The sequence below is a fragment of the Salvelinus alpinus genome, chromosome 4 (genome assembly GCF_045679555.1).
Source record: "Salvelinus alpinus chromosome 4, SLU_Salpinus.1, whole genome shotgun sequence".
Lineage (NCBI taxonomy): Eukaryota > Metazoa > Chordata > Actinopteri > Salmoniformes > Salmonidae > Salvelinus > Salvelinus alpinus.
The window spans coordinates 49,914,266-49,986,354 of record NC_092089.1 but is presented as its reverse complement, the minus strand read 5'-3'; the positions used below and the strand labels follow the sequence as shown (position 1 = coordinate 49,986,354).

Genomic DNA, 72,089 nt, shown 5'->3' with positions numbered 1-72,089 from the left:
GCGTCTTAACCAGAACTACGTGCTACTGAACAATCAAACACGGAATGTTTTATATCGGTATAACGGTCAGTTAGCAATGCCACTAATAGAAAAGAAATCCCAAATCCAACAAAAAAAATAAAGATTAGCAAAATCTAAATATTCAAGCAGCAAGAAATATAATAAGGATTGATCTAACCTGTTCAGTTGTACGTCTGTGTAATAATCCAAAGAAAAATAGACCATAGAGAAAAAACCCAAATATGTAAGTAGGCCTTAGTAACAGCCGTCCACACTTATTGGAAGTCAATAGTCCACAAAGTAAACGTATTTTAATAATCAAAGCAATATACCTTACACGTCTTTGAGAAAGCTCTCACATGTATGGTGTGAGAGAACTAGACTTTTAGACTATAAACAGTTTTCTAGTTAACAAACATTTCTGACCACAACATGGCTTCCCTCTAAAAATGGCTTCCCTCTTCCTCAAAACCAGGAAGTGACTATGAGTGTGGCTAGGGAGTGACCGGGACAGAGTCTACAGCCTATCTCCAGGTACCACAGAACCTTGTGGGTTACATCAGTCAGTTTTCAAATAATAAATGCATATACAGTTGAAGTCGGAAGTTTACATACACTTAGGTTGGAGTCATTAAAACCCGTTTTTCAACCACTCAACACATTCCTTGTTAACAAACTGTAGTTGTGTCATGTTGGTTAGGACATCTACTTTGTGCATGACACAAGTCATTTTTCCAACAATTGTTTACAGACAGATTATTTCACATTATCACAATTCCAGTGGGTCAGAAGTTTACATACACTAAGTTGACTGTGCCTTTAAACAGCTAGGAAAATTCCAGAAAATTATGTCATGGCTTTAGAAGCTTCTGATAGGATAATTGACATAATTTGAGTCGATTGGAGGTGTACCTGTGGATGTATTTCAAGGCCTACCTTCAAACTCACTGCCTCTTTGCTTGACATCATGGGAAAATCAAAAGAAATCAGCCAAGACCTCAGAAAAAAATTGTAGACCTCCACAAGTCTGGTTCATCCTTGGGAGCAATTTCCAAACGCCTGAAGGTACCACATTCATCTGTACAAACAATAGTACGCAAGTATAAACATCATGGGACCACGCAGCCATCATACCGCTCAGGAAGGAGACACGTTCTGTCTCCTAGAGATGAATGTGCTTTGGTGCGAAAAATGCAAATCAATCCCAGAACAACAGCAAAGGACCTTGTGAAGATGCTGGAGGAAACAGGTACAAAAGTATCTATATTCACAGTAAAACGAGTCCCATATCGACATAACCTGAAAGGCCGTTCAGCAAGGAAGAAGCCACTGCTCCAAAACTGCCATAAAAAACCCAGACTACGGTTTGCAACTGCACATGGGGACAAAGATCAATCAATCAATCAAATATATTTATAAAGCCCTTCTTACATCAGCTGATGTCACAAAGTGCTGTACGGAAACCCAGCTTAAAACCCCAAACAGCAAGCAATACAGGTGTAGAAGCACGGTGGCTAGGAAAAACTCCCTAGAAAGGCCAGAACCTAGGAAGAAACCTAGAGAGGAACCAGGCTATGAGGGGTGGCCAGTCCTCTTCTGGCTGTGCCGGGTGGAGATTATAACAGAACATGGACAAGATGTTCAAATGTTCATAGATGACCAGCAGGGTCAAATAATAATAATCACAGTGGTTGTCGAGGGTGCAACAGGTCAGCGCCTCAGGAGTAAATGTCAGTTGGCTTTTCATAGCCGATCATTCAGAGTGTCTCTACCACTCCTGCTGTCTCTAGAGAGTTGCAAACAGCAGGTCTGGGACAGGTAGCACGTCCGGTGAACAGGTCAGGGTTCCATAGCCGAAGGCAGAACAGTTGAAACTGGAGCAGCAGCATGACCAGGTGGACTGGGAACAGCAAGGAGTCATCAGGCCAGGTAGTCCTGAGGCATGGTCCTAGGGCTCAGGTCCTCCGAGAAAGAAAGAAAGAAAGAGAGAAAAAGATAGAGAGAGCATACTTAAATTCACACATGACACCGTATAAGACAGGAGAAATACTCCAGATATAACAGACTGATCCTAGCCCCCCGACACAAACTACTGCAGCATAAATACTGGAGGCTGAGACAGGAGGGGTTGGGAGACACTGTGGCCCTGTCCGACGATAGCACCGGACAGGGCCAAACAGGCAGGATATAACCCCACCCACTTTGCCAAAGCACAGCCCCATCACCACTAGAGGGATATCTTCAACCACCAACTTACCATCCTGAGACAAGGCCGAGTATAGCCCATGAAGATCTCCCCCACGGCACAACACAAGAGAGGACGCCAACCCGAACAGGAAGATCATGTCAGTAACTGAACCCACTAAAGTGACGCACCCCCCCCCCCCTATGGACGGCATGAAGGAGCACCAGTAAGCCAGTGACTCAGCCCCTGTAATAGGGTTAGAGGCAGAGAATCCCAGTGGAGAGAGGGGAACTGGCCAGGCAGAGACAGCAAAGGTGATTCATTGCTCCAGTGCCTTTCCGTTCACCTTCACACTCCTGGGTCTGACTAAGACATCCTATCTGACCTAAGACAGGGAATTTTTACTACGATTAAATGTCAGGAATTGTGAAAAACTGAGTTTAAATGTATTTGGCAAAGGTGTATGTAAACATCCGACTTCAACTGTACCATGAAACAGGATTGGCCATGAAGAAAGACCCGGTAATGAAGTTCTGTGCAATAAACTGTGAAATCCTTAAGATCCCTGGTGGGCCTGTTCTTCAGAAAACAGAATTGCTCAAAAGGGAGAGCACTGTATGGATGCATGCCATTACATACTCATATATACACAAAAGTATGTGGACACCTCTTCAAATTAGTGGATTCGGCTACTTCAGCCACATTGGTTGCTGACGTGTATAAAATCGAGCACACAGCCATGGAATCTCCATAGACAAACATTGGCAGTGGAATGGCCTTACTAAAGAACTCAGTGACTTTTAACGTGGCACCGTCATAGAATGCCACCTTTCCAAGAAGTCAGTTTGTCAAATTTCTGCCCTGCTAGAGCTGCCCCAGTTAACTGTAAGTACTGTTATTGTGAAGTGGAAACGTCTAGGAGCAACAACGGCTCAGCCGCGAAGTGGTAGACCACACAAGATCATAGAACAGGGCCGCTGAGTTGCAACACTCACTCCAGAGTTCCAAACTGTATGGTGAAGCAACGTCAGCACAATAACTGTTCGTCAGGAGCATAATGAAATGGGTTTCCATGGCCGAGCAGCCGCACACAAGCCTAAGATCACCATGCGCAATGCCAAGCGTCGGCTGGAGTGGTGTAAAGCTCGCCACTATTGGACTCTGGTGCAGTGGAAACGCGTTCTCTGGAGTGATGAATCAAGCTTCACCATCTGGCAGTCCAACTGACGAATCTGGGTTTGACGGATGCCACGAGAACAATACCTGCTCCAATGCATAGCGCCAATGGTCTGGGGCTGTTTTTCATGGTTCGAGCTAGGCCTCTTAGTTCCCGTGAAGGGAAATATTCATGCTACAGCATACAATGCCATTCTAGACAATTCTGTGCTTCCAACTTTGTGGCAAAAGTTTGGGGAAGGCCCTTTCCTGTTTAAGCATGACAATGCCCCAGAGTACAAAGCGAGGTCTATACAGAAATGGTGTCGAGATCAGTGTGGAAGAACGTGACTGGCCTGCACAGAGCCCTGTCCTCAACCCCATCGAACACCTTTGGGATGAATTGGAACGCTGACTGCGAGCCAGGCTAATCGCCCAACATCAGTGCCCGACCTCACTAATACTCTTGTGGCTGAATGGAAGCAAGTAGTTGCAGAAGAGTGGAAGCTGTTATAGCAGCAAAGGGGGGACCAACTCCATATTAATACCAATGATTTTGGATGAGATGTTCGACGAGCAGGTATCCACATACTTTTGGTGATGTAGTGTACATGTAACGGATGTGAAATGGCTAGCTAGTTAGCGGGTACGCGCTAATAGCGTTTCAATCAGTTACGTCACTTGCTCTGAAACCTAGAAGTAGTGTTGCTCCTTGCTCTGCAAGGGCCGCGGCCTTTGTGGAGCGATGGGTAACGACGCTTCGTGGGTGACTGTTGTTGATGTGTGCAGAGGGTCCCTGGTTCGCGCCCGTGTCGGGGCGAGGGGACGGTTTAAAGTTATACGGTTACATACATTCTATCTCTCATCTCTGTGTCCTACTTTTCTAATGCAGAGCAGAAATCAGTATACTAGTGTAATGGAGTCAGGGAACTCCATCAGCCACCTCCTGTGCTCAAGCAAATATTAGAGCAGCATCAGAGATGGTGTGAAACCTCCTCTGCTCCTCTGGGGCCACTAAGATCATACTCATTTACCAAAGGAGGGAGAAGGGTAGGACAGAGAGGACTGTACACATATGAAAGAGATCATACTGATGTGTATGGTGTACAGTAACTCACAGTACTCAAGACAGTATTCACAATAATAACAACAACACACACAGGCTGCCTGTTTGAAAAAGGTCAAAGGACAGACTTCTGATTTATTGCTTAAGAATCCACAGTTTGGACCTTGCTAACTTTACAATCACATACATTTTCTAAAACGCACATAAAACTTTTGATAGCATGGCAATGCTACTGAAATAATAACCGATCACCCCCCCCCCCCAAATAAACAGCAAAAACCTCAAAATGTTTTGGCGAGGAAGAGAAAGCAAAGACCCGAAAGAGCAACAGAGGTCACCACGGACGTGCCACCTCAAAAAAAGACTCTGACTGCTAACAAACGCAGAAGGGTGGAGGGTGGGGCTGGGAGGAGGCCCTCTTCTGTCCCTGTCCACCCTTAAATATCTGCCATGGGGCTGGGGGTTATCAGACTGGGGCACCTCAGGGAGTTTTGGGGGAAGCATGCACCATGTCTCCTGCTACTGTTGTTCCCTCATTTGATTTGAATGAATAATGCATAGTTAGGGGAGACTGGAGGGGGGGGGGCAGCCTTAAAGGAGCCCTGCTACAGTGGAAGTCATTGCCGCACACACACGAGAGAGAGAGAGAAAGAACTGGCAAACATTCCAGGCGTGCCACTCATTTTAGCATTAGATGTTTTGTTGTTTCTGTTTTTATATGTTCATTTATCTGTTCATGTACAATAAAAATTGTTCAACATTAACTGGATCATTTTACTTGTTTGTTTCTTTTTGTTGTGGAGGTTGGAAGAGTGTGTTCATCTTAGTTAACATAAGCTATATTAGATTACTAGGGTAAAGACTGTGGATACAGGACCTGGTAGGAGTGATAAATCAGATACAATAGTTGGTCTTCTGCGTTAAGGAGTTTCAGACATTACAGAGAGACACACACACACACACACACACACACACACACAGAGAGAGAGAGAGAAAGATACATCTCACACACCCAAACACGTCACACTGTTTTATTTAACCTTTATATAACTAGGCAAGTCAGTTAAGAAGAAATTCTTATTTACAATGATGGCCTAGGAACAGTGGGTTAACTGCCTTGCCCAGGAGCAAAACGACAGATATTTACCTTGTCAGCTCAGGGATTCGATCTAGCAACCTTTCGGTTACTGGCCCAACGCCAATAGGCTACCTGCCGCCCCTCTCAATCTCAAGCATACGCATGCAACTGCGTCCAGCCACAATTTCCCTGTTCATATGCAGAGGTGGGCGGTAGATCAGGCAGAAAATTCAAGAGTGACTTCGCAATTGGACGTCTATCCATGTCCTGAGGACATCGGGGAATGCTTTCAAAACCTGCCACTAGGGGCAACAGTGAGCTCTATAACCATCAAGATGGGTGTAATCACCAACCACCCCTGGCCCACCATAATCCCATGACTCTGGACCAGACAGTTGCGTGTTCAATCCCAGTGGTGGACACATGTTTTAACCCTACCCCAAGCCTTAATCTTTACCTTAACCATTTGGAATGAGTGCCTGAACTTTATGTTTTAACCCTATCCAAAACCTCAACCTTCTAGATTTTACGTTTGGAGCAACATCAAAATTTTATGTATGGAGAAACGCTAGGATCCTGAGCAGAATGAGTCAACCCAGAGTGTCAAAAATACTTCTAATTATTCAGTGAGACAGTGAGAGCTTGTTGGGTATATAGGTAGGTAGGTGTGGGCAAGGAAGAGGCATAGGAGAATGAGCCTGTAAAGCTTTCTGTCCGTCTGTCCGTGACCATATGAAGCCAGTTTACTATAATTGTGCAAATAACTCACTAGTTAGCAAGGAATATCAACAAATGTGCACACGTGGCTACACTGGTTATAACTGGTTATTACTAGGTATGAGCGTATACAAAATCCAAATTACAATTGATTTAGTTGCAGTCAAATCACCTTTTATAAAAGTCTGTCAGTGGTATGAATACTTGGTAGAACTGTAATACAGAAACCAGCTATTCTCTGAATGTACAATTCATATGGTCCGTCCGCTATGTGGGTTGGTTCTTCTATCCTTGAGGGGACCTAAAATCCCCAAAAGTCCCCACAATGATAGTAAATAAAGGAAAATTCTCCCTCGTGGTGACATTTCCCATGTCCCCATGAGGATAAATACTATTTTAAGTTTAGGTTTAGGGTTACATTTAGGTATAGAATTAGGGTTAGGATAAGAAGTTAGGTTTAGGGTTAGGAATTCGTTTATGGTTTAGGTTAGGGTTACAGATTAAGGTTAAGGTTAGGGTTATGGTAATGGTAAATATGATTTTTTTAGGGAAATTAATTTTGGGTCCCCACGAGGATAGAAGAACAAAACATGTTAGTGTGTGTGTGTGTTCATTTTTGTTTCACTATGTGTGCGTCTCTGTGTGTGTAGCAACACCTCGGCTTGGACCGAGGAGAGTAGCGGCCTAGCAAGGTGTTATCCCTCATTCTGATTCCGTATTACAGCATGACGGATGGGCCCCTGCGGGCTGGCGAGTGTCACACCAGCCCTTATTACCACCGCTCTTAAGTGGGAGTTGATTTAGCTTAAATAGGTTGTTTCATAAGGAGAAGACACCGCCGCTGTCAACGGTGCTCTGTTCCCCGCGCACTGCCAGCCGCCACCTTAATTGAATAATCCCGCCTCTAGATACATATTATGGTGCTTAGCAACATACCCTGCCCCAATAATTGCTTATACAACCAGGCTAATTCTGCACCCCTTTTCTCCCTCGTCTCCCCCAATAGGTGATATTTCAAGTTGCTAAACCAACAGTGCTACAGAGAAGAGAAGAAAGGATTCTATGGTTAGTCAGGTCTGCTCAGTAGGCTGTGTCAGGTGTAGGCTCTTTAATTTGGTATATAAAATGTATCTCATATTGTATATGACCAGGTGGATTGCTGAAGATTTACTTCGAAATTGGACGTCTGTCTATGTCCTGAGGATGTCAGGAAATGCCTTCAAAACCGGCCACTAGGGGCAACAGTGAGCGCTATTACCATCAAGTGGGCCTACTTAGTAGCCTTGGGTTTTGCTAGAGAGTAATCCCATGACTAATCCTATGACTCCGGATCAGAAGGTTGAATGTTTCAGCCCAGTGGTGGACACTCAGTTTTAAAGGTTTTTGTTTTAATTGTTTTAACCCTATCCCAAAATTGTACCCTTAATGTAACCATTCGGAATGAATGCCTGATGAATGGCTAAATGTTTTAACCCTTAACTTCGAAATTTGACATTTGGATAAACAGAACGATGCCGATTAGGGGGAGCAACCAGGCTGTCAAAACACTTTGAAATTTGACGTTTGGAGTAACTTCGAAATTCAATGTTTGGAGAAAATAACAAAAAAACATCAAATTGTACAGTGAGATTGTGAGAGCTTGTTGATATAACACATTAAAGGTGCAAAGAAACACCAGCCTCCACGCTATAACAGCCTCCACTCTTCTGGGAAGGCTTTCCACTAGATGTTGGAACATTGCTGCAGGGACTTGTGTCAATTCAGCCAGAAGAGCATTAGCGAGGTCGGGCACTGATGTTGGGCGATTAGGCCTGGCTTGCAGTCGGCATTCCAATTCATCCCAAAGGTGTTCGATCGGGATGAGGCCAGGGCTCTGTGCAAGCCAGTCAAATTCTTCCACACCGATTTCGACAAACCATTTCTGTATGGACCTCACTTTGTTGCATGGGGCATTGTCATGCTGAAACAGGAAAGGGCCTTCCCCAAACTGTTGCCACAACGTTGGAAGCACAGAATTATCTATAATGTCATTATATGCTGTGGCGTTAAGATATCCCTTCACTGGAACTAAGGGGCCTAGCCCGAACCATGAAAAACAGCTCCAGACCATTGTTCCTCCTCCACCAAACTTTACAGTTGCCACTATGTATTCGGGCAGGCAGAGTTCTCCTGGCATCCGCCAAACCCAGATTCGTCCATCGGACTGCCAGATGGTGAAGCGGGATTCATCACTCCAGAGAACGCGTTTCCACTGCACCAGAGTCCAATGACTGCGAGCTTTACAGCACTCCAGCCGACGCTTGGCATTGCTCATGGTGATCTTAGGCTTGTGTGCGGCTGCTCGGCCATGGAAACCCATTTCATGAAGTTCCCAACGAACAGTTCTTGTGCTGACGTTGCTTCCAGAGGCAGTTTGGAGTGTTGCAATGGAGGACACTTTGCGCTTCAGCACTCGGCAGTCCTGTTCTGTAAGCTTGTGTGGTCTACCACTTCACTGGTTGCTCCTAGATGTTTCCGCTTCACAATAACAGCACTTAAAGTTGACCGGGACAGCGCTAGCAGGGCAGACATTTGACGAACTGCCTTGTTGGAAAGGTGGCATCCTATAACGGTGCCACATTGAAAGTCACTGAGCTCTTCAGTAAGGCCATTCTACTGCCAATGTTTGTCTATGGAGATTGCATGGCTGTGTGCTTGATTTTATACAACTGTCAGCAACAGGTGTGGCTGAAATAGCCGTATCCACTCATTTGAAGGTGTGCACACCTACTTTTGTATGTATAGTGTATCTCAGATGAATAGGCCTGTATGTATATTCCAATATTTCCTGTATGGTCTTTCGATTGAATTTGGATGAGATAGGAGGTTAGGATAAGGTCAACGGAACCGAGCTAGCTCTGATCCATTTCCCTGTGTGTTGTTGGCTTGAATAGATTATTTTGTGACGCAATAGTGCGATGGAATCCAACCCGTGTGCATTATGCTGTCCTACTGAGGTTTGGAGTGGCTGTCAACCCACTCAGAGTGTACTACACTGTGTGGAAGGCTGCCAACCACAACACTCTGCTCAGCCAATGGTCAGTAAAATCACTCATCCCTCTCCGGTGTGTAAAAGCAGCCATTTGTCATTAGCCCCCCCCACTCACACACGTGCAGATTGTGCGTACACACACACAGATACACACGTACACATGCATATACACACTCACACATACACATTAATCCACACACACACATATTTATACCCCCCCCCCCCCCACACACACACACACAGAAACACCCCCGCCCACCCCTCTCGGTGCATTTCAGTGCCACCCTACGCGCCATGCGGCGCCCCACTCTGTGTGCCTGCAGTGCCCTCTGGTTGTGGGTGATTGATGAGAGCGATGGCAAGGCAGATCATTTGGGTGGCCCATCTACAGAGGACGTAAATCACAGCAGCCTCGTTAATGATTCTTCTCACTCTGGCAGGATCGGCTAGAACCCATCGAGTCGTGTATGGGGGGGACAAAAAAAAACATCAATAAGTCCCAAAACTATTTCATCTCACCACTCTTTCAAGGCATTGACACTCGGTTAGTCAAGGATTTCTCAGAAGGAAAGTGAAGTCAGTGAAAAGTCATGGTCATCATTGCATCACATGTCCAAGGATGACATGTCTGGTCATGTATAAGCATTTGGTATTTGCAAACAACAAACTCCAGACATTTGGCATTTGTATAACCTGGTTCCAGATCTGTTTGTGATATCTTGCTAACTCCTATGGTCATTGTCAAGCACAACAAACGGCAAGACAGCACAAACAGATGTGGGACCAATCTAATTTTGGATGCTCCACATTGTGTTTAAGGGATTTCAAACCAACAAGGCATTCATTAAACATCAATTACAGGCACCCTAACAATATTGGTCATATTAAGATCGAGGAGGATGGAACATTCTTAAATCTAACATTAAACGACAGAACCCAGGGGCACCAACACACCCCTCACTCAAACGACAGGTATGCTGTCCAGTATCCATGGCCATACTGGCTAGCACTAGGCTGCTGTATCTCTATACCAGTGTTGTTTATGCCATGGTTCTCTGGTTTGGTGGATAACACATTAGCACAGTACCAGTAACTGTTGCGAGAGGCTAGGTGATGAATGGCCATGGCATGAGTGAGGACCTCTAGCCCCCCTCAGGCGTCTGTGGGTGACCCATTACAACTTTTCATTAAAACGTCTGCCCGACGACCGGCCTTTATTTGACCATAATTTATGATGCCATTATGGGCTAATTAGTGCCACAATCCCTGTGCCCCGTTCAGCTCAGCACAGCACACGGTTAGCGCTCTTGGCTCTTAGGCACACGGCTACCTTTCTACTTCTAAAGCTAGTAGCAAAGACTATATTATCAGTCATGCTACATTGTAAATCATAGACAGGGTTAGACAGTTGAACTCAGCTCATTATGTATTCATAAGTGATATTCTTCAATTATCAATGGGTATATATCATTCATTTCAATTATCAAAAGCTGCTGCAAGTATCACAGAGCTGGCCTTTAAAAGTTGCTGCCTTATATCCTCAAAAGGAACAACTGAGAGACCACTAGAAAGTGACTTCCTCTATCAGAATTTTAACACGCTAGAAGGAAAACCAGCCTCAGAATGTCATATTTTGTTTCACCTTCATTTATTTACAGTACATACATCTTATTTGATCAAATCTATTTGTCAAACAATAGCAGGTCCGAGAAAGCAGCAGAGACATATGAGAGACTGGTTCTATAGACTGCAGCACTCGACATCTCCTCTATCTACATTAAGTGAGCTAGAGCAGTGGGGCAGGACTAAAGATGACCGTCCTCTCCTCTCCAGCTTATCTATAAGAAGAGGAGATCTCATCAAAGCCGGAGCACCCAGGCGTGAAAGTCAATCCACTGCACGCTTGTGTTTATTTATTCATTAGTGACACGAAGCTTAGCAAAGAAGAGAGAAAAATATAAAGTTCCATTCAAATAAGCATGCGGTCCCTGGAGCAGGGAGTGGGAGTGCTGGAGGGAGGGAGGGATGGGATGACTTCTTTTAATTTGGGACCCCTCGGGGGAAATCGTGCTTGTGCACACGCAATTACGACAGTCATCAGTGAAGCATGCACGTGAAGAAGAGGGGCAGTGTGCGGAAGAAAATGTCAGGATAGAGACAGAGAGAGGAAATTATTTGAAGTATTGTCATTTCAAGTCTTATCCTAGCCCCACTCCCTCGACACACACACACACCCTCTCTCTCTCTCTCTCTGGCTCATTTTGGGAATGATAAAAGTAAGCAATGCATAGGTAATCTATTACTGTTAACTGACAGTTTGGTGGAGGGGGGAGGGGCAGGATCATCATCACTGGCCAATTATCATCTTATTATGGGAGCTACGTAGCCCCATATTAGGGTCAATGCCCTTCATTTCAGTGAAAAAAATGATTGTTAACCTCCGTAATAGTGATACACAGAAACCATTTAACTCACCCCAGGGGATTGCCTTGGGCTAATCAATGGCCACTTTGACGGACAAAATGGCCGCCTTTCAAACAATCGCAATCTGACGCTTTAAACAGTCACATTGCGTCGTCGCTCCAGTAAGGTTGGAGAGATAAATAAACAGAACAAAGCATGCCAAATGAACTTGTGCATATCATTAGCCACATGACTGAGATATGAGACAAACAAAGAGATTCACATTTTCATATTTTGACTGTAAAGCACTATTAGCATGTCTCAAAATACTATAGAAGCTAACCGTGAACGCTGCTTTGGTGGTTTTGGCTGCATATTTTGAGAAGTTGATTGTTTTAGAGAGCATTGTGGCATAAATTGAAAAACAAAAATACTTTGAAAATATTTTGTTCAGCCACAGTATCAGTAGTGGCACATCGGGAACCACAACCTCCCAAATCTTATTCCGCAATAACCTTTTTCTTTGAGTCAGGTCAAACCAAATGGATTTAACTAGACGATATAACCATAGATCTTATATGGATGACTCTCCTAAGTCAACCTGGGGTTTTTGATTTTAAGAAAATCATAATTCTTGAGTTTCAATTTCATTCCCCAAATCGGTTTTTCACAAATTCCCCTCCGGCCATATCGCACCTGCCTAAGTCATCTTTATTGCTGTGGCTCTCCGGCGGCCCCTCTGCATGGTAAAGTGGGACCTCTAGGCCCTGTATCGCCTCCGGCTCATATTGAGAGAGACACCAAAGTGAAGATCCTCTCAACAGCCCATCTCAGTGAGCCGATCCACTAAGTGAGTTACCTGTCTTAGAAGCTAGCTTAGATAGAATGAAGGACTCCCATGTCAGTTATATTAACCCTCCTCTACACCCCAAACTCCTCCACCCCTCCAAAACCTCTCACCCACTCCCCTTACATTCTACAAAAAAAATCCCCTCTTTCTTTTTCTCTCGCCCCCAAGTAATTCTCCCTATCATACCCCCCAGCTAAATCATCTCCGCTTTGCATAATGCACTATTTAAACTGATAGCGGCGACATGAGCGGTGGAGAGCACTCAGAGGAAGATGGGATGATGGAGACAGAGAGAGAAAGAGAGGAAGTGATGGGGTTTTATTCTCTTCCCGGTCCTTCCTAAGAGCAGCCCGGGGACGTGGACCTGAAGCTCTGACCTCTGTGACAGTTATTATCCGCAAGGTCACAGACCGGACCCCTGTCCCACGAGCCGGACACAAACCCTCCTAATGTAGTCCCCCACTGGGCCTGCCCCCCCCCCCCCCCCGTCTCCCCCTCGTCTACTCTCAGCACCAGCCCCTCCCTCCTCTCACTGTTGTTCCTACATGGAGATATAGAGGTGTAGCAGAGAGACAGGGAGCTATACGGTACGTGACATCATTCTGATGTGGCTGTCAGAGAAAGAGAGAGAATCTCTCCCGGTCTTTCTCGTCATAGATTTATACTGCTGTGGTTTGCCTGAGTAGTGGTGGTTCCATCCTAGGATAATGTCTGCACTAAGGGCTCAATAAATGTGTTGCTGTCGTTACAAATGATGAAAACTGTGTTACATTGAATTGTGATTACTGTATCTCTATACACAGTGTACAAAACGTTAAGAACACCTTCCTAACATTGAACCCTGCCCCCCAGCCCCCCCTTTGCCCTCAGAACAGCCTCAATTCGTCAGAGCATGGACTATGCAATGAGTCAAAAACGTTCCACTGGGATGCTGGGCCATGTAGACTCCAATGCTCCCACAGTTGTGTCAAGTTGGCTGGATGTGGTGGACCATTCTTGATACACACTGGAAACTGTTGAGTATGAAAAACCCAAACCGGTGTACCTGGCACCTACTACCATACCTCATTCAAAGGCACTTAAAGTGTTTGTCTTGCCCATTCACCCTCTGAATGGCACACACACAATCCATGTCTCAATTGTCTCAAGGCTTAAAAATCCTTCTTGAACCGGTCTCATTCCCTTCATCTACACCAGTGGTCACCAAACTGGTCGATCTTAAAGGTATTCCTATTCGATCACCAAACATTTCTGCGGAAAAGCCAACGATAAAGGCTTTACGCTCCTTTTTTTTGTGTGTGTTTAATTTTTTATTCAGCACTGTCAACAGTTTATTACCCCCCTTTTTCGATCTTGTCTCATCGCTGCAACTTCCCAACGGGCTCGGGAGAGGCGGAGGTGGAGTCATGCATCCTCTGAAACATGACCCGCCTAACCACGATCCTTAACACCCGCCAACCGCACCAATGTGTCGGAGGAAACACCGCTCAACTGGCGACCGGGGTCAGCCTACAGGCACCCGGCCCGCCACGAGTCACGGCTAGGGTGCGATGAGCCAAGTAAATCCCCCCCCGCCAAAACCCTCCCCTAACCCGGACGACTCTGGGCCAATTGTGCGTCGTCCTATGGGACTCCCGTCCACGGCCGTTTGTGGCACAGCCTGAGAATGAACCCGGGTCTGTAGTAAACGCCTCTAGCACTGCGATGCAGTGCCTTAGCCCGCTGTACCACTCGGGGGATCCCAATCAACACGGCTTTAAAAACAGAAACTTTACTTCTCCCTACATCCACTCACGCTGTAGCTGAAATGAATGAGGAGCCAAGTGTATCAATAGGCCTGCGTTTTATTATTAGCAGCTCGTCTATTTGAATATGAGGATGTGGTGTGACTGGAGTTTGGCCATCAGGCGGAAGACGGTGTCCCCTCTCTCTGGTCAGTCTCACTGGAGAAAAGCAGGGACCGTGAGAGGGGGACCCTCTGCTGCGCTCTCCCTCCCTCCGCTCAGACTAATGCTGTGTTCAAAAACAACTGGGAACTTGGAAATCTCTGACTTCAGTGCGTTCAAGACAACTGGGAACTCGGGGGGGAAAAACTACAGTTACTCTGGAAATCAAAGTCGGAATTCCAAGTCGGAAACTCTGGCATCTTTGTAGAGCTCCGACCCGAAGATCACGGATATCATGATTTGACCTCGTTTTTTCCCTCATTCTCAGGTGTCTTAAACACCATGACAACCAGATGCAGGCACCATCAGTCCAGTAAAATAAAAAGCTAATTATTTCAATTTATGCTCAGCTGTGCCTCAAGTGCTACACGAACTGATCTGTTTTGTGATATGTTTTTATACGCACAATATTGGTGGGCCAAGAATATCACCAATATGCTGTGAAAATGTATCAGGCCTACTGCACAAACCTCATTCCTACACAACATTTTTTAAGTCGTGTTTTTTTTTTTTTTTTTATCTAAGCGGTAGATCTCGTCTTGCATTTTGACTGTGAAAGTGATCTTTAAAGGAGCATAGCCTGACTAGATGAAAGCTATGTTCATAATGTTTTGTACACTGTGTATTTTACTATATTTGTCCACTATATATTTCACGACATGTATGCAATACAATATACAAGATTTTTTTTTTTTTTTACACCACTTAAATTCAACTAATTCTAATTCAACTAATTATCTAAGCGTGTGATGCCCTACTCTGAGAGGAGAAACAAAAGAGGAAAACAGTTCAAGTAAAGGCAACTTTATATTCCAATCGAGAAGTGTGGGCAGAGACACACAACACAACCTCATGAATTCAAATGGTGGCTGCCCCAGAACGCCAATGTCGTCTCTCGTCCCTCTCCTTCCTGCTGCTACCAATTTTTATTTTCCATATAGGTCCTTAAATGGCAAATGTAACTCATTGCGTGCCCTTCTTTTGCTCCCAGCTCCCCCCTGGAGACCGAGACGGTCAAAAGTCAAGGAAATTCAGATTCCGCTCCAAACAAACCAAACATCTCAACCATTCTATAGGCAACTGGGCAAACTCCGGGCCCCCTCCCGGACAGATTCCATACTATTCTAAATGGTAATTAGTAGTTTTTAGGACTTGACTGCCACAATGCAAAATAAAAAGAGAGAGAAAAGGGGAAGGGAAGGAATGAGAGAGAAACAAGGACAGAAACAAAGAGAGTAAGAGGAAGGAAAGGAAGAGACTGAAAGACGATAAGAGAAAAAAAGAGAGAAAGAGAGAGAAAAAAACTGAAGATATGTAAATAGGGAGTCAGAGTTCAGGAGGAAACGGTCTAAATAATGTGGGGCCCTGACCGGAGGGCTGGGTGTTTGGGGGCCGAGGGGCCAGCGGCCATCTCTCAGTGGTTATTATTATGTTTGGGAGAGGTCATCAGTGTGTGAGGAAAGAGGGCTCTCTGTCGGAGGCAGCCCGGGGAATGAGGAGAGTTGAGGGCCAGCGGAGGGCACGGTCAGGGTCACTGGCTGTCGTTAGCGATGCAACGATGCTAGCGACGCTCACCTCATCTTTAAGTTTGTTCCACCCCACTTCCACCACTGCCTGTCTGTCTAGATTCACCACTATAACTCAGGCCTTACTGGGCAAAGTACCATTTGTTTGGAAGTAGTGTACACACATCCAGTAAATTGCAGGTGCAGCGCACAAAAAAAGTAAATAAAAAAGCATAGGTAAACTGTTAGTTGCTCTTGCAGTTTTAATTGTGCAACATATCAATTACACCTCCTGAATTTTCAGTTCCAAATACTTTCCCCTGGTAACTTTTGTTCAGTGTAAAGTAACTCATAATGGATCATGAATCTGCTTTTAAAGATTGAATTTGATTATAGATCTTCAATGATCCCAGTTGTGCTCTATCCGCCATGTGTACCCATAAGTGGGAATGATCCAGGCTGGAGAAAGGCTTGAAGAGAAAAGAGAGAGAGAGAGAGAGAGCTTCAGTGGGAGATGAATGACAGCAGAAGGGCTCTTACACAGCAACAAATTCATGACACAGCGCATGGCCGGCCTGTCCAAAAACACGGGACGCGACGATTAGAACTCATCTCCGCTTACAAAAGGCTCAAAAGACCACAAAAGGTGTTATTTTCATTGAAGAGATGGAGCTGAGCCCCGAAGGCACTAAAAGAGCCCGGGTCCCTTTCATTGTCAAGCATTTATTTTCTTTTTTCTCCAACAACACCCTGCTCTTTATCAGCACAATTACGCCACAAACAGTCTCATCACGGACCCAACTGTCCTCTCCAATCGGCTCTATTTCCACAGGCAACCTAATTAGTTCTAAAGAGAGAGAGAGAGAAACGAGGAGGGGGAGGAGAGGGAAAAAGCCCCAGGTATCATGTCCATCTGTGTGTGTTTGCGAGTTTCTCGTCCGACTCTTTTTTTTCTTTTTTTTTGCCAAAGAAATGAAGAAAGCCTTCAAAGGAGCGATTGTGTGGCGTTGGGGCTGAAGTGGTCTGTTGGTAAGCGGCAGCGGGGCGAAGGCGGACAACACAACAAACATGGCGGGATCTAATCAGGGCCCCGGCTAATGTAAACAATGTCATTTTTTGCCCTTAATGAGCCAATTTTCCTCGGATACGAGAGGCTAACAATTGTGGCAGCGGCTTTGATGTGTTTCATTTGAAGGTTTGTTTGTGATCGCTGGCACTTTTGTTGGAAGCCACACGCGGGGCCTCTTTCATCTCGCTGCTTGAAAAGGGAGAGCCACGAGGCACGTCTGACTTGGGTACAAAAAAGGGAAAAAAGAGAAAGAAAAAATAGATGACAAACACCCCTTTTTTCAATAAACAATCTCTTATCAGCTGACCTGCCCCCCTCCCTCCTACTCATCCTAGCCTCCTCAGAACACACATACAACGGTGGTGTCCAGAAATAAGACAAAGCGGCCGAAGCCAGGGTCGGGTGTCTATTGCGATCAAATGCCGCGCTCATTAAAAAGGCGCCCCAGTGTGTGCGTAAGCTTCATTAACATGGCGCTGACAAAAGATGACGCCGACCAAAGAGGCAGCCGGCGGGCCAGGTGTGTGTGGCGCGGCGCCTTTCAAGACCGCACCGAGCTCGGACTCTGACCGTCAGCTGACACTGACTAAGAACAGGCTTGTTCCGGTGGCGGTGAGAGAGAGACAGAGAGAGGGGGGGGGTGCAGAGAGAAAGAGAGAGAGAGGTGGAGAGAAAAAAAGGAAGACAGAGAGAAAGAGAGGGAGTCAGAGACAGGGAGACATAGAGAAAGAGAGAGAGGGGGAGACAGAGACAGGGGGGGAGACAGAGAGAGAGAGAGAGGGGGTGAGAAAGAGAGGGAGACAGAGAAAGAGAAGGAAACAGAGAGAAAGAGAGTGAGAGAGAGAAAGAGGGAGACAGAGAGAAAGAAAGAGAAGGGGAGAGAGATAAGGAGAGGGGGAAGAAGAGAGAAAGAGAGGGATGGATACAGCGAAAGAGAGAAGGAAATAAATAGAGAGGTATATGGAGAGAGTGTGTCAGGGTAAGAACCTCATCACGGTCATCCTCTCATCTGTACATCAATCACTTAGTATTCATAAATTAATCAGTGAAAAGAGGGATGTTTTTATCTGATCTCGTACAGAGCATTTCTCTAACACAGTTCCTGACCCAGACTAAAATATATCATTATGTCTGATGTCACTATCAATGTGTCATTCCATTACCAATTACCAGAATGAACATACTGTACACTGAACACCCGGCTCTCATACGTGACTTGTTCCTTTTAGCTACTAGTGGAGCAAAGGGCCTATTGTACTATTTAATTCATACTCCACAATGATTCAACTTCTTACTCAAGCTCTTCTGTGAATCACCTATACGAACGCAGTCAACTTTCTAAGTTGGAGAGTTGAGATGGTCTGAAAGAACAAAAAAACAAGAAGAACGTGACAGAGGGAGGCAGAGCGAGAGAGAGAGAGAAATAGATGAATACATAATGTTGGAGGGTTGGCGGTAGGAAAAGCTGGGTTGGATGTCCAAAGGCGATGGGAGCCTGTGTGTCCAGGCCTGTTCCAATCAATCAGTGTAGTGGAGGTGAAGTAAACTCCAGGCTAGTCAGCCCAGGACACACCTCTCTGCCTATGAGTCAGGGGCCCTCTGGGGCCACACACACCACACCTGCCGGGCCCTGCAGTAACCAGCTGTCAAGTCTACAACTACACGTGTGCCCCCATGTCTGTTTACTGGTGTGTGTGTGTGTGTGTGTGTGTGTGTGTGTGTGTGTGTGTGTGTGTGTGTGTGTGTGTGTGTGTGTGTGTGTGTGTGTGTGTGTGTGTGTGTGTGTGTGTGTTAGTTAGTTAGTCCAGGAAAAAGGAAAGAAACAAAGTTGTATGGCTCAGCTGGTGAGGTGGGAGGGCTGAGAGACCCTTAAGGGTATATAAGGGGGGAAGGAGATGACCAATAATGCTACATTAACCTCTTCTATCCCCCCCACTACCTTCCAGTACAAATCAACTAGAAACAGCCTGCCAGGTGTGTGACTGGTCAGACTAACACACACACACACACACACACACACATATTGAGGTACACCACAAAAACAACAAGATTCTCCTCCTTGGCTCCTTTCAAAACATGCACTCCCTTATCAAACAGTCAGTGCTCTGTCTTACAACATCTGAGTCCCCCAAAGAATCTTTCCATATCCGTTTCAACATAACAATTTGTGAAATAATAGTGGACTACCCTGAAAAATGAGACAACTTACTGCACTCACTTCCAGGGCATGACTTAGGAAACCCCCAGCCGACCACAGAAGAAATGCTGAAAAACAAAGCTGTTTTGGGGGGGGGGAAATCAATAATGTCTTGTGATATGAACCATTTCCCCACTGGATTTTCCTTTGCTCTGCACATTCTTCCCTGTGCCCCTGAGGTATATAGCAGTACTTTGTTACAGTGTTGTAGCTGTAAGCCTTGGAGACCGCCTTGCTGTGCTGGAGCATATTAGCCAGAACCATGTCAAAGAGGGCTAAAGCTGGCCTGGCATGGGATAAATGTGTCTGTCCGCTCGCTGGGCAGAGAGAGAGTGAGAGACAAAGAGATGGAGAAGAGATTTGGGGGGGGGGGGGGGGGGCAATGTCCTGATCAAAAAATACATGGGGATATTGGGCAAACTTCACCTTTGTTCAGGCCTACAACTTGATAGTGTTGGGTAAAAGTGAAATTCTATTGTTGTACCAAAAAGTTAGGCTATGTATCATCACATCACTTTTGTTTACGGCAATATGGTGTCAGATTTGACAGTGAAAGACAGACAGCTGGGAGAGCTGCACGACAGTTCAGGTTGAAGATGGGAATGAGACTGAATGAGAAGGGGTGACAGAGGAGAGAAGGCTGACAAATTCACAGCTGATGGCTATTTAGAAGCAAAGCAAACAAATGTCCCCTTACAGCAGAAGCCAGGGCTTGAACACTTCTCATTTTCTTCTGTTTATTTCCCCCTCTCCGTGGTAAATTTGTTTGTTTTGCATAATACTATTGTGGTGGAGGGATCGTGGTGTGGGGATCTTGGTGTGGTGTAGGGGTCGTGGTGTGGTGGAGGGATTGTGGTGTGGTGTGGGGACCATCTCTGACTCCCTCTCCCAAAGCACCCCATCCCCTCCCTCCTAACTCTGTCTCCCTGCCCCCTCTATGCTCCCCCTCCTCCTCCGCCCCCCTCACTCACCGCCCCTCCACGCTCCCTGTCCCCGTCTCTCCAGGACGGCAGTTGTCAATCATGTGCTTCTCCCAGAATCCCTCTGGAACTCATTGTGCCCGCCGGTCGCCGGCGGAGGCGAGCGCCTGCGAGGCAGCGGAGAGCCGCAGATGGAGGGAGCGCTGTCAATCATTGTCACTAATTATTAATTTCTGTCACTCAGCCCCTGTGGCTACGACGCGCTCCGGCTCCCTCTCCCTCCCTCCTCCTGCTCAGTCCCTCTCTCCCCATTGCTTGTTCTCGGCACCTCTCCCTCCCACTCGCACTCAGTCCCTCTCTCCCGCCCTCTGTCTGTCTCGCTCGGTCCCGCTCTCCCTCCCCTCTCACTAGCCAAGTCCCTCTCCCCCCTCTCTACTTGCCTCTCCCAGTGGCAAGTTGATTTGGTATGCCACCCCGGCAACTGCAAAGTTCAACCTTTCATTATGTGGCGCACACACACAACACTTTCTCCACCCGGGTCAGTCCCCTTGACTCGCTGCTCCGCCTTTTAATTGTATGCTGCATGCCCTCCCCCCACCACCCTCCTGCACCCCCCACCCCCACATCATTGTTCCTTACGGAGTGCAAAAAGAGGAGGGAAGACCTGGTGGTTATGTTGAAAAGTCCTGGCCGTTATGTTGAAAAGTCCTGGCCGTTATGTTGAAAAGTCCTGGCCGTTACGTTGGTTCAGGTTTTGATTTGACTTTGATGAACTCGCCGCCCGTGTCAATTTGCACGCGTGTGGCTTTGGCGCTCTGATGTCATTTGATGGATGGTAATGAAGGATCGTGACCTTGTGTGTTTAACTGACGCAACACTGGTCCACTTCCTCTAAAGGTTTGAATCTGTTTCTTCTCACCTCATTACTGGAGGTGGTGGCCGGGCCAGGCGAAAGGCCTATCCACAGTTAGCAAAGACACACATACACACATTCAGAGGTACGCACGCACACACACACACTTGTGCATGTATGCAAGCATACACATCCATTTATCCACACACACATACACTTCTCCTCCTGCCCTCTCGCCATCTCCACTTCCTCCCTGGATTACTATTCGGGACGGGGACATGGCCCTGTTCTAATGAGGGGCAGAGGCAGAGGCTAGCTGGACATCAGTGATCCCTGAGCTCTCCCTACATCCCTCCCTCCACACACCCAGTGCCACAAATCCTGCATTAGCCCTCCGCTACCCCTAACCTTCTGTCTCTCACCCCCTCCCTTCCTCCCACCCTCCCTCGATCGTTCACTTCCTCCCTCCTCGGCGTCTGTCTGTCTCTTTTCCTCTCGTGTCTGTCCTTCCCGGTCCATTCTCTTTCCTCTCTCTCACCTCTCTGACATCTGTTACTTTTCTTTCGCATCTCCTTTTTATTCCTCCTTCGCTGTCTGTCCTTTGTGTCCCCTCCTCCTCGTTCTCCCTCTTCATCACTTCTTCGTTGTCATTCCTCTTCTTTTCTCATCTGATCCTCTCTCTCGGTAACAATAGTGTTTGTGTGCGTCTCCCTACTCAGCACCTCTGTGGAGACAGGGTTTATTGGGGTAATGCATTTATCACTGCTGCAAGGCAGGGCCTCACCTCATTTGAACTGGTGAGTAATGAAAATGGGATCATTTCTGACAACACCTACTGTGGTGTGTGTGTGTGTGTGTACAGGCTTGCACCCCCACACACACAAAGTCCACTCAAATACACAGAAAAAGACACACGTGCGTGTGCGCGTGCGCACACACACACACACACACACACACACACACACACACACACACACACACATACATACATACATAAAAATGGACACTCAAACAAACACATAGAAATGGCATGTGTTAGCACACACGTAGCCCCATGAGTCAGCCATGCTCCCAACTTAAGGTGGTGGACTGAGTTTAGTGAACATGCCCCACGTTTGCCATGTTCTCTATGCCATTTACATAAATCTGCAAAGTAATACATTAATTCAATTTAAATTGAATATTAAAGAAGAAAAAAGGTTGCTCTGCAAATTTTGTTACATTTATCAATCTTAAATTGTAAGGAAATATTTTGTGCTAAATAAAAAGTCAGTCTGTCCGAAGAAGGTGAGGACTGTTTAAAATGTGCACATTGTGCCCCTTGTCTATTTAACATGTCTTCTTTATTAACTGACATGAATTGTATGTGCTTTCATTCTCTTGTTTAAAATGAAAATGTGCCTGAGAATTTCATTGTCTAGCTAATTGTGGGACAAAACATATGTAAATTGCTCACCAATTACACAGCACTTCGGCATATGCAATAAATGTCCCCCATTATCTGTCCTCGGTGCGGTTTAACTTGTCGTTCTTACATCTGTCAACATTCAACCGTTTTGTTCAAATTTTTGACTTGAATATAGAGAATATTATGTGTTCCAATACTGAGCCCACAAGACATGTTATTAATTGCTTGACCACTAACATCAGGAAGCCTCTATACTATATCAAATATCAAAACATAAAAAAACATTAAATATCTAATTTAGGGATGAAAAAAATAACTATTTATGCCTTCTTAAAATAAAGCATTAGGACACACCTGAGAACTAGAAAAGGGGAAGAATGTGTTGAATTTTGTGCCAATGGTCCTAGTTGTTTTACAACAACAAAAATCTTAAACAGGTAAGGACTAAGGGGCGATTGCCAGGGGTGCTTGTCCAGTCTCATTCTATTTACTGTTTGAGTTGAGGATTTCTTCTACGCAGCTAAAATGATCCCATCACCACAGGTGTTAGGGCCGGGGTCTGACTGTCTGTGACAGAGTAAACATCACGAGGGCTTCAGGAACGTCAAACTCTGAAAGACAGACAAGGTCGGGGCAGGCCTGACACTAAAGTTTCATCAAAACACAGAGCTTTGAAAACAACCTAAAACCCACCTACTTCTAACAACAACAAGCCCAAATACAGCGACACAATACTACCTGTATGCATGTGTTCTACCGCCATGCCCAAATTATTACTAACGTGCAGTGATGACAAATACACCATTTGCTGTTACTAAACCGCAAACTGGAGTATTGCTGACTACAATGCCAAATGTGCAGAAAAACTGGGAAATGTGTTGTATTGTGGATGCCGGTGATATTTGGTATTCATATGCCCCTCAAGGTGTGCCCACGAGCCATGTGTGAGAGAAAGGAGAGTAGGGAACTGGAGGAGAATTGCCTCTGCAGTGTTGAGGGTGCCATTAATGCTCGCTGATCGCTCTCCCACATTTAAATAACAATACTGCAGTGAGGGAAACCACTGGTGTGGATCCAAGCTGCAAAACACCCATCTCCCACTGTTTCTGTGTCTGTGTGCACGTGTCCAAGTGTGCACACGTGAATCCATCCGTGTGTGTGTGTGTGTCCGTGCGTGCGTGCGTGTCGGGGTTTGTGCATGCGTGTGTGCATCGAGTACAAGTGAGTGTACAGTTCAAAGGGCCTATACTCCAATGCGCTGCACAAATTGCAGGGCCATACCATTAGCATGTGGATCTTGTGTTAATGTGTTCCTGTGTGTTGCTTGCCTGGCCCCAGATACTGTATAAGGAGCAGGAGCTAGAGGCTGAGACTGGACCATTGGATGCAATGTATGCAGGCCGGGCTATTGTCTGTGTCCACCTGTCCGTGCCTTCAACTCCTGCCTTAAACCTCCTCTCTCAGCCTTGCTTCCGATTGGTCTCGCTCCCACCTCTCTACTCGTGTACTCTACTGTGTTACGTATCAGCACCTCTCCATCCACTGTCACATCCCGCTCCATTCCTCTACAGTCATCTTCCTCTAATCCTCTGTCCCATGGCTGGTTACATGTAGTTGCTCTCGTTTTCTTGTGCACGCATACACACGCTCGGCGGCAGGATGCAATCCGTCACACTCACTTCTCACTTGCACTCTCTCAGTGTGTTGCCCCTGGAAGGCTCTAAGGGGCAAACGCAAACACACACACACACACACACACACACACACACACACACACACACACACACACACACACACACACACACACACACACACACACACACACACACACACACACACACACACACACACACACACACACACACACACACTCTCTCTCTCTCTCTCTCTCTCTCTCTCGCTTAAATAAAGAAGAATAAAGAAGACAGATCACTTCCAAGGAGAATACTAAGTACACTACCAGACTATAAGAAGCTCGTCAGTACAACACGAGAGTTAGCTTTAGAGCAAAATAGAGAAAGCAGAGTCCCAGGGACAGAGACTAAGTATAGAACGTAGTGGGGGTGGTGTCTTGCAGTGCCATTTGAATAGACGGCTCCAGTAGTTACCATGGAGAGACTGCACTTCACACAGCATCAGGACATCGCTCTGCTGGATGTCCATGCTGCTGCTTCACAGTGCCATAGAAGGGTGTGTGTGTCTGTGCACAAGTGTGTGTGTGCGCTAGTGCGTGTGTGTATCAGGGCTCCATGGTTCTCATTGCTGTCTCCCTGTAATGCGCTCCTCTTCCTGAGAAGACCCAGCAGCATAAGACTCCTATGTCTCATATGCTCTCATACTGGCCTCTCTTAGAAAAAGGCCTCACCATGACTGCACCGAATCCTTTAATAGATATTGTCTTCTTAAAATCGGGATTTGAACATGTTTTTTCTGTATTTTTGTGTGTGTGTGAGAGAGAGACCATACAGTTGCCCCTCATTTTACACCTTGGCTTTAGTCACCAGTATTCCCAACAGAAGGTTCCACAATAGAAAGCAGGTGCGTAAGTCTGACGTGATCCTGTTTGTCCTCCTTTAATGAAACACAAAAACACACAGCCACGTACATCTCCAATGATGCCGATCATTGTCATCTAGGCAAGGCATGACGTCATACCGAAGGTCTGCTTCCAGTCACACTGATTAAAAAGAGAGACAGAGAGAGAGTTTAGAACGCAGGGCTGGAGGGGGTACAGTAGTGCCCTGATTAGTCTGGCAGCAACGGTGTCAGACACTCAGCAGGGGGGGGGGGGGTAAGAGGCTGTGTGTGTGTGTGTGTGTGTGTGTGTGTGCGCAAGCCTCAGTGGTGGTTGAGGCTGAAATAGTGAAGTAACAGTAATGAGTAAAGAGAGTCCTCAAGCGAAGATCTGTTTCCTCACAACTAACTGGATTTATCATTCACCTGTGGAGATTCAAAGACGATGGGAGGAAATGTATCACTGCAGAGAGACCTTCACTCCTCCATCACTGACTGTGTCTGTCGCTCTCTCCCCCTCTTTCCCTTTCTCGCCCTCCCTCCCTCTCTCTGGCTAAGGTCCGGAAACTCCAACCCAGTGTTCAGTCTCAGTCTAGAAAATGGCTGGAGGGCTGACATTCCCCTGTCAACATCCATCTCCACAGTCTATATCACTGTCCCATGTCACCACACCACACTGAGCAGAGCTAGCACAAATTTGTTACACCCCAAAAAACGCTGCCTAACGACTCTCTCCCTCTGCCAAGCCTGTTAAATATGCTGCCACATTCCCCCCGTACGGACCCATTTTGGTTCTCCAAATGACCAGAACATCCTTGGTGAAGTGGAAACTGCATATGTTATAAACCCAACACCAGATGAAACGCGGACAGCATGCAATATGGTTTTCATGATCCCTCTGAATACTGAGCGAGAACTGGGTGAGTGATCCAAATGTCTAGCAGTAACTACACTGGTCATGCATACTCAAGCACACACTCACAGTCAGTCGCACACACACTTGGAGTATGGAGGTGCTCAGACCAGTGTGAACAGGCAAGTCTAGTCCCACTGATAATCCAGTGCTTCTCTAGCGTGTTTCATTAACTTTGCACACGCAGACACACATCCACCCACGTACTCACTTCACACACACACACACGTGTGAACAGACACACACCATCCCATATCCCCTCCACACACCCACACATCCGATACACACACAAACGCACACCACTTTACCCCCTCCACACACACACAGGGCTGCCTGTCTGTCTGTCTCCAGGCCTGTGTCTGCATCCAGTTGTATCTGCATGAGGCTGAGATAATGGCATCTGTCACTGCTCCTTTTGTCACTGTGGCTGCTCTGCTACTGCCCATTAGCTGGCTGTTGTCTGACTGGCCCTGCACTACATGGTCTAGTGGCCGACCAGCCACGGAAATACAGGAGACGGCTGCCTCTACCTCCCTCTTTCTTTCTCTCCGTCTCTCCTCTTCCTCTTCCTCTTTTCCCCCCTCCAGTGCAGGGTCAGAGGGTGGGAGGGGAGAGGAAATAAGGCAAGGGGGTTTGACAGTCAGGGCCCAGATATAGGTGCTCCTGCCCCCTCACTGAGACACATGTTTCAAGGCTATTGGACATGACAACACAGTCGCAGTGGCATCATTTCAGGGTATCTATATAGGAGACAGGGGAATCGTGTACCAAGCCGACTTCTACTTTCAAATGAGTACAAATGTTATTCCATATACTTACTAATTTGTTACATAATGTTATTGAATCGTAATTACTCTGATATAAGGCTGATCTAATACAAAAAGTGACTCTTGATTTGAAAACCATACAATCCTAATGAATTAATCCTAATTTGCGTGAAAGTACGACAGTACACACGGTGATGATGTATTGCCTGACAAATAGAAAGAAATCAATTAACCACCTTCACATTTGTCACAAATTCCAACATGCCTACCCGAGTCGACTTCATTTCCTCCTCATCACGTCTAATACTAACACACAGATCAAAAAGATAGTTGACGGGAGTTAGAGCTTTATTAAGGGTTTCACTGACTGTATCGTCGCTATAATGACAGCGCACGCAAATAAAATAAAGGTTCAACTAGACGTGCATGCGCTCGCAACGTAATGGAGCCGAGAGTGTGACATCACAGACAGGCAAAAGTATGTTCTGCTGGTTTAATTTCATTATTGGGTGAGTTTTCTTATTAGATGGCGAGGAGAAGACAAGCGTCGGTTTTGATAAAGCAAGGCAATTTCAGGAGCTGCTATAGTGCCAAATTACAGCTGTACATCAAGCTGCTCTCCCCCGCTCTCATTGTGCAAGTCTGCGATGTTAACATTTGATTTGCGTGTTGCCCACCACTGTGAGAAAGAGTGTGGGTGAGGACAGAATATCAGTGACTCAGGAAGATTCAAAACGTAGACACTAGTGCCATCCAGAGACCGAAAGGAAGTGCTACAGGGATTCTGGAGTATGAAACGTGTCAATGTGTATGGCAGTCATGTCAGTCTGCCTGAAAAGGTTTTAAATGTGATTGACTTGAATATAATCCACATTATGTTGGACAGTAAAGGTTTGTCATTAATAAAGATCTGTTGCTGTGCCTTTCATTACTATATTTGGTTTTGCTTACAGACTGGAGGGCGTGGCTGGTGTCAACATAGGCCAGCATCACACATAGGCCTATGTAATTCGGAAAGTATTCAGACCCCTTGACTTTTCCACATTGTTACGTTACAGCCTTATTCTAAAATATATATTTTTTAAATCCTCAATCTACACACAACACACCATGATGACAAAGCGAAAACAGGTTTTTAGAATGTTCAGCAAATTTATAAAATAAATAAATAACAGAAATACCTTATTTACATAAGTATTCAGACCCTTCGCTATGAGACTTCAAATTGAGCTCAGGTGCATCCTGTTTCCATTGATCATCCTTGAGATGTTTCTACTATTTGATTGGAGTCAACCTGTGGTAAATTCAATTGATTGGACATGATTTGGAAAAGCACACACACCTGTCTATATAAGGTCCCACAGTTGACAGTGCATGTCAGATCAAAAACCAAGCCATGAGGTTGAAGGAATTGTCTGTAGAGCTCTGAGAAAGGATTGTGTTGAGGCACAGATCTGGGGAAGGGTACCAAAACATTTCTGCAGCATTGAAGGTCCCCAAGAACACAGTGGCCTCCATAATTGTTAAATGAAAGAAGTTGTCCACCTGGCCAAACAGTTCTCTATGGGGGTGCCACAGGGTTCAATTCTCGGGCCGACTCTCTTCTCTGTATACATCAATGATGTCGCTCTTGCTGCTGGTGAATCTCTGATCCACCTCTACGCAGATGACACCATTCTGTATACTTCTGGCCCTTCTTTGGACACTGTGTTAACAAACCTCCAGACGAGCTTCAATGCCATACAACTCTCCTTCTGTGGCCTCCAACTGCTCTTAAATGCAAGTAAAACTAAATGAATGCTCCTCAACCGATCGCTGCCGCACCTGACCGCCCATCTAGCATCACTACTCTGGACGGTTCTGACTTAGAATATGTGGACAACTACAAATACCTTGGTGTCTGGCTAGACTGTAAACTCTCCTTCCAGACTCACATTAAGCATCTCCAATCCAAAATTAAATCTAGAATCGGCTTCCTATTTCGCAACAAAGCATCCTTCACTCATGCTGCCAAACATACCCTCGTAAAACTGACCATCCTATCGATCCTCGACTTCGGCGATGTCATTTACAAAATAGCCTCCAACACTCTACTCAACAAATTGGATGCAGTCTATCACAGTGCCATCCGTTTCGTCACCAAAGCCCCATATACTACCCACCACTGCGACCTGTACGCTCTCGTTGGCTGGCCCTCGCTTCATACTCATCGCCAAACCCACTGGCTCCAGGTCATCTAAAAGTCTCTGCTAGGTAAAGCCCCACCTTATCTCAGCTCACTGGTCACCATAGCAGCACCCACCCGTAGCACGCGCTCCAGCAGGTATATCTCAATGGTCACCCCCAAAGCCAATTCTTCCTTTGGCAGCCTTTCCTTCCAGTTCTCTGCTGCCAATGACTGGAAAGAACTGCAAAGATCACTGACGCTGGAGACTCATATCTCCCTCACTAGCTTTAAGCACCAGCTGTCGGAGCAACTCACAGATCACTGCACCTGTACATAGCCCATCCAACTACCTCATCCCCAAACTGTATTTATTTATTTATTTGCTCCTTTGCACCCCAGTATCTCAACTTGAACATTCATATCTTCTGCACATCTACCATTCCAGTGTTTAATTGCTATATTGTAATTATTTCACCACCATGGCCTATTTATTGCCTTTCCTCAATTGCACACACTGTATATAGACTGTATGTTTGTTTATTCCATGTGTAACTCTGTATTGTTGTATGTGTCGAACTGCTTTGCTTTATCTTGGCCAGGTCGCAGTTGTAAATAAGAACTTGTTCTCAATTAGCCTACCTGGTTAAATAAAGGTGAAAAAAAATGTTTAAAAAATTGAGGTGACCAAGAACCTGTTTGTAACTCTGACAGAGAGCCAGAGTTCCTCTGTGGAGATGGGAGAAACTTCCAGAAGAACAACCATCTCTGCAGCACTCCACCAATCAGGCCTTTATGGTAGAGTGGCTAGACGGAAGCCACTCCTCAGTAAATGGCACGACAGCCCACTTGGAGTTTGCCAAAAGGCACCGAAAGGAATCTCAGACCATGAGAAATAAGATGCTCTGGTCTGATGGAACCAAGATTAAAGTCTTTGGCCTGAATGCCAAGTTTGGAGGAAACCTGGCACCATCCCTACAGTGAAGGATTGTGGTGGCAGCATCATGCTGTGGGGATGTTTTTCAGCGGCAGGGACTGGGAGACCAGTCAGGATTGAGGGGTAAAAGGAACAGAAAAGTATAGAGAGATCCTTGATGAAAATCTGCCCCAGGACCTCAGACTGGGGTGAAGGTTCACCTTCCAACAGGACAACGACCTTAAGCACACAGCCAAGACAACATAGCAGTGGCTTCAGTACAAGTCTCTGAATGTCCTTGAGTGGCCCAGCCAGAGCCCGGCTTGAACCTAATCGAACATATCTGGAGACCTGAAAATAGCTGTGCAGCGATGCTATCCAACCTGACTGAGCTTGAGAGGATCTGCAGAGAAGAATGGGAGAAACTCCCCAAATACAGGTGTGCCAAGCTTGTAGGGTCATACCCAAGAAGACTCGAGGCTGTAATTGCTTCCAAAGGCACTTCAACAAAGTACTGAGTAAAGGATCTGAATACTATGTAAATGTGATATAAGTTGTTTTATTTGTAATAAATTTGCTACAATTTCTAAAAACCTGTTTTTGCTTTGTCATTATGGGGTATTGTGTGTAGATTGATGAGGGGAGAAAAAATCATCAATTTTGGTATAAAATGTGGAAAACATCAAGGGGTCTGAATACTTTCTGAATGCACTGTATATAGTGTACCATCATCACATCACAATGACTTTAGGTCTATGACCAATGTTGGCAGTAGAGCCCAAAAACATTGACTTCAACTTTAGCATAGTAAGCCAGGACCTCAAGTCCTTATTCGCACCATACCTAAAAAGGTCAAACCTATTTCAACTTGTGAAAAAAATAAAAACATCTTAAAACTGCAGAGCAATACCTTTAGTATTCACATAACATTAGGCTGGCAGGCGACCTATCAGAGAATGTGATTTGTCTACAATTTGAGACATTTACCATTATAGTCATTTAGCAGACCCTCTTATCCAGAGTGACTTAGGGTTAATGCATTCATATTAAGAGAGCTAGGTGGGACAACCACATACCTCAGTCATAGCTAATGTATTGAGGAAAAATGTACCTACTATCAGCAAAGTAGGGGGGCGCTGTGGGATTATTTCGGACACGCTTTGAAGACGGAGGGTTTCAGATGTTTTCGGGAAGATGGGCAGGGACTCTGCTGTCCTAAAGGGAAAAGCTGGTTCCACCATTGGGGTGCCAGGACAGAAAAGGGCACTGACTGGGCTGAGCGGGAGCTGCCCTTCCGTAGGGGTGGGATGGCCAAGAGACCAGAGGTGGCAGAATGGTGTACTCGGTTTGGGATGTAGGGTTTGAGAGACCTTATACTTTGATTGTTAATTTATGACTTTAGTATGTCACAGTCATTTTGTAGATTCCTTGGCATGGTTACTACAGTGGGAATGCATTATTTATCTTAAATTAGAGCCTATTTGAGGAGCCATCAAACCAACACGGGAAGGTTGGAGTAGAGTTTAAAGAACCGCGGGGAAGCCGTCGTCAAGATTAATGCAGGATTTTTATAAGAAATTAGAGGCTTAATGAAGTGGATAAAAAAAGCTGTCAGTGTTTTATTGCATCTAAATTGTGGGGAAGTGGTGTTTAGTTGCCTTGCCTACCTCTGCACATAATGGGTCATCAGTGGCTGTGAGGCTTATTTTAACTGGCAAGGCACTTTCATAGCGGAGCCATTCAACTGATATTTTGCACAGTAAACCAGTGGGGGTTTATGGTTTGGTACATTTATTTAAAAAAAGACCACACAATGTTGAACCACAGCAAACTCAACAAAATTTGCCATTTTTTGGGCTAAGGTTTCAAATAATAGCATTGTTGAAAATATAGGCCAATGTATTTAGCCTATGTTATTATAAATGGAAAATATATACATCAAATACAGATGTTTTTAGGCAAGTTATGTTGTTTTTTGAAAAACGTGGTTGTCGGATTTGTATACTTTACCTTCAGCACAGGCCATTGACGAAGGCCATTGTTCTCCATCTCTCCCGGTTCGGGGCAAGTTCTTTCACAGCAAACCAGTTGAGACCGCTCTCAGTCATCTCTGCCTGGATATCTGACCTCCAAGTGTTTCTGGTTCGATCCCTGTGGTTGTGGCTAGGGTTAAAAACAGTCTATCATAGCCAATGTAGTCATCACTGAAATGCATAGTTGAAATGCATAATTATTCAGGTAGTTTGGCAAACAACTGAATAGCAACAACACAATGAAAAAATGAGAACAGTCATTTGGCACCATCTAGTGTTCATTTCCAGGTGTGTAAAAAGAGCCTGCAGATTTGGCAAGCCAGCACATGAGCCTATGATACTGTGCCAGATACCAGATTTCATACGATACATCATTGTGCCCTAGTCTGCCAAATACCTAATGTCCTAAAACATCAAGTAAAACCAGAAACATTTGCTTTTGATGTGCAAGTGTTTATTTCATGTGAATGATAAAACCTTTGGCAGAACTGACAACAGTGGATTTACTATAGTCCCAAATGTCTACTATTTGCAAAAATCAAATGAACAAAACAAACACAGGCCAAAAAAAAAAACTTTCTTGCATTCAGGGCAGAATAATGCAATTTGGTCATTTTTTCCCAGGATTCATTTTCATTGTTAGACCTGGTCTCCCTTACCCACAGTGAAATACAATGAGCAATGTTATGGTGAGAATAATTTAGCTTGACGACGCATTATTGCATACATGCTTGGAATGGGTTTTCATATCGGCTTCATGCTGCGTTTCTTGGTTTTTTGTGTGGATTGCTGTGATAAAACTGACAAAGTCCTTGAGCAGAACCCTCGGCTAAAGTGAAACCTTCAAAGTTCCAACAAGTTTGTAAGTCAAGATGATAGATAACAGCACAAAGACCAAATTCTAAATCCACCAGTGTTGTGCTATATGGTACAGAGTGCTGGAAAGTGACTGAACTGGACCTGAACAAACGATTCACCTTACACACAACTTGTCTGCGAAGAACACATCTGTTGGCCTAATGCATTAAACGCCAACCTCCTCAAGAGAAACAAGCAATGGCCCAACTCCTTGTGGCTCTGAGACAAACCTAATAGACACCGAAATGCTGATCAACATCAGCAGAGCTAAAGCACAGTGGAGAAGATTTCCAAAGAAGTGCCAGAAGTGGAAAGCCGTTGTTGCTGTCCTAAAAAATTAAATAAAAGTTTTTAATTTGACCTTTATTTAACTAGGCATGTCAATTAAGAATAAATTCTTATTTTCAATGACGGCCTAGGAACAGTGGGTTAACTGCCTTGTTCAGGGGCAGAACAACAAATGTTAACCTTGTCAGCTCGGGGATTCGATCTTGCAACCTTTCTGTTGCAAGATCTAGCTCTAACCACTAGGCAACCTGCCGCCCCTGTGCGATTGGGGATGAGTGAATGAAACAACTAGTCACGTAAGGCAGGGTTTGAAGTGGTGACCGGCGTTTCATTGCCACCATTCTGTTTATCATGATCATAACCATCATTAAATGATATGTCGATTGATGCCACACAACCAGAATGTATAGGTCCCATCAGAGACCTTTCCTAGTTAGGCTGGTCCGCGATCTGTTTGTGCCGTCTTGCCAACTCTTTTATTCATTGTCACGCCTTGGCAAGACAGCACAAACAGATCTGGGACCAGATTAGCTCATTCCTAATGGCATCGGACTCCACCTGCTTCAGTAAAGAGAAGGGTCATGCTCAAAGAACTTGTGATGTCATAAATGTATGAGTTGCACACATTAGTTGAAGATTGGCATAGTTGATTGGCTGTTAGTAGCATTTGGTCTATGGCAAGCATCCATGCGGGGCAGTATTACGATTGAGTGTCAGAAAATATGGCTAAACTGACTACTTTATGCATAAGGGAGATAGATATATCTAGAATGTGCTTGTACTGCATACATTATTTCATAGCCAAACCAAGAGAATATGCAATGGGTTATTTCCAGAAGACTATATTTAGAATGTTTTGTCTGTGCAAGATTCTAATGAATCAGATTTCCAACTGCAACAAATTGTAGTTAGAATCTATAATGTTGTTTCAGAAACTATAAGCATCACTGATCAAACCGCTGGTAACAGGTTTATTTTTTAGCTCAGTTTTCCTACATGGCATAGCATTATACAGTATGACACTACAGCAACTTTGAGCATAGGGCCGGCACTGGCAAATCAACATGGGGCAGTCATGAATCCATAATCACCAACTATCCTCTTTTCCAGACACACACACACAACAGAAGAAGAAAAAGTGGACACTACAATCCCTTTTGCACTCTGAGGAACCCTGTTTTCTTCAGAATTAATGAAACCAGAAGCAAAGTCTTGGGCAGCATACAGGCGAGTGAGTAGTGATTGAGCTTGCCTGTTGCAAGCTTTCTATCTAAATAAGGCCTTGAGAAAGTGTTACCATGTGCGTTTTGGATAAACACCAAGCATTTCGACCCATAAGTCTGCACAGGGTTACACAACTATACTGATCCCCGTTACAGCCTTTGCAGTTTCTTCTCCTTATCGAGGGTTACATCAACGTTTACATTTTTTTTTTTTAAGTACTTCTTCACATGGATGAACCAGCAGCTAAAACAGACAACGATATTACCAAGCTTCCTCAGGTCTCTTGGGACTTGCAGCACGTGAGGCCTATCTCACTGAAAGTTCCCAAATGCCAAATAGGCTTTTGCTTACGTATACCAGTCCTGTTGGACTGTTTTTACTCGTGGCAAAGAGTGCCGAACAGCGGAAAACAATGCCTTGCATTCACACGAAATGTACGAATGTTCCTAGTATCTCTGCACTTAGTTTCCCTTCCATCCTAGCTTTGTAAGCTCGCAGTCCTCCTTAGCCTCTGAGCTTCGGGTTCAGCCCTGACTCTTCATTTGAATTTTTTGCTCTAGTCCTCTTCCTGTGATTTTTAGGATCTGGGTGCGAGAGTTATGATTGGTTTACTGAAAACCCCAATCCATTAGTCTTTTCCGCACGATCCCTCCCCATCTTTCTTTTTGTCCATTCCTATCCTCTCGCCGTCTGTCTATTTGTGTTTAGACAGTGCTCCGGGGGGTGCCGTTGAGTGTCACAGCCTTGGTGCAGGGCGTGCCGGCTGCCTGGGAGCCCGTCCACGGTGTGGAAACGCCCACCTCAAACACCTCGTGGATGGCCTTCCGGAAACAGTGGAAGTTGTAGTCTATCAAGCCTGGGGAGAGATACGTGTCAATGAGAGAAGGGTATGAATATATTTTCACTTCTGTGATCTTAGAGACTTTGAACATCACTCAGTCGATTACTCCATAAGTCATGTATTGTGGAAACAAAGAATAAGACGTGAATAAAGGATCACCCTAACAAGATAAACCAATAACGCCCTGTGTGAAGAACATTTACAAAAACAGTGGCAAAGAAAAACAAACCACTTATATGCATGCTACCGCCTGTGAAACTTGAAATTCAAGAGACTCAAGATTACTTCCTTAAATAAGACTGTGCCACTCTTCCATTGACATCTGTCTGAATGTTGCGCTTGAAGTCGCACTTGATCGAGAGACTGCTTCATGCCGTAATGAGGAAGTGCTGGGGTGGGTGGCTTGCCTTTGCGCTCAAAGCTCTCCTCTCGGAGGATGCAGACCAATGCCAGGAACTTGGTGACCTCTTTCAGGTAGAGGACTGTGGTGTTGTTCAGCTTGATGATGGCCATGGACTCCTTGTCGTAGGCACTACCACTGCCGTCCTCCTTCAGACTGGAATAACACACACAAAATAGAACAGTCAACGTAAGGAACTTATTCAAATTGAAAATGTGTTTGATACAGAGACCTAACATATCAAACTTTATAATAAGACATTAAACGCCTCATACACGCTTATAACAAGGAGTAAAAGTATGATTTTATACCATTCGGCTTGGAGTAAAGTGTTGTCACAGAAATGACCACAAACACATGCACGCACACACAGAGACCTAACATATCAAACTTTATAATAAGACATTAAACGCCTCATACACGCTTATAACAAGGAGTAAAAGTATGATTTTATACCATTCGGCTTGGAGTAAAGTGTTGTCACAGAAATGACCACAAACACATGCACGCACACAGCTGTAAACTATACATATCTGACATAACTGAATTCAGTTCTAGGGGACTTACCCATAGATGCAGGAGACATCTATAACCACGTCGATCATGTCACAACACAGCTCATAAGACTGCATGTCCACCGGACTGCTGTCTGTGGCGATGTAGATCTTACTGACCACGTCAAACAGAAAGGCCTTCTCTATGCCGGAGTTCTGAGGAAGGCGAAAAGGGAGATGAGGTGAATAGGGGTACAGGGGAGGAAGGGAAGGAGGAGGGGCAGAGAAACACCATGAGTGCCCATTTGGTTCTTCTAAAAGCAAGCTTGGCAGAAATCTCTCAGAGCTATCTTTCAGTTCATGTCAACAGCAAGGGTTTCCAAATGAATTATTGAACTACTAAGTAAAAAAAACTAAACATTTTATTTACCAATGCAAAACGTATTTTGACCGGGATTGAAGAGACATTGGGGTCTGGAAGGTTGGTATTATACAACAACCATAAAAGCAGTGTATGAAAGAGTCATCAGGGCTGACGATGATGATGACACACGTCACAATGTAAGTCACACACCAGACACCATTTCTGCTAGGGTTGGGACCTCATGGTTAGGGCTGTGGCGTCCATGAAATTTTGTCAGACGGTTATTGTCATGCAAAAGACTTCCGGTCCCACGGTAATTGACTGTTAATTAACAGAAACCCGTTTAGCATCTCCAGGCCTGCACCCATACAAGCCGCTGATGAGCGCCTTTGGAACATCTACATTTTAAAAAGTCTAATAAATCAATTGAATATACACCCTCACAATACATCCATTATTTATTTTAGAAACATTACGATATGAAGAAAATGCATTTCAGAAGAACAGAATGTGAGTTAGCCAGATAACATACAGTAGGCCATGTGCCATGCCATAGGCAGTAGACTTGTTCATTTAGCAGACAAGATATGCTTATAAGTCCCCAGCCATTATTTGATTTAATACTAAAAAGAACATAATTGAACTTAGCTGAATAAAACAGAAAAGTGAGTACGCATATTAAGTGGCTATGGTGAGCGTAAAAAAGTGATCATTTGGAACAGGTCTTATATGCTAGATTCAGTTATTCGGCAACTTTAGTTGTGAATGTATACAAACCTTAGAATGTCTAAGAAATCAAAACGTATATATGAGCTGCATGATGTCCCATTATCAAATGGGCAGGAACAGGGGAATAACGAAAGGAGGCCGCTTTCCCGCCAGTTCGTTTTTTAAATTATGCCGGGTAGGCTACTCTGGTTATTACACACCGCATCAACCACTGTTTGAGGAGCATGCAGCCTCTGTATGCCATGGGCTCTCCAACCCTGTTACTGCAGCTACCCAGTGCTTAATTTGGGAAACCCAAGTGAAATCCGTTCGGGAACATCGATAGTAAGATGTTTTCAAAACATATTTCATTAAGCTGACAGTCACTCTCTCTGCACCTGGAGAAAGGAATGAAGGAGAGAGGGGATGAGATGGAAACGCACAGTGGTGAGATATTCTGTACCTTAAGGTAGTGTCAGCCTATTGATTTGGAAAATATAAAAACAATTCCCTATTACTAGGCTATACAAATGCACTATAAATTGTAGGCTAACTCTGTAAGCCGCCCTGCATAATCAACGAACCAACAGCATAGCCTAGACCTATATGTTCTCTCCCAGACTCAACAGCAGTTTGGAGCGCAGCATAAGATAACCAGTCCATCCAGTATGCAAAATAATACAGTCCACACTCAAAGGTGATTACTAGAGTATAGGCTATACCAATTATGTACCAAAGACATCTTAAATTCGTTTTTTTTCTTCATGTTTTTTGCCGTGCATAATATGCGGTAGGCTATGTATTGTACACTGCTCAAAAAAATAAAGGGAACACTAAAATAACACATTCTAGATCTGAATGAATGAAATATTCTTATTAAATACTTTTTTCTTTACATAGTTGAATGTGCTGACAACAAAATCACACAAAAATTATCAATGGAAATCAAATTTATCAACCCATGGAGGTCTGGATTTGGAGTCACACTCAAAATTAAAGTTGAAAACCACACTACAGGCTGATCCAACTTTGATGTAATGTCCTTAAAACAAGTCAAAATGAGGCTCAGTAGTGTGTGTGGCCTCCACGTGCCTGTATGACCTCCCTACAACGCCTGGGCATGCTCCTGATGAGGTGGCGGATGGTCTCCTGAGGGATCTCCTCCCAGACCTGGACTAAAGCATCCGCCAACTCCTGGACAGTCTGTGGTGCAACGTGGCTTTGGTGGATGGAGCGAGACATGATGTCCCAGATGTGCTCAATTGGATTCAGGTCTGGGGAACGGGCGGGCCAGTCCATAGCATCAATGCCTTCCTCTTGCAGGAACTGCTGACACACTCCAGCCACATGAGGTCTAGCATTGTCTTGCATTAGGAGGAACCCAGGGCCAACCGCACCAGCATATGGTCTCACAAGGGGTCTGAGGATCTCATCTCGGTACCTAATGGCAGTCAGGCTACCTCTGGCGAGCACATGGAGGGCTGTGCGGCCCCCCAAAGAAATGCCACCCCACACCATGACTGACCCACCGCCAAAACGGTCATGCTGGAGGATGTTGCAGGCAGCAGAACGTTCTCCACGGCGTCTCCAGACTCTGTCACGTCTGTCACGTGCTCAGTGTGAACCTGCTTTCATCTGTGAAGAGCACAGGGCGCCAGTGGCGAATTTGCCAATCATGGTGTTCTCTGGCAAATGCCAAACGTCCTGCACGGTGTTGGGATGTAAGCACAACCCCCACCTGTGGACGTCGGGCCCTCATACCACCCTCATGGAGTCTGTTTCTGACCGTTTGAGCAGACACATGCACATTTGTGGCCTGCTGGAGGTCATTTTGCAGGGCTCTGGCAGTGCTCCTCCTTGCACAAAGGCGGAGGTAGCGGTCCTGCTGCTGGGTTGTTGCCCTCCTACGGCCTCCTCCACGTCTCCTGATGTACTGGCCTGTCTCCTGGTAGCGCCTCCATGCTCTGGACACTACGCTGACAGACACAGCAAACCTTCTTGCCACTGCTCGCATTGATGTGCCATCCTGGATGAGCTGCACTACCTGAGCCACTTGTGTGGGTTGTAGACTCCGTCTCATGCTACCACTAGAGTGAAAGCACCGCCACCATTCAAAAGTGACCAAAACATCAGCCAGGAAGCATAGGAACTGAGAAGTGGTCTGTGGTCACCACCTGCAGAACCACTCCTTTATTGGGGGTGTCTTGCTAATTGCCTATAATTTCCACCTGTTGTCTATTCCATTTGCACAACAGCATGTGAAATTTATTGTCAATCAGTGTTGTTTCCTAAGTGGACAGTTTGATTTCACAGAAGTGTGATTGACTTGGAGTTACATTGTGTTGTTTAAGTGTTCCCTTTATTTTTTTGAGCAGTGTATAACGGCAAACATTTTATTTTCGGGTTCATATATAGTATGGGTGTTTTGAATTAATCGTCACCGTAGAAAGCGCTGTCCATTTCATGGTGTTAAGGCTTTGAACAACATCTACAATGACCATGTTTTCCACTCAGGTTCAACCTGTTGTTGAACTTCTTCCTTCAAAATTGATCAATTACAGTGAGGTGCGTTTTAAAAGCATAATACTGTTTTGATGAAAAGTGTTTGATGTGATTTTCGATGGCATTTGCATTGATATCAGAGTGGTTAGAGGGTCAACAGAGCCCTGAGTACCAGGCCAATAGGACCTGATAGTCGTTAGCCAGTTGGATACTACTTACCCACGCAGTGCATAAGTGGAGATTACCGTGACTCAACGGTCACGTGGAATTTGACTGTGGTCAGGACTCATGACTGTCGGTGTTGCGGTAATACAATCACCACAACAGCCCTACTCATGATACAATATTATCACAATACTTTAGTGCCGATACGATATGTATTGCAATTCTCATGATTCTATATGTACTGCAATTCTCACGATTCTATATGTACTGCGATTCAACAATGGGATTTTATTGTGATTCGATGTTCCACACATATTGCTGCAGAGGGACAAGAGGGAGCCATGAGGAAACAAGTGTTGATCAGACATAGAAATAAAAGTGCTGAAAACATTTGTCTCCCTATTTAAAAAGAAGATGGAGAACAAGCTATGAAAAATACTGGAGTTTTGGTGCAGGTACAGCCAACTAGCAGGGAGGGACTAGCTGAACTCGTCCAATGAGAAACATCACTTTCCGTTTTCTGTTGAAATTAATTTTTGTTATGGTGTTCACTAATGAACACAACCCAGGTAAATCAAATGAAAGAAATGCAAAAAAGCCTTCAAATCAAACAGCGAGAACTAAATCAAGAGGGAATTTGGTACTTACGGATATAAAGATGTTTAGAAGGTTTTCCAGTGTTGGCAGCTGTGGGATAAGCTTCTGGACCACTTTACTGAAGGCCTCGAATATTGAGTGGTCATAGATACTTGTCAAATAGAAACTGAAAGATATAGAAACGAAAGGGAAGTTAGCTATAGGTTTGCACAGGTTAGGACTGATTTGATAACTTAGTTCCTCGTGCGCTGTAGTTCAAGTAAAAACACAAAGCGAGACTGGATCCCATCACAAAACAGTAGGGAACATTAGAAACTGAAAGCATTTCTCAGCTTTAAAAACACACAAAGATAAGCTATCACTTAATAATGACCATGATGCTACATTTTGGGACAGTCCAACTGTAGAATTGAAAATATTAGCAACGTATTACAAAAGCATTAAGGTAGCGGAACATTTTAAAGAATTCTATAAATAACAGTAGTGATTGTCCCAAATAGAAAATTGGGAAACTTTAGAGACCGCAGTTCTAACCAACAGATCCAAAGACTTCACACAGAGATGTCTTCGCAGTGCAGAGAACAGAACAGAACACAACTCAACTCAACATGACAGCCCTCCTCCCAGCTTCACTATAAATCCACCCTTGATCCAACTGTCTGGCGTGCACCAACAGCAACCTCACCTTTCATAAAATAGGCCGACATCTCAAGAAAGGAAAAGCACACAGCCGATTGAAAAACCTAGTACTGAAAATCTGCAGAGCGTGTTTGAACCGGTTTGTCTTTTCATAAAACGACTCGCTAGGCTCAGTATCATTAATGTATAAAGGACCTAGGCCAATATCTGGGAAATTATCATCAGGGCATGTGATGATATCACCATCAAAAACAACGATTTCAGCAGAGTTCAAATTTGAGGCTATAGTTTCAATTTCAAAAGAGAAAATAGCAAACATTGAAGGCAGTATAAGCATAACGGTACATGATATATAGGCTACATGTAATCCTTCTGATCCTTTAACATAGACAGTTTGCACCATGCACACTTGCTGTGGTGTTTGTTCATTAAGAGGCCGGGGTGGAATCTGACAGTAATGCTCGGAGTATGACAACCATGCGCGGAAAATATACAAGCAAACCCTATGATCCAGGACCACACACTGACAAGTGTGCTTGTCATGAATGTGTTACTACCCCACTCACAGTCAAATGTTGGACCAAAACAAGGCACGTGTTTTGCCTCACACCGCGGCAAATATTTTCATCCATGTGTTGTGTAAGGCAAGCCTTTTCTGGGAACCCAATCTTACAAGCCTAAATAAACTGGACAACATTCCTTATGCAAAGTGAGAGAGTTATAACAGCTAGGCTAACAACACTAACACAAAACTACCTGAATCTATTTTCACTGTATCAACATCAGTGGAATCGCAGGTGTGATCTGATTCACTCAGATTTCAGCCATATTCCAAAACCAATCATGCTATTTAGAAAAGAATCAAAGTGACAAGAGGCCGCAAGAAATTACTTGGCAGCACAGAGGACTAGCTTATGTTGTGAAATAAAGATGGCTGACCAATGCTAAAACTGCTAACATTATAGTCAAATGCACAGCAACTGAACTCCCATGAGGTCATTGCTGGGTTGAACAGCAGAAAAAGAGAATTAGGCCTACAATAGAATACTAACCAACAATAGCAAGGTAATAAGCTGAGAAGGCTAATTAGTTTAGTGTAGCTGCTCTTTCTGTAGGCTTTCAATGCTTTTCCCTTGGCATACTGTAAACTCAAAAGGAGAGGATTAAAGGGATGGTTAGATTTTCTGAACTATCCCTTTGAGGGTGAGTGTCTGTGGATCTACCTGAGGTGAAGCTTCTCTAAGCTGGCGTCTGCCAGGTCGTCGTTGGCTCTCTGGTGGATGTCCCTCTGGGTCTCGATCTTGTGGTCGTCGGAGAGGCCGTCCACTTTGTGGATGAACACCTCAAAGTTAATCTCAGGGTTGACCCTGTAGGCCCGCGACACGGTGAGGTGGAGTCTTCCCAATGCCTCCACATAGTCATCCTGGGCAGAAAGAAGAACACACGCACAAACAGAGACAGACAGACCGAGACAGAGAGACATAGAAAAGGTGGCTTAAAACAAAATAGTGTACAAGTGTGCCTAAAAAGTAGACTACATGCATTTTGCTGCCTGCATGCACATTTCCACATCCATACTATCCAACATGCATAACGCAATCCCCTATGCCAAATTGCAATCGCCTACGCCCATATATCCTACTTGTTACAGTCCCTGTGGTGGGGAGAGTTAGCCAGAATTCCTAGCGGAATTAGGCTACTTTTTAGATTAAAGCAATCGAAGATTTCAACATAACCATCATAATACTTCAGATTGCAAAATCTCAAAGTCCCACTGCAAAAATGAGTGACAACATTGGATGTGTTGAGCAAGCTGGCCAATTTATTTCCCTGCGAATTCTGCATCTGCACTGAGAGATACTGAACGCTAGCGAGATATGGAGTGCCACTCTGCCTCAGTACAGTGGCTTGTACAAACACTTCCTAAATTTAACTCAGCTGGAAAAATCTTAATAAACTGGAAAAAGGATACAGTAGGTTTGTTGGACATACAACACCTAGGACACGTTAAGTAGTTACAACCTAGTTATACCTCACAGATAATTGACAACATTAACGGGATAATCCACCCACAGAAAGAAAAATCATGACACTCCTGTCAATTTGGTGAAAGCCTATGTCGTTATTAGTGGTTAAAATTAAAAATTCCCCCCAGTGATTTAACTTCTAAGTGGTCCGTCTGAAATCAAGATATCTTGTAGGAACGCGTCATAGCTACATGGTTCTCGTCACTGGAGATATGGGATAACACATTATGACATTTCATAACGCTATTATAACAATTAGGCCTACCTGCACTAAAGATCACCAAATCAGCCAATAGATGGTATGGGCATACTTGTCTAGAACACATACATCCATTTAAAAATCATAATGACAAAGTAAATACTGTTTTTCGCTTTGAGAAAATCTATCTAAACAGTGAATCAAATTTATTCAACTCAGTTTCTCCTTCAATGCGATGCGCCCTGTGTGTCTGTTGGAAACGTGGGAAAGGGCCGATATTGCTATAGCAACGTACTCTGTACTCACTTTGTGGAGAGGCGAACTGTGAGAGACGCCTAAATTGATAGTGCTGTTTTAGGCAATTTTACAGCTAGCTACTTCACATGCTGATATTGACTTTGGTATTATTGTGTGTAGCTATGTTTGCTAGCTAGCCAGCCAGCTAGCCAGCCTGCCCAGAGAGAGTATTGCATTGTGGGTTTTGTAGTTGACTAGAGCTGCAACAGATTTGCACAACAATTTTCACATTGCTACCAACCTTATAAATGACCAAATTAAACATATGTTCACAAAACATAGTTATTTAAGACCAATTCCTATGATAAACAGTGGCTTAGGGTGGATTAACAACCTTATTAAGGTTGAGAAAAAACACCAGCAATGTGGACACGGTGTCCTGTTGCGGGTTATAGGAATGTGACAAATCGACAACTTTTATTAATGTTTAAACTGCAAAAAAAAAATGTTGGGGTGGTCCATTAATGCAATTTAAACTGTACCTCAATTCCACCATGCAAAGTTTGCATTTCCTTCTCAAAGTGTTGCCATACAGGACTTCATTGCTGTCCCTTGCCTTTTTTACGAACTGTTAATGTGATGACGTAGTGGTGGATAGTTGATTCCAAAATAACTTATTCTTGATTCCTTCCACGTCAACTCCCGGTGTCGACTCCCATTTCTGAGTGTCAAGATTCGATTCAGCTACGAATCCACTCCTAAGATTCATGTTTTTGGAACGGAGGAAGCTGATTAGATGCCGTACTTCCGAAAATACAAACACTTCCATCTTTCATAGCGTGCTAGCGAGGGACGGAGAGAAGGGCACAATATAGGCAGGTCGGCCACCAGACAGACAGGCAGAACTGTGCACTTGACCGATCTATCGGTAATTAAAAGCTGTCTCTCACAATGGAATGCTGTATCTCGCAATTTCTTAGCTTGCAATGTCTCACAACTTCAGTAAAGCAGGGCCTATCATCAATGAAAAGGCTATGATATTGAGCCAGATGCACCAGTTCGCTCTCACAGTCACACACAGTATATGCACATGTGCACAGGTTCGCATCACGCTGTTCACAGTGAGGTAGCAAGGGCACCAAAACAGCAGAGAAGTTGATCCTCGCATTTCAACCCTCCTAGTTGTTGCAGAAACTGGCCTACTATCCTGTTACTTTGTGCATCTAAGTAAAAAAAAAAAAAAAAACACATTGATTTCCGGTTAGGGATTTTTCTTACATGCTGACCAGACCGGACATGTCATGTGCGCGAGCGTCGCAAAATACATTTTGAAATCCATGCTATTCAATTATTGCGCCAACGAGCGTCTGCCATGCCAAGGGCTAAAATAGAACTAATTTCTATTTGACACAGATCGCGCTGAAAGTCCTGCCTCTCCCATCTCCTCATTGGTTTATAGACGCAGGTACCCACGTGCCATCTCCTCATTGGTTATACCCAAGTGGGTGATTGAAAGACAAACTGTTTTGCCGGTGGTCGTGGTAATACTATGAAAGTGTAGATGCCGATCACAATATAAGTTCAAAGATGAAAAAGGCTGGAAGGAGGAGAGATGACTAGAAACGATTCGGTTGGCCGTTTTATGTGTGGATTAATTGTCGGAGTAGAGGACCTTGTGCATATCAGGTAAAATAACAACTCAAAGTTTATATCCCAGGACAAATTAGCTAGCAACAGCAAGCTAGCTAAATAGGACAAATTAGCTAGCAAGTGCAAGCTAACTAGCTAAATTGCCATACATGTTTAATGCTTTTCGACCTGTCCCCAAATTAATGACATTAGTTCAGAGTTTGTTTTGATATTTTAACCTGGTTGTCGTGATCACGTTTGGTGTAGGGGGACAAAATAAATGTATGCACGATAGCGCACGCGTGCAGCCGGTTTGGGTTCCATGTTAACGTTAAGGATGCCAATTTCATTTAAACGTTCACACCCCTAGTTCATTAGGCACCAAACAGAAGAAAATGGCGTGAAACAGGGAGGGACTACCTGGACACGTCCAATGAGAAACGCTCAATTTCGTATTCCATTAAAATGTTTGAAACCATTTTTCTTTGCCTGCTCTACTAAACACAAAACAGAAAAATAGAAAACGTAGTGACACTGGTAACTCCTTTCAATGTGATCATTAAATTGAGATAAACGGTGGCCTCCGTGATTAAATTAGCTTTGATTTAGATCATGGTTAAGATCACTTTGTTCCAGCAGTTAGGATAACAATGTGCACTGTCTTCGGAAAACGTCTGTGACAATCAATTGTCTTTGAAGCGTTGGGTCATTTAACGTTTCAACATGAGAAGCTTATCCTGTGCTGCAGAGCAGAAGTAGTCTGGCCCACACTTATATCATCCACTTCTCTATAAACACAAATTAAATTTATAAACTATACAGTTTAGTCAGTTTGAATACATTTCATTTAAAGACCATAGAACAGGTTCAGACATTACCAATGACATGAGTATTCTGTTAAAATGCTGTGGTCTGAAGGGCTTTTTCCCTTTCTAGTAATTCTATCTCTGAGATCAGGCATTTATCAATTATGGTGTCAGTAAGTCAGTCAACCATTGTGTTTTTAATACACTTTTCCACTCAATCTTTTCACCTGTGCGTCAATGACGAATATCAAAGCACCCGTGCCTCTGAAGATCATCTCGTAGTCAAAGGTGGGGTCGAAGAAGTCCACTTGACCCGGGAAGTCCCAGATCTGGAAGTTGACAAACGAGCTACTGGAGATGTCGTCCTTGTAGATCTTGTTGGTGCTCTCCAGGAACAACGTCTCGTTAGGAGACATTTTGTGGAATACCACCTGCAACAGGAAATTAGACATAGTGCTGTTAAGACAAAATGATCACACCTACACCTACTGCTTCCTTCTCAAAATACCAAAGAGAGAATCCATTTTGAGAGTTTGTAGTAACTGGGGTCACTACTACCAGAGGAAAAAGCCAAATCACATGTTTTGGAACTAGCAAGAGGCTTATTAAGGGAAGAACGTACTCTGCGGCTCAGTATTTAGGGTCATGGATTTAGATGGGCCTTCAACAACAGTATAGCTCTGCACAACCATTGCCTATGAATGAAAATATATGAGAAGAACACAAATAAACCATGTAACTAAATAGTTTGGCGCCCTTAAAAGACATGCTCGGGTACTTTGGAGACTAGAAGTATTTTATTTTATTTTAAAACCTCTCGCCTTGGGCTGGATGTTTCAATGTGTAGTTCATACATGCATAATATATGAGCAGAATTACTGTTTTACCTCAATTTGCCACCACATGTGGGCTACTTTCAGAACTACTGGCTAAAAAGTATGCAAAAGTACCAGAAAGTCTCTTTAATACGTTACCTGTTGTAAGTCTTGTATCTTCTACTACTGAAGCAGAAATACTTTCAGATTAATTTCAAGTTACATGATTTCTTCCTCCCTGTATCAAATGGGTGAAGGCATTGCCCCCAACATCTTAAAAAGAACGCCAAAAAGTCTGCTACAAAACAACTACATCTAAAACTGACAAACAGGGATGGGAAATGTTTATTCTAATGAGTAAAGTTATATGGTGCATCTAGAATGAATTGCATTTTCCTGGAAAGAGCATACTTATTGAACCATATAAGTGATGATATGACTTGTAAAATGTATGGCGTGTGGCTGTAGCTCTGCTGTCATGAGTGAGGTTGTTTAGCAATATAATGCTGATTGAGAGTGTCTGACAAGATTTGGAACGCCACAAAATAGATTTTAGACAGTCACGTGCCCAATCCTTACAAGTGATCACACCGCGCGCGCACACACGAGTGCCGAGCAAGAAACATGTTTTCACCTGATAAATGATTAACAAGTAACCTAGCAAAGGTTTATTTTACATACATACGTTTGAATTAATTGTATAGTATTTGCACTCGTTAGCTGAACCAACTAGCTAGCTCACTGGCTAACATCAATTGAAATAGTTGGCTGAACCTCCCTAGAAACAGTGGTGGAAAAAGTACCCAATTTTCATACTTGAGTAAAAGTAAAAGATACCTTTATAGAAAATTACTCAAGTAACGTTAAAAGTGAAAGTCACCCAGTAAAATACTACTTGAGTAAAAGTCTAAAAGTATTTGGTTTTAAATATACTTAAGTATCAAAAGTAAATGTAATTGCTAAAATAAGTAAAAGTATAAATAATTTCAAATTCCCTATATTAAACAAACCAGACGGCCCCAATTTTTTATTTTATTTTATTTACGGATAGCCAGGGGCACACGCCAACACTCAGACAACATTTACAAATGAAGAATGTGTGTTTAGTGAGTCCGCCAGATCAGAGGCAATAGGGATGACCAAGGATGTTCTCTTGATAAGTACCTTTAATTGGACCATTTTCCTGTCCTGCTAGCCATGCAAAATGTAACGAGTACTTCTGGGTGTCAGGGGAAATGTATGGAGTAAAAAGTACATTATTTTCTTTAGGAATGTAGTAAGGTAAAAGTTCTCCAGAATATAAATAGTAAACTACAGATACCACAAAAAAACGTATTTAGAAACAAATTAGTTTTACTTAAGTACTTTACACCACTGCCTAGAAGAAAGAATGCAACACCACGGAGTTTTTAAACCAGACCATCTCTGTAGATGCTAGCTATACTAAAGTGTTTACTTGCATGTCATGTAGCAGTAACTTGCTATTCAGACCAGGATGACAACTGGTCTTTCACATAGAAGTAAAGTCTGGCGTTCAGAATGGATGCATGTTACTATATTAACCTCAGGAATGTTTAGAAGTTGTGGCAATGTTAGCAAGCTATCTCAATAACTGGTGATGATAGCTATAGTTGCTGATTGAACTAAAATAAGGCGTTATGTAAAGACAGTTGAATCATGTCCGCCGACATCGCTTCCTACCTTCTGTATTGACGACTTGCCACTTCTTCGCAAACCCATTAACAGAATTCTAGGTTTGCTGTCAGATGGAGTCGGGCTATCCTCGATGTCGGCCTCCTCTTCTCCATAGCCAAAATCTTTGGGAAACGAGTCCGCAACCCCATAGCTGTCTGCCAACGGTTCCACTTCGTACTGAATCGACATTTTGACCCAACAACTCTCGCTTCCCCAATCCCCCCTCACCCTATTAGTTTTACGCAGTCCTGCTTTTACCGATAGATCCTTCCACACCGCCGATAAAATTTAAAATACAGTTTAAATGCATCAATTATGCCAATGTTACTTGCAAATCCAGAGTGTGTTGTAATATTCTCCCTTATCCTTTAGATCTTCGGGTCCCCTATGTTTCCCTTTTTCCGAAAACCCTGCACTTGAACCACCTCTGAATCTAATTGGACGATGTACATAGGATGCGAATAATAATTGGATAACCAGGGTGTCAATCTGTCGAGACTGGTTCTATCCTTGTCAGATGTTTTGCAGTCAGCTGACCAAGTAGACTAGTACCAAAGAGGAAGAAACGAAGCGAGAGGGTCCATTCCCGTCAAAATCTGTCCCCGCAGTAATACAGCGATAAGCAGACCGAACTTAATTTAAACAGGGTCAACAATGAGACCGATAAGCAGACCGTCTGCCTTCGCGACAGTTAGTGCGGAGACAAGAGCATCTCGTCGTTGTATACAGTATCTCTGCTAATGCACAGGTTTGTTTTGTGACCTTTCACCTGGAGTTATTTTGGCTGGAAATTTATAGTTTGACTGTTTTATTTTTGTTTTGACTGGGGGGGGCAATTCACGATGGATGTATCTCTTTGATTCATAGTAAAATTGTACAATCAATGTTATTCCAGTAATTCCAGTATTGTTTTCCATCTGTGGAATGAATCTACATTCAATCAAAATATAAAGTAGCACGTGCTCCAGCAGGTATATCTCACTGGTCACCCCCAAAGCCAATTCTTCCTTTGGCCACCTCTCCTTCCAGTTCTCTACTGCCAATGACTGGAACGAACTGCAAAAATCTCTGAAGCTGGAGACTCTTTACCTCCCTCACTAGCTTTAAGAACCAGCTGTCAGAGCAGCTCACAGATCACTGCACCTGTACATAGCTAATCTGTAAATAGCCCATCCAATCTACCTCATCCCCATACTGTATGTATTTATTTATCTTGCTCCTTTGCACCCCAGTATCTCTACTTGCACATTCATCTTATGCACACCCTACCATTCCAGTGTTTAATTGCTATACTGTAATTACTTCGCCACCATGGCCTATTTATTGCCTTACCTCTCTTATCCTACCTCATTTGCACATGCTGTATATCGATTTTTCTACTGTATTATTGATTGTATGTTTGTTTATTCCATGTGTAACTCTGTGTTGTTGTATGTGTCGAACTGCTTTGCTTTATCTTGGCCAGGTCGCAGTTGCGAATGAGAACTTGTTCTCAACTAGCCTACCTGGTTAAATAAAGGTGAAATAAATCAAATAAAAAATGAAAACCGTCTGTGTAAAGCCTACAAAATCACCAGCAGAGGGCAGAAAAAGACAGTACAGAAAGTATTTCAATAAACTACACTGCGCATGCTCTAAGCACGAGCGTGCTTGTGTTGACTTCAATGCTAACAGGGAAACCTGCCTGTTGCAGGCGGTGAGTCGTAAGAACGTCAGTTAGCAGTAAAGCCAAAGTTTAACTTCATAATGGCACACTACTGAGATCATGTTTTACATTGGCGTGAGTAACGATGTAGTGTGTAAAATACAACAATGACATTGTTCCACAACCAGGAGAGCTTAAAGTTTAACCATATGTAATTTTATAACGCGTTAGTGTGCTAATTTAGCCCTTTACACATTTGCTAGTTAGCTGGCTAGGTAAATTAGCGGACTAAACTCCAATCCATGGTGAAGAAATTTTCTGATGAATTTCACCAACTGAGTGGAGCCGAGACCAGGCTTTGTGGAATGTAGTTGAGACTACATCGATTCGCTCAAGGTCAATACTTAAAAATATATATATTATGAAACGCCCACCTTGTACCTAAGTTTGTCCTCTGTAGTTGCGTGACTTTCGTTGTTTGCTAAAATCATACTTTTTCAATAAACGGTAAACCACAGGTTTAATCATTCGGTTTCCAAACCCAGAGTCACAACATCGCGAGACTTCCGAGAAAGCTTGCGAAACAGACCAAACCGGCCAGGCCGGGGTTTGGGATGTAAATGAGATGAGTGAAAATGTTTTCCGTAGTTAATTTTCTTGCAATCTAAAGGCACAACCTAGATTCGAGCCAATATCTTAAGTAGTTGAACATGTTATTAGTCCAATTTCGTGAAAGTGACAAACCGACACGTTTTAATTTGTCAAAAACAACTTTATATCACAGGACTGCCGTTGGGTTGATAGGCTGCACATGCGCAGTTCCGCGTGAGACGACCGTTGGACCCGATAACGTATTTCTACGCATGCGCTAACGTCGCCATGAATTCGCCTACAGTGTGATGGAGATTTCAATTGACGAAGCAGTTTTAGCTTCTCTTCATATTGTACTGCCTTTGGGGTAATATTGATACCACCACGGACTGTTTCCTTTTTGAGATTCAATTGGCACATGCGCATTTGCGATGAGTTGCCATCTTAGAGCAATGGGCAAACAGTCGGTGGTTGTATTTGAATTAACGTATATTGAAAAGTATGGATTTAAAGCAAACAAAGGCACGCTAACATGGGTACAAGTTTTATAATTTAAAGTATTGACCTTGGGCGAATCGATGTAGTCTGAGCTAGATTACCACAAAGCCTGGTCTCGGCTACACTCAGTTGGTGAAGTTAATCAGAAACAATCTTCACCGTGGAGTTTAGTCCATTCCTGGCTGGCTAGCTAAACCTGTAGCTAGTTTGTTTATTACCGAGGTACAATACTCAGTTTGGATGTTTTTTCTTCAGTACACTGTAAGGAAGGCTATAATATTTCTAGCAATCATACTAGTCCCATTAAGCTTGAATTCGGTTCCTTGATGGAATCATTGATTAGAAATGACTGGACAGGTGAAAGCTATGTGGTGGAGCCCTTGAGTTGTGTACCTGTCCAATCATGTTTTATTAACAGTGATTACATCAAGGGAGGTATGAATGCACAGGGTCTTGTTCCTTCCCTTTCTTGGGCAAACATCTAGCAACATCATGGATGAACTAGCTAATTACTGAACCCTGAAAAAAATTGGAAGTAAAAAAAATCGAATTTCTTTGGTCACATACACATGGTTAGTAGATGTTAATGTGAGTGTAGTGAAATGCTTGTGCTTCTAGTTCCGACTGTAGTAATATCTAACGAGTAAGCTAACAAATTCACAACAAGTACCTTATACACACAAATGTAAAGGGATGAGTAGAATATGTACATATAAATATATGGATGAGTGGTGGTGTGCAGCATAGGCAAGATGCTGTAGATGGTATAGAATACAGTATATACATATGAGATTAATAATGTAGGATATGTGAACATTATTAAAGTGGTGTTATTTAAAGTGACACCTTTATTAAGTCCATTTATTTAAGTGGCCAGAGATTTGAGTCTGTATGTTGGCAGCAGCCTCTCTATGTTAGTGATGGCTGTTTAACAGTCAGATGACCTTGAGATAGAAGCTGTTTTTCAGTCTCTTGGTCCCAGCTTTGATGCACCTGTACTGGCCTCGCCTTCTGGATGATAGCGGGGTGAACAGGCAGTGGCTCGTGTGGTTGTTGTTCTTGATGATCTTCTTGGCCTTCCTGTGACATCGGGTGGTGTAGGTGTCCTGGAGGGCAGGTAGTTTGCCCCCGGTGATGCGTTGTGCAGACCACACTACCCTCTGGAGAGCCTTACGGTTGAGGGCGGTGCAATTGCCGTACCAGGCAGTGATACAGGCCGACAGGATGCTCTCGATTGTGCATCTGTGAAAGTTTGTGAGTGTTTTAGATGACAAGCCAAATTTCTTCAGCCTCCTGAGGTTGAAGAGGCACTGTTGGCCTTCTTCACCACGCTGTCTGTATGGGTGGACCATTTCAGTTTGTCCGTGATGTGTACGCCGAGGAACTTAACTTTCCACCTTCTCCACTACTGTCCTGTCGATGTGGCTAGGGGGGTGCTCCCTCTGCTGTTTCCTGTAGTCCACGATCATCTCCTTTGTTTTGTTGACGTTGAGTGAGAGATTATTTTCCTGACACCACACTCCGAGGGCCCTCACCTCCTCCCTATAGGCCGTCTTGTTGGTAATCAAGTATCATTTGTCTCAATGCCAATGTGTCCACAGGCTTCAGAGTCCAAACGAGAGCCGTTTCAAAGATACCTGGAGAAGGCTGGTGTCCTTGACAGCCTCACCAGTGGTGTGTTTATTTTGAATATTTCATTAACTTTAATTGTTAATTTTATTTGACCTACACAAATTACGAAAACGGCTTGTGCCTTTCCTTATTACAGTGCTGGTGGCATTGTATGAAGAGACGGAGAAACCCAACAATGCACTTGAGTATCCTTTTTTAAAATGTTTACTCTGTTTTTGTAATGAATATTTCCTACATAATGTAGTCATGCATAGCTATGTTTTTGGAAGGTGATGAAACTCCACTGAGACTCCTCTCATTCAGAGTCTGACCTTTCTGTTGCCTTTAGTGGTCTAGCAACCTGACGTGCTCACACAGATGACAGATCAAGTGTTGATTGTCACAGCTCATGATGGTATGCTTTTCTAAAATGTAAAAATTACTCATTTTCAATGACAATAAGGTTGAGAATGAGTTGAATTCCTCCCTCAGCACACTGTCATTTCTTTAATAAGATCCAGTTTCCTCAAGCAGCACTTGGGTGTGGCTGGCCAGGAGTCTGCAGAGGTGTGAGCTTCTGGCCGAGGAGAACAAAGGACTCAAGAACAGGGTAGGCCTGCCTGTGATTATTTTTCATTGAGTGTGATGATCTATACATGGTAGGCTTGAACGTTTCAAAACTAATAAAATAATTGAATCTCTGTTTTTACACACTTCCTTAGCTTCAACGCTATGAGCCTACACAAGAGGATGGAGCTGCCGAATAGGATGTGCCTCGGCTTTATTGAAGTCATTTTGTTAGAAACTCCGATTTTTATGGCAAGTCGAAACCAACAACTGGAGGCAAGGGACTTTATTCACCTCTGTTCTTTTGTTTCTTTTCTACTATGTTTAAATATTTAACTTATTTTGTAAATCTGATATATTAAAATATAATAGCAAACCCCCCTTTTCTGCTTTCAGTGTACTTAGCCTACTGTACACCAATGCTTTGTATCTAGTAAACAAACAGTAACGTAATGGTGTTTTCCTTTTTAATCACGTTCACATATTTGTTACAATATAGAGATCTTACCTCATGATATCACTTTTGTACTGTGTGCACACCGAGGCTCTGCTGGCGTTACTTGAAATGCATAAGAAACTGAAATACCCCACAACCCTTAACAGAAAAGCTGTGCCTAAAAGAACGTGGAGGGCCATTTGTAACCGTCATACATGGTTTTACGACGATAGTATGGACATACAGTAGTTAATGCAAGATATACGCTTTTATAAATATGAAATTATGTCATTCTTTCATGCAATATACAAATACATCATTTAGTCTACATACTCTATTTTCAGTGGTCAATAAGCTACTTTGGCTGCGTTTAGACAGGCAGCCCAATTCTGATCTTTTTCCACTAATTGGTCTTTTGATCAATCAGATCGGATATTTTTCAGAGCTGATCTGATTGGTCAAAAGACCAATTAAGGAAGCAAAAATTCTGAATTGGGCTGCCATGGGGACATATTTTCATGGTTTCTCTCTAAACAATGGTGTTTAAAATGAACTGAAACCTACAAAAAGCATTTAACGGTGTCACTGCTGTGTGATCTATACTGTTCCAGTGTTTTTCTCTCTTAGCCACAACACTTTTAAAAGCAGGTCAATATTCCCAATAGCTAGTCCCCACACCCAATGTTTGATCTACTGTGTCTTACGTCATCACAAAGTATGACGGAGGCTTTGAAGCTGGTGAATACAAAAATAAACTACCACATAGAGATCAACAGTACAGTAAGCAATAAACAGAAAGAGAGGAGACATCTTATAAAACACATCTATACATTTTGCTAGACTACTGCAACAGATCTCCCTCCGAAGCAGTTCGCACAATGTCACAACTCGTGTCATGTTCTTCTGATCCCTGTGTTTGAAATAAAGTATTTTTTTTGTCTGATGAGGGACAAAAGATAAGGTTTTACTCTTAGCATTCAGACTTGTAGGTCTGTAGGGGCTCGCCTACTACTTGCGTTGCTTGTGGATGATGGTCGGCGATTGGAAGAGGGTGGTCTCGGACTGTGCTGTGACCCTGAACTTGAGTCCCCCAGTGAGTCTGGGGTGGAGGGACGCATTTTGGGTTCTGATTTCGATGCAGTCCGGGCTTGGTACCCACCACTGGCCTTAGCACCCCCATAAGAATCTGTGTCTGAGCTTTTGCCCTCCACCACTGTGGAACAATTTGAGGGAGCGTTGACCCTCCATGTTTTCCTTCCGGCGCCTACTAGCAATGTCGGGCAGGAGGAGGCGTGAGATGCGTCCCTTGGGCGCCTGGGAGAGTCTGGGCTCCCCCTCTTCTCTTCCTCGCTGTGAGGGGGAAGGTGTGCAGACTCCTCTGGCTCCTCCTGCTTTGGCGGGGTCACTGAGTCGCAGGGCGGTGAGCGGCTGTCACTGCTGGTGTTATTGGAGTTGGAGTTGTGCTCCGTCGGGTTATGTGCAGCATCTTTGAGTTCTTCCACGCTCCGTTTACCAGCCAGTTCGCCCTGAACAGGGAGGAAGGCAGAGGGGTTGATAAGGGGGGGGTAGGTGTGACCCTCCTGGGCCCGCTCCAGTAGGAGGTTGTAGCCACTGGGCGCGGAGGCCATGGTGGGATTGCAGCCGGAGGAAGCAATGCCTGTCTGATGCACCACAGAGTCTTTCTTGGCTTTGCTTGAGTAGAAGTCGTCAAGCTCGTCTTGCAGGTGTGGATAGTAGTCCAGGATGCCCTTCTTGACCTTCTTGTAGCCCAGGTGCATGATCTCCAAGATGTTTAGGAAGAGGGAGACTACAGCGATGCATTGCATAAAGACCATGAAGACACTCTTCTCTGTAGGCCGGGAAACGAAGCAGTCCACCGCGTTGGGGCAAGGCTCACGCTCGCACTTGAAGAGAGGGGAGAGCTGGAAGCCATAGAGGATGTACTGGCCCGTTATAAAGCCTACCTCCACGGCGGAGCGGGTAATGATGTGGGCCACGTAGGTGCGCAGCAGGGACCCCGACAGCGGAGCCTTGTTGAGCTTGCCTTGCTCCAGCTGCCTCACCTCTCGCTCAATCGTTTTCCGAGCCGCCACCATGTCCACGTCCACCAGCTCTAGCTCGCGACGTAGCAGGACCTTCTTTTTCTGCCGCTCCTTCTCCAGGGCTCGGAGGCGGTAGAGAGCATGGCCCATGTACACCAGTGAGGGCGATGAGACAAAAATGACCTGAAGGACCCAGAAGCGGATGAGGGAGATGGGGAAAGCCAGGTCGTAGCAGACGTTCCGGCACCCGGGCTGCTCCGTGTTGCAGATGAAGTCGGCCTGCTCATCGTTCCACACGTCCTCGGCCGCCACACCCAACACCAGCATGCGGAAGATGAATAGGATGGTGAGCCAGATCTTTCCCACCATAGTGGAGTGGATATGCACCTCCTCCAATATCCCCCCTAGGAAATTCCAATCACCCATCTTTACACGGGCATCGTTGTGTCTGAGTAGGAGGCAGAGAGAGGATCGAGGCAATTTTGTCATTTAAAGAGGCTATATGGAACTTTTGCCTTTTTGGATGGGTATTGAGCCCAAGGCCCCTCAATGGACAGAAATATTACTCAGAAATTCTAATTGGACATAAAGGGGTATTCCTCCCCAATAATGAGCAAAAGCATTGTTTTTTTGTGTGAAATACAACATTTATTCATATTAATATCTATATATAAACCATTCAGCTAACTTTCAAGCCACAATTTGGTGTGTAACAATTAGCAACTGCACTTTCTTACACTAGCATCTTCAAAAATATCGTAAAAAATGACATGTAAATGTTATTTTCTATGCAGTTTGTTTTAAAATCTCTTTCATTAACAAATACTCTATGAAAAATATATTATTCCAGAGACTATTTTAATCCCACAAAGGTTGCTTTACCAATTAAAATAATGCATCAGTCCTTTCATATCAATAAATACAATTTAAAACTAAACTTGGTTAAGTCATTGACATATAAATAATGAATTGAAACATACCTTTATCAGGGGGAAAAAAAGAAATGTACATCGAAGACAGATGTAAATGTATCATGAATATGGAGCATCACATATTTGTAAAGTAGATATCAAAATGTACGAATAAGCAAGCCATCGATTATCATGTTTATTATTTGCCTCTCTTGCTCCTTTCAGTAGTCCTGTTTTGCCAAAAATAAAGCCATTCCCCTCGGTGATTTAACTTATAAACAATGAGAGAAATCAATGAGAGAGTCATTTCCATTTACCTTGCAGCAGCATGGACAGACTGCTGGTGATTTGAACCCCCACGGGTCATCCAGCCGCGATGAGGCCACCAAAGAGCTTTTAAAAAAAGAAAAAAAAATGTTGTGCCCCCTCCACATCTGTCGATGCGCATCACCTGAACTTCTGTGACCCAAATTTTACCAGGGTTGCCAGTGCCGACAATACACCACGTATGACTGAACAGTTGAGACAGCTGCCAGTGCCAGATTCTGGTCAGCGAGTTAAAATCAATAATCAGAGTTCTACCAATACAGTACAAGATAAATCATAGCCACACAGCAATTGTTTCAGCCTATTCATGCTTGCCATTTATTGATTCAGGGTTCTAGGTTAGTTAAATAATGTCCTTAATTAAAAAGAAACAGTGGAATTACTTGGTTAAAAAGATATTTGGCTTTTCCTAAAGGACTAGCTGAACTTAAATTTGAACAGTGCAGTATGGCTTGAATGTATAGCCAGGAATATAAGAGTGAAGCATGGAAAGGTGTTGTACTGGACAGATGGCCTACTTATTAGGTTCACTCTTGTCTACCGTCTGTAGATTCTATAGGTTGTTGGAGACGCCATAGCCCCCCGTGAGAGATGTTTGGTGCAGTTCATCTGATGTTTGATCATGGTATATATAGGCAATGTGATGGGAGTTTCTTTTGAAATCAGTTACTGGTTCTGGTATCCCCCCCCCCCAAACAACATAACGCTATGGGACTGTGCCACAACTCTTTCAGATCTATAGTTTTTTTACTCTTGTAATGCAATCAATGGGTCATGTCCGATTTCATACTCTGGTGCTTCCCCTCTGTAATTAAGTTGTCTCTGGCAGTTGACACAATATTTTTATTAATTTACAAGAAATCGATTACTCTGGCTTGTTGCAATTGAAGTCAGTCAATTCAGGAAGTTAATTGAATTTAAAATCAGAACATTTGACAACTTTTGACATAAATAGCTTCTCCTGTTCAGTTTATTGAGAAGTAGTGGAAAATAGATTCCCTTTTTCAATCATTGAATTGGAATTTCAGTTTACTTCTAAATTGACTGCCTCAATTCAAATTGAGCCTAAACCTGATTACCACAGATGTTAAGGGTATATTCAAAACTTGATCTGTTTTTTTTTGTTGTCCAGGAGTTGGCATAATCCTGGGTCCTGTAACTCGACCTGAAAACAGTTACAAACGTGTTTATAAAGCAGTTACAAAATGAAATGCAGTTCTGATCATTGTATGTGTTAGCCTACATATAGTCTCATGTCATGGTCAGAAAACACAACTTTCTTTGTGGTTTTCCTTTAACCAGATCATACTATCATTATTTCCAAAGGAATGGATGTCGATGAGATTTTGATAATCGACTTTGGTCAATGCACAGTGCAGTTACATGGGTCTGTAATTTTGTCTATCAACAAGTAGACTAACACCAATAGGAGTTTGCCAATCTGTGTGATGTGCAATTGATGTCTATTAGGGATGGGCGCGAGTACTAGATTAAAGGTTTATATTCTATTACTAATAATCAAATTCCTGTACACTAAATTTACAAATATAACTATACTGAAAAGAATGTTTCATGAGCTGAAATAAAAGATCTCAGAAATGTTCCATACACACAAAAAGCATATTTCTCTCACATTTTGTGCAGGCATTTTTTTTTTACATCCTTGTTTGTGAGCATTTCTCCTTTGCCACGATAATCCATCCACCTGACAGGTGTGGCATATTAAGCTGTATGAGGTGCACTTTGTGCTGGGGACAATAAAAGGCCGCTCTAAAATGTACAGTTTTGTCACACAACACAATGCCACAGATGTCTCAAGTTTTGAGGTAGTGTGCAATTGGCATGCTGACAGCAGGATTGTCCATCAGAGCTGTTGCCAGAGAATATAATGTTCATTTCTTTACCATAAGCCACTTCAACTTCGTTTTAGAGAATCTGGCAGTACGTCCAACCAGCCTCACAACCACAGACCACTTGCAACCACACTAGCCCAGGACCCCCACATCCGGCTTCTTCACCTGCGGGATTGTCTGAGACCAGCCACCCGGAAAGCTGATGAAACTGAGGAGTATTTACATCTGTAATAAAGCCCTTTTGTGGGGGGAAAACCCATTCTGATTGGCAGGTCCTGGCTCCCCAGTGGGTGGGCCTGGCTCCCATTTTTGTTCAGTATATTTAGCCGGTTAAATTTATAAGCACTGCCACAATTTAAAACTCTGTTTATAGTTTGTGGAGTGTATCAAGTGCAGTGAAAATACATTACGTTTTCTTTTCAGTTGTGTTTCAGAACAACCAGTAATTGGAACAACCAATTGCATACAGGATACATTTTTCCTTCAAACCCGTTTCATTTAAAACTAATAGGAGCGTACTGAAAATAATTTCCATGAGAGTACTCGAACACAATCTTTCAAATGCAATCCCTCATGTCTATCTCAAACACTTTCCAGCTTTCCAAAGCACCTCCCACTCATTCATTTTAAATTTGGCTGATGTATCAATTACATATATCTACTGGCCCAAATCCAAACATTTTCTACTAGTATCTCCACATGATGAGTAAACCAGATTGTCATGCTCTAACTAATGACCTGCACAAAGGGAAAATGTGAAAATATTGGTTCTCAGTACAAAACCTTAACCCCAAATCCTGGGTGGATTATTGCTGAGCAGACAGTGTGCCAGTCTGGTTCTGCTTTACTCTACTTTAATACAGGAGCTAGCATTGTTCAATCCCAAACAGACTGGTACCCAATATAGACTGACTATACCATTCACCTGAGAACCCTGTGTACTGCCCTGAAATGGTCTCTCTTTAGAATATTGGTCAAATCATTTGGCAACACTAAGGGGATTGATTCACTTTCCAAATGAGTCTGATTCAAACACATTTATAGTCAGGCATTCACATTAGGTGAACCTTGTTTGAGGATTTTATTTAGCCTATTTTCCAGCAGTTTGTTGAATTTAAGAACCAATATTTATGACAACTTGGCCATGACTAATTTATCAGTACTTTCTGAAGTTCATTATCCCTCTTAACCAATGGTTTAAGTGTCCACAAAGCAGACAAGCAAGCACTAACTAGCACACAATTAAATAATGGCACTGTATTGATGTTCCGAGTCTGGAACTATGGAATGTTCCACATAAACTGGCTAGAGTGGTGGCTGTCATTGGGGTACGATCAATTGTCTTTTTTTGAAGCCACTGTTAGCTAATAATAGAAGCGTGGCACCCTAGGTCAGGTCAGACATCAGTCAAGCAAATACTCTGCTCCGTACCCATTCACTAACCACCATGTCTGGCTTGCCATAGGCCAGATGAATTAAGATAGTTCATCTTGGCAAAACATATTAGTCGTTATAACACCAAATAGAGTTTACACAACAAAAAAACTCATAATCCAATCATTTTCACAGAGATCGGATTATGCGTGGCTTTGTCAACACAGATCTAAGATCCGAAGGGATTTTGAAAATGTAAAATAACATTTATTTAATGTAAAAGTGATGAAAAGATACAAGATTGAGTCTGGAGATAAAAAAAAGAGGTTCAAATACAAAACAAGTCATTTACAATTGGAATGTTATGCTATCTACCTGACATGTACTTTGAAAGTACATTGTACAAGTTGTAATTACATAATAAATACCTAAAGTATGTATTGGTTTCTTAGAGATTTGTTGAACCGCCATTTGGTTTCACATACCAACTAACCAATATCACCACAAATAAGTTTCGGAAAAACATTTGAAGATATCACCAATAAAAATATGCCATACAAATGACCTAAAGATGAGGCCTTTTCAATTACCTTTTCATTTTCCTCATGGACTGTCATACTAAACAGTTACGTAGACTAATACACAGTGGCACAATGGAAATGATATAGACAATGCCTAATATACAATGGAAAGTGCTGCCCTCTACTGTTCCACTGTACACAAACATCCTAAACAACCAAAGGATTAACAGACTGACTGATAAATTCAAACTGCTGGCAAGTGGCAAAAGCTAAAGAGAAACACAAATTAAAATCATGCTTTCAATAAATTATACTTGAAAGAGGCTTAGCCAAGGATATGCGAGCAGATTAACACTGATATGTGCTATTGTCAGACAGTGTCTCATCCTGTCAACAGGGAAGTGAAACAATAACCTGGCATTGGGCCATTGTCATGGCTTGTTTACGAATTGACACGCTGTTAACCAACAGATGACACACTTGCTCCTGATGGCTTGAAAATTCCCCCAAAACACACCTAAACTCACACACTTGTAGGCCAATCTAAAACTTAGAGGAAAGGACCTGCTTGGGGAAATAATGTCCTACCTCACTGACTAATCAGGACAAACATCATATGGAAAAAAATACCCGTAACACCAATTAACTGAGGTATATTGAGTTCAGTACAAAACATTTCATTATCAACATCACTAAAAAAAACATGTAACAAAGATAAATTTGCACTGAGTGAAATACTACACTTCAACAAGGAATCCCTCTTTCAATTTAAAATCTCTTCTCTCCTGCAGTAGGGGTTTACATCCGTTATTCAAAACGCATGAATTTGTATAGTGTGACATTATGCAGGGGAAAGGAAGAAGTTGAAGAGCACAGCGAACAAGATGAAGACTACGTAGCCGACTATGCAGAGCCAGAAGCGCGGGTCCTTCAGGAGCTTCTGGTTGTAGGCGCTGAAGAACACGTAGCCAATGGTCATCCCAGCCACCCCTCCTCCGATGTGCGCCACAAACGAGACCTGAGGGAGACCAGGGATAAGTCTCATTTCAGTCTCATTTTCCCTTCAAACCAACAAAGTCATGCTGTGCTACAGCCTTACAATTAGCATCCTCTGCCCTGTCGCTGTGGTTAGTATGCAAAGGGTGGACAGCCAGTAAAAATAGCAGGACCAGTTTAAATGCAGAAAGTGCATTTGAAACCGCACTTCTCACTAAGACCAAGAAAACATGAAATAAAAGCAAGATGAGAGAGGGGAAGCAGGTGATAGATTAGTAGCTTATAGCCCAGTCAGTTAGGCTGCTGGAAAGACAAACAGCTGCAACCCTTATCATGCTCTCCGCTTCTCCTAAAGCAGAGAACAGAATCAAGGATCACACTCATCACAGTCTAGTGACAGGAATGGTTTGGGTGCAATAGTTCAGGGGGGAACAGACAGGATGTGTGTGTGACAGAGTGTGTAGAGGGCAATCTGGTTTAGAGATTAGTCAGTCCTGTGTAACTGTAAGCCGTATAATGCAGCTGGGTGGTACTGCTACTGCAGTTTTTTTGTCTCTAGTTTTCTATTTAGGCACACTGATAAAAGCCAGATCTACTCACTGTTATATTGGTCTAGGGTTGGACTTCGCATAAGAGCCTCTGCAGTTTTGAACTAAAGACTGTTCTAAAAAAGCATTGCTCTCTGCTGAAACAATACTTATCTGTCTGTGGAAAATCTTTCAATGCCATGCATTTTAAGAAGAGAAAGGGCATGCAGGACACACAAAAAAAGATATCTTACCTTCAAGCCAACGTCGTGAGTAAGAAACCTTCTGTAAAGGGCGAATCCGACATCTGTCCCGACTTGAGAAAAAAAAACATTGAACGTTTAGTTACTGAAATACAACCACAGAGGCGTGGGCGCTGCTGGAACAGTAAACCTTGAGGCACTGGTGGGAAAATAATACGAGTGGATCTGGGAAGGGACCTACCGATAATCACAATCACTCCAATACGAAACACTCCAAGGAGAGGAATCATCTCTCTGAAGTTCTGTAGGCCACGGAGTTACGCAAGAGGAAAGAACAGGGAAATAATGAGAGAGAGAAAATAAATCTGCTAAAATAGTAGAATCAGCAGTTAGCCAGAACTCACCACAACAGCGTTCATGAAGTATCCACCTATGAGGGCATATACCCCCCCAGAGGCCCCTACGAGAGCACTGAGAGGATCAAATATGGAGCTGGCCAGGGAGCCTGAGGAAAACATGCATGAGAAGGTCATCTATAGCATTAGACATTTCAGCTATGAAACCCAAACAGGAAAAAACTGATTTTGAGAAGCGAAAGAATGTCAGAGACTTAAGTGTGAAACGTGATTACCATCTACACAGCTCTGTGCCTGTGAGTTGCTAGCATTGTACAGTCATGATCAGCAAAAATCCAGAAGAGATATGTAACAAGTGAGCTAATAATAACTAAGGCAACCTGTCGCGCACATTGTGTTGGTTAACCAATCATATGCTATACTATTCATGTCACTAGCTAAAACAGAGTCAATTTAAAAGCAACTTCATTCAGTCGTAACAGACCCACAACTGTGTCTATTTGACTGTGCGTCAATGGAAAAATGGGGTGTATGTGGATGCCCACCTGCTAGGACACCTGCCATGTAGACCATGCCCACTTCAAAGCCTTTGTGGACCAGCTCCAGCGGGATGCCCAGCAGTAGCTGCATCACCAGGTTGCCCAGGATGTGCTCCACGCTGTGGGGAAGGAAGACATAGAGAGGAGATGGAGACATGGGAGTTGAGACTTAGGAGTAGTGGTGGCGCCAGGAATTTTTCACTGGGGTAGCTTGGTCATTGCAAAAGGGTGCTTGCAATCTATGAAGTACGCACACACAAGCTAAAATCCAAGCTAGCTAGATACTATCTGTACAATGGTAGCCTCTTCGCCCCAGGATACATGTACACTGGGGCCAGTGTCAAAGAGAAGTTCATCAATCCGTGACATTGAAGCCACAAAAAAAATATATCAGAAGCAGAAGTGTCAGCTGGTAAAATTGCCAACCAAAGTGAAAACAACTTTGCATTCTAGCATTAAATATTTTCCAGCTAGTAGTAGCTAATAGGGCGGCAGGTTGCCTAGTGGTCAGAGCATTGGGCCAGTAACCGAAAGGTTGCTAGATCGAATCCCCGAGCTGAGAAGCTAAAACTCTGTCGTTCTGAATCCTGAACAAGGCAGTTAACCCACTGTTCCTAGGCCGTCATTGTAATTAAGAATTTGTTCTTAACTGACTTGCCTAGTTAAATAAAGGTTAAATATTTTTTTTGTAGTTGAAATATCAGCGTTAAATCGGATAACCACCAACTTCACCCTTATGTGGCTGCTAGAAAAACTAGAAAGCAAGCGTCAACAGCCAATCCAGTAGGGGCTAGAAGCTATAGTCAGCTTTTATTGGTCAAAAGCGACAATATCGCGGAGTATATGCATAAAGTTCAGCTTTCTACAACTTTGGTCCCACCCTGTTCACGCTCCCTACCGTCACCCAACTGTCCCCCCTGCCCACTTCACTAAAAATGAAATGAGGCTCCATTGTTTCGTCGCCCACATCATGTTATGTGGATACGTAAGGTCAGGCTGCCTATATGAAACAACACAGTTAATGTTAATTGCAAAACTTTTAGCTTTTAGCTAACGCTAGCTGATGGCTAGGTTGGCACGTATTTGCAAGCAAAGTACATTTCAACACATCCTCAAAAACATTATTTTACCTGAGAAGATCCTCTTAAATTATTTCTGGTAAAAACTCCTTATGGGGTACATTCCACAATTCTGGAGAAAAAATGCAATCGAAAATCTTCATAAAAGGCATCAGGTAGAAGTAAATTAATCCATGAACACGAATATAATTGTACATATCTTAAATTACCACATTTTCATGAATTTGATAATATGAGATTGAAGCCCATTCAAAAACAGCACAGGACTTGCACCAGGAAGTAGGCGAGACTTTCATAGGGTATAGCTAGCTATAAGCAACTTTTACATAGTCCGAAGATACAGTATCTCAATTAACAGGATTTTTCAACCACTCAAATTCATGAGATTCTGGCTGAGCCAATGAGGAGGCACGGCGTTATTTAGGCTGTGCCGTCTTGCTGAGCAGTGGGAGCTCGTTCGTGAGAACAGGATTTTGAGAGAGAGAGAACTCCTGTGGATTTAGCACTTTGTGACATCGGCTGATGTAAAAATGGTTTTATAATTACATTTGATTGATTTGATTGAAATGTTAACTTTCGTAATACATTGACAATTTAAAACGGGCCTATTCTAGAGGGGGCTTCCGCCACCGTCTTGCTACCCCCTAGCGCCGCCAGTGTGAGAGTATGATTGAGTGGATAGGCGAGTGAATGTCTTACCAATGAATCAGAACCTGTGGAAAGACTCAAAGAAACACAAACAACGTGCAGACTGCAATTTACTTTTAAAGGTCATTTTTGCTTGAACCGACATCCACAGCGTTTACAGTGAATGCAAGCTCTGTGAACATTTGGGAAATTGCCTTTTAAAGCCTTTCACTTGGATTGAATCGTGACCTCAAACTCTGAAGAACCCAGAACTGCTTTAGCAGTGGCCAAGTGTTGTATAAACAGATGATATGGGAGAGAGTGAATCATTTCAGTGAGATGTGGCAAGAAGAATGATCTGCAATGCTCTACTCTTTTGGACACAGATTAAGCCACAGGAGGTTGGTGGCACCTTAATTGGGGAGGGCGGGCTCATGGTAATGGCTGGAGCAGAATCAGTGGAATGGTTTCAAACACATGGTTTCCATGTGTTTGATGCCATTCCATTCGCTCTTATTATGAGCCGTCCTCCCTTCAGCAGCCTCCTGTGGATTAAGCCTAGTCCTGGACTAAAAAGTTTGGTCAATGGTAAATCTCCAGTGGGTTTGGGCATCTGTGTGAGGTGAAGTGACCCTTACCCAGCGTGGACAAACATGTAGGAGACAAAGCGCCACGCCTCCTCCCGCCGGTCTGACTTGTAAGTGAGAGGGCTGTTCCAGATGCCCTCGCCCAGGGTGACCCACTGCTTCTGGGGCTTCCACACCGCATAGTAGATAAACACTGCTAACTGTCCAGACAGACACAGGTTAGATCAGTGACTAGTTACATAATGACAGGAGGGGTCCTGAAAGGCTAAACAGTTGCTTTAAATGTAGCCATTAGTCAGCCTTTTTCATAGTGTTGCAGTATGGGCAGAGCAGACCATTATAGCAGAATACAAACATACTTCAAACTGATAACACACAATGGCAACAAAGTTAACGAGAAGAGCAGAGAGAACCCTAGACAAATTCCTTTAACAAACTGCGTCGACATCGCACATTTTTCTACTCACAAACTCATTTCACCTTTAAATAACAAACACACATCTCAATTATTTTGCCATAACAAGCTCACCATACTACTAAAATATCTGTGAAATGTCATGGACACAGTGAATGATTACAATCACATTCCTTGGGAGGATAGCCTTAAACCCTGGTCCCAATGTTAACAGTGCTCAAACTCTATTTTCATTGAGCCAACGCATAGATCTAGGGATTGCTCTAAGAATCTTGGATGAATTCAAACATTGAGATGGATAAGCTGGCCGAGACCTCCCACAGCAGAAGGAGAGAGAGGAATGTCTGGTACAAGAGCTCTTCAGTTTGGACCTTAGCCACATCCAAAACTCAGAGTTTGAATACACAAATACCAATGTTTGGCCATTTAATTGAGCTCGCCAGCTTGTAGTCCTAAAAAACAGAAATGAGTTACCTATGGGGGAAATGAATGGGGAAAGAATAGGGTTTTGGGATAAACATAGAAAATAAGGTCTGAAGTTAACACAGGCTTAGGAGAGACATTTTATTCTGTGAGATAATATCAGTCAGTTAAAATGACCTTTATGAATTATGACGCCTTTGTGCTTTATGTGCTTCAAAATTCACAAAAAGTGACGTTAGCTGATTAAGATTATCTCATAGAACAAAACGTATAAGATCTCCTAAGCCTGTGTTTACCACAGACCTTATTTCTGACATTTATTTAAAAAATATATACATAAATTTCCCCATAGGCTTTGTCCAATGAACCATGGTGGAGGTATAATATCAGCTGCACCTCTCTCTTTAAATACCATGTCCAGAGCATTTCCTGAAATCGAAAATTCACTCAGGTATAACAACACAATCATGACAACGTATGCAGATGCAAAAGAGGCTACTTGTTGTCAATGCTGCGCTGCCATTAGTAGGATGCGTATTAACCCTCACCTCTCCGATGCTGATGAGGATGATGAAGATGGGAGGGGGGCAGCAGTTGGCTCGCTCCCGGTACTGTTCGTGGAGTTCTTCCGGAAGCATCCACTTGGAGATGGAGCGATGGAACCTCTCGCAGCATCCAACCTTCCTGTTCCCGTCATCATCACCTGCCGTATCGCCCATCTGTCTCCCATCTCTGTCTACAGGGTCTACAGCAAGGGGGTCCTGCTCTTCAATGTCTATGTCCATCACTCCTCAGATCGTAGCCTAGACAAATAGAGTGGATGAGTCTTACAGTCAAATTAATTGACAGGAAGAACACGATACATTTCAGATCTCTATGAAAGTATTGTCATTTTCTTTTCAGTATGTGTCGATAGACATACATTGAGGGCTGGTTTCCTAGACACTGATTAAATTTGACTTCATCTGTGTCTGGGAAACTAGACCATAGGCAGAGAATTTTGGGGGGAATAAAACCATGAAAAGGTGAGGATTGCACCATTGAAATTTACTGCAAGAATCCCAAATAGATATAGTATTTGGCAAAAACAATAATTAAATCATTGATTACATTGGGATACAATGACATATGCCTCTCTATTAATGTGTGGGATTTTTTTAACAGATTTTTTAAATTACAATTTTTACAATATATATAGGCCTTCTCAGAAAACTTAACGGGGGGCAAATAAATTCGGACCGCCCATTGGGGAACCCTGGCCTAATACAGCAATGGCTGATATATTGGACTACTTTGGAGTCTGCCACTGTAGGGTCAATATGAATGACAGAAATACAAGCACGAACAATACAATTTCAAAGTGAATTTTCCTAAGCCCCTTTTTTGACAACGTGACTTTTCCCCCCCAATTTACCTGTATATGAACCATGTAAACTTAACCCACACACACATGATCATGTCCCATTCAGTACAGAAGTTGATCTACACATTGTCCATAATAGCAGAGGCCTATATAGCAGGCAATGGTGTTTAGAAAGTTTAGAAGTAACTTACGTAACGTTACTGATTTGTAGAGCTGTCGTGTAAAATGATTCAACTCAACGTTTCCACTAACATCTTAAAATACATCAATTACTGTAGAAGTTTCTCTTTAATACTTTTTCTTCTGTTTTTATATTTTCAAGCAATTCTAAAACAGTCCGGACATTCCAAGACGCGTAAAATCCTCACTACTGTCCTTGGGGAAATGACGGTCAATTCTGATAAATGACTTGAGATAATTATAGACCTCCCTTTGCTTTTCCTGCTACGAACTTCCTTCCTTTCCCAAACAAACCACTGAAGCACCCCCACTTGAAACGAATAAGCTACTGAATCTCATTTCATAAATCTAAAAAGTTGAATTTCGCAGGCATTTTGCAACAACTCACCTGCGCTTCCGGTAACACCTGAGACCGGTGACGCCATCATGGGCTTGAGGTCCCCATTGTAGAAATGTCCTCCATCAACAACATATTATTAAAAGTGTGATATGCATCGTTGTTTCGTGGACCACAGACAAACGAGTCATATACTTGTTTATCAACGATTCTGGTGTTCAAATATTTTAATTGTTCCAAAGGAAAAGCTTGTTCTACTGTCAAGCATCCTATCAATGCAATTTCTGCACAATACGAGTTGTACCACTAGAGGGTGTAAGAGACCATTACGAAAGAGAGACACCCATAATAATACAATTAAAAAAGTTTTACATGTACTGACTTTATTGGGCTGCTTGTTGATTTTCACATATACACCCAGTGATGCCAATTTAGCAATTTTGTTGCTAGATTTAGCAACTTTTCAGACTACCCTGGCAACTTTTTTTTCAAACAGCACCTAGCAACAAATTTTGCTACTTTTAAAAATGTATTTGGAACTTTTAGCAACTTTTGAAAGGTGACTCAAATGCTAAAATGCACGCATTTTCCCTCTAAATGACACAAAAACGATTTTCTCTGTCACACACCCAGTCACAACACACGTGCCTGGCTGCAAAAGTGCATTGTGAGTGACGTCTGCAGCAGGCGCTCAGCTCGTGCACAGGCAGCAGCAGGCCAGAAGCAATTTCAGCAAATTGCAAATCATTGTTGGCTAAATGCAGCAGCAGTAGTACGGGTTCGACGAGCCAAACCCAATGAATATAGTTGGTCACGAATGTTTGATCTTGAACAGAACTTACAACATCAATCAACATGTCTCAATCAAAATTGTACAGCCAGAAGTACAGAAAAGAGTGTGAGTCTGTACCTGAACAAATGTCAAATCATATTTTTTGCAGAGATGGCCAGTCAATTTGAGTAACGTTATTGTATATTCTATGTGATGACGCAGTTTTACGTTATCACGCAATTACATCACAACGTCATTTAGCAACTTTTAGCAACAAATCAACCTGCCTCTAGCAACGTCCCCTGAAAATTAGTTGGCCACACTGTATACACCGATCCTCTCAGATCTTCATAAGTGCCATGGGGGTAGGAAGTAGTGTTAAATTAGACATTTTGGAATTGTCACAATAGTTACGCCCAACCCGACAACTCCTCAAGTCATAGAGTGCATTCGGATATGGAACGCCATTTGGGTCTTTGCTTGTCAAAAGAGATACACGTCAAATAACACTATTATAAGCTTGTTCACCAATCGGGACCTGAATAGGACTGCACGTCACATAATCATTTAACACGTTAATACATTTTTTACGTAGTTATTACACATTGATTACAATAGAAATCCTACTCGATTCACCGATATGTATGCTATGATGCTAGTAAAGTTTTGTCTCGCGCACCTGCCGCTGGCGCACGAGTGCAGACACACTTCCCCTTAATAGTGATGGGCATTCCGGCTCTTTTCAGTGAGCCAGCTCGTTCGGCTCAGATCACCAAAAATAGCTTTTGGCTCCCAAACGGCTCTTTAAAAAAAAAATGTTTTGTATTTTTTCAAGACAAACAGTTTGCAATAGTTTGACTATGATTGGTGTTAAAACAATTCATACTCTACTTTAACCACAATGTATTTAAACATGCATTGGTTTGTTATGAAAAATAATGCTATTAAACATTTGCATTTAAGGTATAACTTTTTAATGTATTGTAATGACCTGACTAGATCATAAAGGAACAATTGTCCAGACAGAGGATTGAGTTTACGAATTTACGGTTTATTAACCCAACTTCACACAGGCTACTGTTTGGTCAAAGCCCACGCCAAAAAAATGAAGGACACCCAATAAAACAACCGTGACCTTCTCTTGTGAAGGCCAGACGTAAGAGAGAGAACAACGGCTAAACCTGGTCTTAACTTCCAATGCTCCATCCACCTGCCAGAGACTGGGAGAGTGGGCTGTCTGGAGCTTTGTCTGCGGCACCTGGGGTTGGTGCCTGGAGAATGTCATTGCCAGAGAGGGGAATTATGGGGGTCCCTGGGGTTTGGGAAGAAGAGGCCCCTCTATATGGGGTTAACCTGTCCCGGTGCAGTGCCACCTTTCTCCCTCTGGGAGAAAGCTGCACCCGGTAAACAACCTCCCCTACCATCTCCAAATGCTCTCTAGCAAACTTCAGACGGGCCTGGACATGTACTGGCTTAAGCAGGGGGACACGTCTGGCACTGCAGGATTTGAGTCCCTGGCGGCGTAGTGTGTTACTGATGGTAGGCTTTGTTACTTTGGTCCCAGCTCTCTGCAGGTCATTCACTAGGTCCCCCCGTGTGGTTCTGGGATTTTTGCTCACCGTTCTTGTGATCATTTTGACCCCACGGGGTGAGATCTTGCGTGGAGCCACAGATCAAGGGAGATTATCAGTGGTCTTGTATGTCTTCCATTTCCTAATAATTGCTCCCACAGTTGATTTCTTCAAACCAAGCTGCTTACCTATTGCAGATTCAGTCTTCCCAGCCTGGTGCAGGTCTACAATTTTGTTTCTGGTGTCCTTTGACAGCTCTTTTGTCTTGGCCATAGTGGAGTTTGGAGTGTGACTGTTTGGTTGTGGACAGGTGTCTTTTATACTGATAACAAGTTCAAACAGGTACCATTAATACAGGTAACGAGTGGAGGACAGAGGAGCCTCTTAAAGAAGAAGTTACAGGTCTGTGAGAGCCAGAAATCTTGCTTGTTTGTAGGTGACCAAATACTTATTTTCCACCATAATTAGCAAATAAATTCATAAAAAATCCTACAATGTGATTTTCTGGATTTTTTTTTCTCATTTTGTCTGTCATAGTTGAAGTGTACCTATGATGAAAATTACAGGCCTCTCTCATCTTTTTAAGTGGGAGAACTTGCACAATTGGTGGCTGACTAAATACTTTTTTGCCCCACTGTAAATAACAGTCAATTATAAATTATTACCTCATCAGTCTCGTTCTGAACGTTGCATAATCCTTGGATATCTGCATAACCCTAACCTAAGTGACGAATCAGCGATACACAAATTGGCTTAATTATTTATTAACTAACTAACTAAATCACACAGAATATGTAAACACACACAGCATAGGTTATTGATTACATACATAATACAATGAAAACAGGTCCCTAGGGGACTAACAAAAGCATGACCGATTGGTTACGCAATGGAAAGGGGAGGGGTATGCAAGGAGAGGGAGAGACAAAGAGCCAACTTCTCATACACACATTTGGAAGCTACGCTCACGGAAATATGAATACTTTGCACATGAACGACCACTCCATTCGGAAAAAGAAATGCAATATATATTTACACGTAGATGTCTTTCTCTGTCGTCTCTGTTGAAACCACTCGATCCGTCTATGGGAAGTCCTTCAATGTAAGTCTCTGGTTGTCCACCAGAGGTCACAATGTCCTTCCTAGTTGTAGGCTTCTTCTGTTCTGGAGTGTTCTGTAGAATAGATACTTCAGGTGTACCACATGGTGTTCAGAGGGATCTGCCTTCCCTCTCATCTTTGGTTGAATGTCCTAGGCTACTTTACACGCAAAGTTTCAGACGGTGCATGTTTTGGTCTGGTTTACAAAGGTTCTAACCATTTCAACGTGTGGACCACGGCCTCATGTTCTCTGGTCTCAATGGTTGATTATTCAGGGTACAGCTAGGATCACTTTGCACGTCGGCAGCAACCCGGCATGTTTTGGTCTAATGTACATTTCGTTAGCAAGTCCTTTTAAGCACTCTGGTCTTAGGGGCATTCCATCACGCTAACACAATGTCTGTGCTCACGTGGGCATGGTTACTGACTGGGCCCAGGTTTATATGAAATGCCATTATCT

At 43.4% G+C, this 72,089-nt stretch overlaps 3 protein-coding genes and 1 pseudogene across 5 annotated transcripts; 1 reads left to right on the top strand and 3 right to left on the bottom strand.

Moving 5' to 3' along the window:
• Positions 1 to 33,793: 33,793 nt before the first annotated feature.
• LOC139573869 (ras-related GTP-binding protein C) lies at positions 33,794 to 50,372 on the bottom strand. 2 transcript variants are annotated; one of them, XM_071397802.1, is made up of 7 exons: positions 50,258 to 50,372; positions 45,896 to 46,099; positions 41,994 to 42,193; positions 40,183 to 40,297; positions 35,869 to 36,011; positions 35,309 to 35,457; positions 33,794 to 34,916 (listed from the first exon to the last, which is right to left on the bottom strand). In XM_071397802.1, the coding sequence occupies exons 1-7, from the start codon at positions 50,312 to 50,314 to the stop codon at positions 34,765 to 34,767; spliced, it is 1,020 nt and encodes a 339-aa protein (XP_071253903.1). In that variant the 5' UTR covers positions 50,315 to 50,372; the 3' UTR covers positions 33,794 to 34,764. The 2 variants fall into 2 exon arrangements, with proteins under 2 accessions (XP_071253903.1, XP_071253902.1); XM_071397801.1 differs by lacking the exon at positions 50,258 to 50,372 and adding an exon at positions 48,185 to 48,601.
• LOC139573870 (c-Myc-binding protein-like) lies at positions 49,815 to 53,466 on the top strand (annotated as a pseudogene).
• A 1,015-nt stretch (positions 53,467 to 54,481) lies between these two features.
• On the bottom strand, positions 54,482 to 56,104 carry LOC139573868 (gap junction alpha-9 protein-like). Its single transcript, XM_071397800.1, has one exon. It carries the CDS (start codon positions 56,055 to 56,057, stop codon positions 54,504 to 54,506), a length of 1,554 nt encoding a protein of 517 aa, XP_071253901.1. The 5' UTR covers positions 56,058 to 56,104; the 3' UTR covers positions 54,482 to 54,503.
• A 4,174-nt stretch (positions 56,105 to 60,278) lies between these two features.
• Positions 60,279 to 68,325, bottom strand: LOC139573867 (rhomboid-related protein 2-like). 2 transcript variants are annotated; one of them, XM_071397799.1, is made up of 8 exons: positions 68,238 to 68,325; positions 66,855 to 67,109; positions 65,520 to 65,668; positions 63,182 to 63,294; positions 62,685 to 62,785; positions 62,522 to 62,582; positions 62,332 to 62,393; positions 60,279 to 61,572 (listed from the first exon to the last, which is right to left on the bottom strand). In XM_071397799.1, exons 2-8 carry the CDS (start codon positions 67,089 to 67,091, stop codon positions 61,396 to 61,398), a joined length of 900 nt encoding a protein of 299 aa, XP_071253900.1. In that variant the 5' UTR covers positions 67,092 to 67,109; positions 68,238 to 68,325; the 3' UTR covers positions 60,279 to 61,395. The 2 variants fall into 2 exon arrangements, with proteins under 2 accessions (XP_071253900.1, XP_071253898.1); XM_071397797.1 differs by having other exon boundaries at positions 67,861 to 68,250.
• Between the last annotated feature and the right edge of the window lie 3,764 nt (positions 68,326 to 72,089).

What these genes read in the sequence shown, in the direction of transcription:
- LOC139573869 (XM_071397801.1), bottom strand. Translation starts at nt 48,367, where the DNA reads ATGTCGATTCAGTACGAAGTGGAACCGTTGGCAGACAGCTATGGGGTT. An exon ending in TTAGAGAAGCTTCACCTCAG is followed by an intron (nt 40,298 to 41,993) that starts GTAGATCCACAG and finishes TATATCTTTCAG; the next exon opens with TTTCTATTTGACAAGTATCT. An exon ending in TTCTAAACATCTTTATATCC is followed by an intron (nt 36,012 to 40,182) that starts GTAAGTACCAAA and finishes CGCCTTCCTCAG; the next exon opens with AACTCCGGCATAGAGAAGGC.
- LOC139573868 (XM_071397800.1), bottom strand. Translation starts at nt 56,057, where the DNA reads ATGACAAAATTGCCTCGATCCTCTCTCTGCCTCCTACTCAGACACAAC.
- LOC139573867 (XM_071397799.1), bottom strand. Translation starts at nt 67,091, where the DNA reads ATGGACATAGACATTGAAGAGCAGGACCCCCTTGCTGTAGACCCTGTA. An exon ending in ACTTCATGAACGCTGTTGTG is followed by an intron (nt 62,583 to 62,684) that starts GTGAGTTCTGGC and finishes CGTGGCCTACAG; the next exon opens with AACTTCAGAGAGATGATTCC. An exon ending in TGGAGTGATTGTGATTATCG is followed by an intron (nt 62,394 to 62,521) that starts GTAGGTCCCTTC and finishes TTTTTTCTCAAG; the next exon opens with TCGGGACAGATGTCGGATTC.